Below are 72,089 nucleotides of genomic sequence, written 5' to 3' on the forward strand. Positions count from 1 at the left end.
AATATTTAATATGTAGCAAGGAATATATTTTTTTAATTTTAATATTTGTCAAATCATGCAAAAACTTCGGTTTCAATATAATATCAAAAAATGCAACAAATGAAAATAATTTAGACTTTGATTATATTTTTAATATTAATCGTAAAAGCATTAATCTTGTGTTGAAACATTTTAATAATTGTTAGAAAATAATTGTAATATATTATTTACCAACTTTTCAATGTCTACCAGTTTCAAAACGTACCCATCTGTTCGTCAGGACCCTAATAAAATTAACATGCAATGCCCACTATACACCATCACCATTGTAGTAGTTGCGCAACAATATAAAATCAGAAAACCCAATATGGTCTATCAGCACGTCGGTTTTATATTTTTGTGTAAATACTACTAAGTTGAAGGTGAATAGTGGGTATTGCATGTTGGTTTAATAAATGTCCTGATGAAGAGACGGGTACGTCTTGAAACCAGTAGACATAGAAAAGTCGTAAGTGGTTGTAGGTATACAATAATTGACTAATATTCAAAAAACTTTTATTTGCAAATGTTTAGGATTCAGAAAATAAAAGGCGAAGTGTGAAATGGAAATAAGCTTGCAAATTCAAATTATCACTCAATATTATTATTTTTTCATCATAAAATAAACACTGAATTCGGTACTTATCTACGCATATACACATACATAAAAGTCTCCCTTGAATCTCTAATTATAATCGTAACCTATAAAATCTTATCGATATTTGATATCACATATAATTCTAAAAGGCAATGTCTGAGGCCTCATTTTAGTCCTGAATTGTGGCATTAAAGGATCAGTTGAGCCCTAATAGCTTTTTGATAGATCGTGGAGCTGAAGATAGGACCTGGCCAAGCAATGGCGGAGATTGATGGCCTGCACTCCACCATACGAATACATCCATCTTATGTAATGGCTTAAATTCTTAAATAATGCACCGAGAGGCGGGACAAGACGAAATGCAATATGATCTCAATCTTGTTGTGCACACAAACTTTTAAACTGACTTAAAAATAACGACAAATTTCGTAGATAAAATTGAATCAAAATCTTCTGAGCAATCAGACTAGCTTATTAATTCTCGTAATAGTATGTTTTTTAATAATTAGGACTAAAAAAAAACATTAATTTAAATTAATGAATAATATTTTCAATCTAGTTTTACCTGTATTGCATAGAAAATTTCGTGAGTCTGTAACGTATTCTTAAATAACAATAATTTAATGTAGTTATGCAGAAAGCAGACAGCCATAAAAAAGCGAAATTGAGATAATGGCACTTTCGTGAAAATATTGAATAATCAAATTTACACTACAGTTGGACTACTTTTTACATTGACAAATTATAAATGATGCATACATTCGTTATTTTTATTATCCAAAAATGAATTTTATGATCTATTTGACCAGATTTTATGTTTTTTTTTGAGTTTGACTGATCACACAAACTCTGATGTATGTTGTGCCATTATGTACTAAACACATATTTTTATTTCATTTATCATAATAACTTTAAAAATTATTAAATTATGTGTTGAGAGAATTTCGGGGATTTTTTATTTATTTTAATTATTATAAAATGTATAATTTTTCATAACAATTTTTTTTTGTAAATTTGAATTACTGATTTTTAAAAATTAAAATACCTCTTTTCATTTATTTAAAAGAACTTGATTCCTGAAGTCATTAATCTTCCCATCAGCATATATACCGTTAGATTTTTCTAGTTTTGTTGGTGTTTTCTGCAAATTGAGAAATGCCGTTTTTATGATAAACACTTTTTTCATAAGGTGATTGTTATGGTGTTTTGTGTCAAATCAGCATTTGTGATTTTAGCAGAACATAGAATTTACCTAACTGCACCCGATATGTAACTTTATCAATACGTTAATTCAAAATGTGACTTATGTCGGAGATTAACGAGCATTTGCTTGTCCAAAGAAATGTCTATAAATAATTAGCCAATTCTTGCCCAATATATTTTTTCCCCATCTGTTCCTCAAAAAAAAATATTTCTGAAAAAATACAACATATAAAATGTACAAAGATTGTAAATTGAAATGTAAGATCAAGCAAAAAACAAATTAACACGTGTTAAATGTATAAACAATGATTAAAGCCCTTAATTTTAGGTAATATCGTCGCCGTTTAGGCAAATTGAATCGGGTTGTGGTCCCGTGGCTAGTGTCTCGGACTCACGGATCAAGGGTCCGTGGTTCGAATTCCACTTTACCCCAACTTGATTCCCATTTTCTAATAGTGAGTTATTTACAACTCGTTGAAAATGGTTCTCAAAATTAAATATTTGCGTTCTTATAATTTACGCATATATTAAATTTTGAGATAATAAATTATAAAAACGCCAATATTTCTTAAAAAAAAAAAGTCACTAACCCTTAAAATGATAATTTTGAGTTAAATATGATATTCGAAGCATAAAATTACGTTCTGTAAGTAGCAAACTTCACCAACGCTAAAGTAACGTAGTTTCCTTTTTTACCATTATATGACTATGCATACATAAAAACATAAAAAACACGTAATTTTTATCCATTTGATAATTTTTTAAAAAGTGAAAAATTTGAGAGTTTTTATGATTTAAACATAATTTAAGAGTCATTTTCAATAAAAATTAAATTTCATAATCATTATTTCTAATACTTCTTACTTTTAACTTTCTATTATAGCTTGCATTATACAGATTATCAATGGCATAAGTCACAAAACTAAATTTTAGTCAACTTGCTGCATTAAAAACCTTTCAGATATTTTTTAATGCATCAGAAAGAAAAAAAATACCAATGACATTTATTAAAAAGACACGAATTATGTTGTGTACCTAAAACCTCCTAAATACGAAGATGTGATTTTTCCTTGGTCTCCAAACTTTCAAATCGCAATTCTTAAAATTATGTTTTTTGGGTAAGCTACTTTTGAGTTTTATTGAAATGTCTAAATTTATCTTGACTATTCGTTTTTGCAGATTCATTTAGTATTTTCTTTGAGGAAATCAAAAAAGGTTTTTTTTTGTATTTTCTACTTCAAAGAACATAAATTTTTTCACAGACCCTACGATATACTTTGCGAAAGCTGGTGACATACATATATAATGTTTCTCGCCTCACATTTCAGTCGATACAAGATTACTAAGAAGGTATGGCATCGTGGAACCTACGCCATAACTTTAAATGAAGTTAATGGAGTGAGGAATGTGTAAAACGCCTGGTGTAATGTTGCTCTTCTGTAGCATGAATATGAAAATGAGGAGTTCAAAAAAAGCGAAATAAAAATGTGAAATGTGGAATGGGGTTTACTGAATGCAAAAAAAAGAAATATTTTAATGAGAAAAATATCTTATAAGAGTTCTTTTGATGAGGTGATATTATGGTATTCAAGGTACTGATGAAGCTTATTATTTGATTATTATTAACAAGCATTGAGTCGGTCTTTATTTGGTAGTGTAGAACTCCATTTTATAATCTTAATATTTAAATCAAACGCTTATATGAGTCCACTATTTTTTAAAAATTTAAAGTAGGTTCAATAAATATCTCATTTCCCACTTTCAAACATTTAACCAGCATTCTACCCAATTAATAATATAGGAACATAAAAATAAAACAAATATTAATTTTAATCATTAAGATTCAATCTGCACTGGAAAAACTAAAACAAACTTTACTGTTTGAGTGAAATAATACTTAAGGTGCCTTTATTAATCATATTTTTTCTGAATTCGCAAACCATCGCATAAAAAACAATCATAATTTTAAGAAATACGCTGGATTAAAAGTTCTTAGAGCTGAAAATAAAATATGACAAGTTGGAAATCTTAGAAGTTAAAAAAGCAATGCATAACTCTCTCATTGGCTGGAAATCACGGACACACGAGCGCCTAGTTACGATGGTAGTAGTAAAATGACAAAACTAGACGTCGTAATTATAAAAAAAATACTACTTTAGAAAATAACAGATAACATGACCTGTCACAATATGTTATGTTAAAGTTAATCACAAAAAAAACAGTTCATGTTTTTTACTTAGGTAATTTTCTTGTTATGACGGAGATATCTTGTTAACAAAAATTTACAGGACAAACATCGAATGAATTGAAAGATTGCGTATTATTAATATTGTGTCATCTTAAAAACAAAATTTCCCTCCATCATTAATGAGAATATTTTTGTACTCAAAAATAAATGTGAAGGGGGGAAAATCAGTTATTTTATTCAGATATTTGGCTTAAATCGCAAAGTACACGTACAATTTAGATTTTTATGCTATTCAGAAACATTCCTTGATATTGTTGATGCTCCTTCTGAGTTCCTCGACGCTGGCAATAGTCTGAAAAAAAAATGTTTACGAATTATAACAGAGATGAAAAACATTTTTGAGAAGGAAATATGTATTACTATTTGCAGGGCGCATTACCTGTTATTGGCTAAATTTAACTGACAACTTTAAACACTGTGTAACATTCACCATTATAAAATCCAATGGTTTTTAAAAAAATAATGTTAAAATACTATCAAACTAAGAAAAAATTAAAATAATTTTTATTTATCGTATTATCAGCGCTATTTTATTTTAAAGTTTCTTAGTTTAGAAATTACTCCACCCGCGATGTCACAAGTTCTCTTCGGTGAGTTTTTCTGATTGGTAAATTGGCTTCCTATGAACAAAAAGTCTGTAACAATACTCTATCATTGGTCGATTTGGAAGAACTAGTGGCATCGTTCAAAGTAGTTCGTTTTTATGAAAATTATTTTTAATTATTTTTTCAATCATTTTCAGGAAACTTCGCCGCACAATTTAATGTTCTAATATTTACAGCACGTGAGAAAATATTTTTATATCCATTTCCCGTATCACTGAACTTCTTAATATTTTTTTTTTTTTATTTTAGCGAAGTTAAAGAGCTGAAACCTTAAATGTTGTGAAAAGATTCATCAGATTTTTATACTTTGTCATGGACCAGTTGGTTTAATTACATGAATTTATGGCCACTTGAACCAGCCAGTCATAAATCTTACAAATGCTCAGACTTCCATATTTTTCTATGTAAAGTGTTTTTTTTGCCGTTTTCATTTTTGAATTTTAATTAGTCCCTAGAATTTCCGTGAATATAAATGTCTAGGCGTTTAATATGCTTGTTACCTGTGATTGTTAATGTTTTATTTGGATCGATTAACGTTTGCATAACAAAATAAGTACATAATACGCGTGTGTTTATTTATGTAGGTGTGTGTATGCACGAGGGCAAGGATGCATATATGTGGTTGTAAAATTTTATGCGAGTGCTTTGCATCTATATGTGCATGCTTCCTCTTTTTATTATGTTTTATCTCGACTCAACACAGGGCTCTTGGCCTCACAGAGTTAGGGATACTTTATTATTTTTATTCATGTACAAGAGGTGTTATTTTTCAAAAAATCATCTCCAACTTCTCTGATTGTGATTCGGTGATCATTCATAACCATTTTATTATCTTTTTCTACGTTTTCATTGGTTGTTGATGTGCTGGGGCGTTCAGGCTGTTCGTCATCTTCAACGTATTCACGGCCATCTTGGAAACGCTTTTACCACTGGTAAACTCTTGTTTTACTCATAACAGACTTAACATAAGCTTTTGTTAGCATTTCACACACTTTGATACAGTTAATTTCATTTTTTACATAAAATATTATACAAATTCTTTGATCCATTTTTTTTACAAACGATAATCGCCGAGCTCATAAAAACACGTCTAACCTTAGCGGTTGCCGCAGACAAAGTAAACAATGCACACAGCTGAAAATTTTAGCATGCATCGGAGACATTCAGAAAATGATAAAAATTGATAATTGAACTCTCCAAACCCGCAAAATTAAAAAAAAAAAGTTATTTTCTGAACACACCTCGTATGCATTTGTATGAATAAGTAAAAAAGAAATGAAAACTTGCATTGGCATTATGTTGAGCAACCTCGATCCTCAAGTCAACTCCCAGCTTAGCAAGACATTCTATCTTCTCAACCATTTGTTCCGGAGTAGGGTTGACTCCACCGATGAACATGCAGCCCTCAAACTTCTCATTGGTGTGTTCAATCAGCAGGACATAGGCCACGGAGGTTTCAATCACTCCTAAGATGGCTTCCTAAAATAACAATAAAAATAACAACCGTAAACCAAATTTCTATCGTGGTAAAATTGTTTTAAAAGGTTTTTACAAAATCCATGATTATAAATTAACTAACCATTTTTAATCAATACTCATATTATAAATGCGAAAATGTGTTTGTTTTTTTTATTTTTGTGTAATGGTGTCAGCTTTTAATAACACGAGTTCTGTCAAAATGTTGGAATTATATATTTGTCTAACTACTATAGTAAAGGTGTGTAGTTCAATTTGCATATTAGTTTAATCAATATCTTGATAAAGAGATATGTAGGTACGTCTTGAAGTCAGTAGACGTATTATAGTCGTTAAGTGGTTATATGCAAATAAAATGCTAACCAACAACTACAATTAATATTTTGTTAATTACCTGAATTTTGACGTTAGCTTCAGCAACGCATTTCAGCAACGCATCAGCATCTTCGATGATGCCTTTTCCACTTGCCTAAAACAATCAAAATGGATTAAGTTTAGCATAAAAAATTGACTCCATGTTTTAAAAAAAAATATCATTTGCATTTGTTATAATCAAAACAAGAAGGAATATACAACGATAATGTATTTTTTTAGTATTTTTAAGTCCTTGGATTGAATCATAACTCGATACAAATTTTGTAGTTTTCATATCTGTTCCCTAAAGTATAACTCACGGGAGTCCCATTGACCGAAATCCCCACGAAGATTCCAAAACATCATAAATTTTAAATTAAATCAGATAATTTTCAATGTAAGATAACAATTATTTTCATAATAATCGTCCATATTAAACAAGAACATCTTGGACAATTGATATTTTTTGCATTGAAACAAAGTAGACTTGAAACTTTTATTTCTACCTCAAAAAAGAATTCTTATGATGAAAGTTTAAATCCGTGTTTTTTTAGAAATAATTTGCAGCCAAAAAGTTTAAGTAAAACAAATCTTTAGGAAAAAAAATAATCAAATTATTCAGAAGAAAGACTTTGTAATCGTATTTTCTCCAAATCACAATGTTTGAATGGACTACTATATTTGTTTATGTAATTATAAAATCAAATGAATAATGATAACATAATGACTATCACATAACAACGATAATGTTTTGGGTGACTTTTATGTATTATCATGTATGGAATAAAATAAATAAATTACCTGGTGTGCAGGTGTTGCCTGAAAAGAAAAAGAAAAAAAATTAAATGTTCTTAATCTCAATGCGAAAAAAACATTACTTGAATAAAACTGAGTTGAAAACGTAATTAGTCAATAAGATCGTTAGTTATCAAAAAATATATATCTAATGTTTATATGTATTTAATATAAAATTAATGCATAACGAAATCATCGAGGAGTACATCATCATCATTCCTTCTCTTCACCTAGTTGTGTATAGGACACTGCATTGGTACACAAATCACAGCGTATCTTGATACTTTTTTGTTAAATTAAGTTAAGCTGATCAGTCTTACGCTTCAGGTGACAGTCCAGGGTTTATAAAATATTCTAGTGTAAAAACGCTTTTTTAAAAATAAGTATTTCATGTCAAAAAACATCTTATGTTTATGTGCTGGTGCCAGTCGGCGAACCATGTGGACAAACAAATTCCGTTTTCAGCATACTAATATGAATTATATGAAAACTAATTCTTACACACATATGAATCAAGATTTATTGATGATTTGAATGGACTGTAACACATATTATATGAATGGATTAATTTTCGGTCCAAAGATTATAATTGATTGAACTTGAAGTATACCTAGATTTATATCGTAAAAATCTAATTATCGACCACTAAATTTAGAATCCAGAAATGGATTAATAAAGGTGCTAGGTTTTCAAGTTCTGGTTAAAAGTGGTAAATTTTTGTATCAGAACTAGCAAAACACACAATTACATTGACAATTAATGAAAGCATAGAAAACCCAGACTTAACATAACGTAGGCTGCAATTTATCGTAAAACTACGTACCATTTAATAAATTTTTCAATTAAGACTGCTTTTCGTGAAACATAAAATATTGCAACATTTTAAAGTTTGTACATACACTTGGTGATTTCCATATCACCGAGAATAAAATATGTTTGATGTGTTTATTAATAGTAGTAATAAGCCTCTTGGTCTGTTGATACTAAATAAACAAAAAATACTAGATGCAAGATTCAGCACTTAATTTTTAGCGCATGATTGCTTTGAAACGACACATAAATACAAACAAGGTTTGCTTATGAAATTTAGTGGAAAGCAATGAAAAAAGTAGAAATATCTATCAAAATTGCGCTTTTTCATTTAATTTTTTTATTGTAGTTACGCGTCAAATTATATATTTTTTATTATGAAAGAAACTGAATGGAAAACCCCCGGTTTTAAAACGATTTTCGAGTATGTATGTGGAGAAAGTGATTTTACTGCAACCTAGGTAATTTAAGTGTAGCTAACTTAAGCTTATTCCAGAATTTGACTCCCGCCTTCGGGACTTTATCAGCAAAGGCATCAAAACTGTGCACATAATATTGGACAATATTTCGATTCGTTCAATACTGAATTATTATACTAAATCAAAAATTATTTTTTTCTGCATATAAGGACAATTTTAAAGGTAATGAAATAAAATTAACAATTGATTACTAAAGATAAAAATTAAATGTAGATCTTACCGAAACGGCGACAAACACCATTGCGAATAAAACAATAAACCCCTTCATGGTAGACGTTAGTCACAGCAATTTTACCTTATGACACGTTGAAATTACGCAGCTATTACTTATATACCTATCTATTTTTATACAATCTAAATTATTTTTGATAGAGATTGACAGATTGGTGATAACAATATTCATAGATGTATTGTCAAGGTCACTATTACTTTGGTGCTATAAAAACACATAAAAAAATATGTGTACATACAAAATATACTTTTAAATATTAAAATTTATATGTTTAATAAGGTGATTATGTAAATTGTTTGTCTATTTCTAAATTATAAATAACTCTCGTAAATAAATTAGTTTATCAGCAGTTTTGGAATGACACCACAATTATTCGAACAATAGATTATTAGGTATAATTTGCGTTGATTTTTTTTTAGAAATAAGCACCAAATAATTGTAAACATTTCAATGATTAATTTAAATTGATATTGTGTCATCCCGTGTTAGTCTCGTGGACTCCTGTTTTTGGGATTTCGTCGAACTTTTAGTTACAAACTCGAATGTTTTATTTATTCAACACTTTATACTCGTATACATATACATTTTATGTTCATGTAAGGGCGGGCATATTTTCTTAAGGAAATTTCTTCCTACCTACCCAAACTGTTCAGTTTGAGAAAATTACAAGTACATGGACATATTGAATCTTACGATTTTATAAAAAAACTACAAACAAAGATTAACAAAATATAAAAATTAACACTATACTATGAAGAGAGGAGATGGGATGGGAAGGAAGGAAGATGGATGTTTTGTACAAATTTAAAATCAAACTTTATATTTGTTGATTCCCGGTGAGATCACAAACCTTAAATGCGTTTTTTTTCAAGCCTGGGTATTTTGATGCGTGGAAAAAAAACGAAAATTCATTTTTTTTAACCTCTCAACATTAGTAATCCAAAAACCATGTAAACCCTTTTCAGTTTTTAGATTTGTTACATATTTGCAAAGTTTATCTTATATTCCTGTTACGAAAAAACAAACTTTATTAATATTTTTTTATCTCGCCTGGAATTGAATCTTAGACCTCATGCATGGTAGCTAAATAGCCTATAAACCACACAGAAAGCTCCTGCTTTTCTTCTCTTAAATACCGTTTACACGTGGATAATACAATACTAATAATATAATATGGATAATAAAATACTGTTCCGTCCCAGGAACAATCCAATGAAGTGCATATTGTTTACTTCTGGATTACCTTCTTTCAGCACAAGGATGCTAAGGCTTTTAGATTACAGAAAGCTTCTTTAAGCAGCTTTTTTTGTTTAACAATGATAAATTGGTCCGTGTATGTGGGCAGCGCTAAGGAGACATATGTCTTTAGATGCGATGTGCATAGTGGGTGTATGTTGTGGGCAAGCTGTCCCAGGACCTGAACATTTTCCACGTTATAATAGCCATTTGTAGAGTAGAAAATTGTTCCAAGACGTCATCACGGAGATAGACGTTCAGGCTATCTCCGCGAAACGATGATTACCCCCACCACCACGCGCGGCCGCATTTTCTTCGTGTGAACACGTACGGACAGGACCTTATAACAATAGCGACTTGCTCGACGTGTACGTGTCGTTCAACGCATTTTCTCCTCAAAATGGCGGCAGGAAAAAACTTTTTTATTTTTTATTATGTCCTTTAACAATTCCAATAACATCTTGGTATAAAATAAACAATATTTTTAGTGAACTCTCTGTAATAAACATCATCGTGTATTCATTTTTGCAGAGCTTACGTGTGAGCTGCGGCTGAATTTTCGTATTGTCTCAACGTTCTGTCCTGCGCGGTCAAAGTTGTTAACGGAGGGGAGACAATTTTTTTGTCTTATCTATTGTATTGTCTGCATGTTAACGATACTTGAATGTTTGGTAAGAGTTTTTTTATTCAATGTACAGGCATTGCATTAAATTGCTTAATTTAAAGTCACTTCTTTCTTTCATAATTTATAAACATAAATACATATTAACTGAACATTTAAATAATCAAATGTTATTTCGTGGAATTTATTTTACCCAGTATTTTCGGATAATTTTATTTTTATGTTTTAATGTATACTATATTTTTATAAATTTAAAATATGGTGTATCCCAAAAAAAAAGTTCAATTTTGTTTTTAATTCAACGGCACATTTTTACGTCCAAATCTATTTCAATACGTAAAATACTGATGATATACATAAGCAAATGTGTCTATAAACGACTGATAATTTTCTCGTTAAAAAAAAAATCTTCCCTTCGTACGATTTTTTTAGTCAAAATAAATGAAAATTTTATTTCAACAATTATTTTTTTTCATATCAGTTTAATTAATCGTCAAAAATGTTGGTTAACATCAATATTTTACAAAAAATATATTTACACTGATATCATTTATTATTTATCAGCGTCATGATTTTTCCAAGATAAATATGAGTTATAATTATGATTCCTGTTTTTATTATTAATCGTCTGTTTTTTTGAAAGATACAGTTGAAAGTCATATATTATGGAAATACCGTTTAAAAAAGTTATTTTTATTTATCAAACAATCAGTTTTATTTCAAGTGACATTGTTTTGATTAATGAAACAATTTTGTTAAAAAAAAAATTGTATCTTTATACTATTGATTTAAATAAAAGACATGTTTATTTTGAAAAGTAAATAGTATTTTTATTAATGTTGATGTAATAATATATGTGTGATATGTTTAAAAATTTCTTTTTGGAAGAAATTTGAGAAAATTTAAACGGGTCTCAAGCATTTGGGGATTGATAGAATATTTTCAATCAGGCCTATTACAGCGACAATGATCTGGAACACAATAAAGATTGATTTCAAGTAAATTACTTTATGTGAATTAATTACATAAACGAATAAAAATATTTATGTTTTCTTCTCCATGGTTTGTGTTTTTGAATAATCCAATTACAAAAATACTTGAGATTTCTAAACACTTAGTAAAGTGTTTAGTAATGTCAAATGTACTATACATATCAACATGTATTAGATTTTCGTTAATTCAATTATTTCAAAACAATTATGTTACTAAGTTATTTTATGATACTACAGATACTATTTATTTATTTTACATTGCTACAGTTTAAAAAAAAAAGTTCATTTTGATAATTTTTCGTGGTTATAAACTGTTTTTTTTTTGTTAATTTCAAACGTTGACATAATTTTAATATATATAAGAGAATTACTTGCAAACCTGGTAAAATTCAAAATCTTGACAGATAAATAGAAACTTATTTAGAATATAATCGTTTAAAATAATTAATAATTGTCAGTTAAAAATACGGCTTTATTTCTGAGAATCTGATATTCAAATTATTGTAAACGTAGCAACATCCGCTTTAGAATAGCAATGTTAGCAATCTTCAAAATAAAATTTATGATTTTACTATTGTTTCTTGATATAATCTTGATTATTTCACAACGTTGATAGTTAAACATGAAACATTAACTGGTTACAGTGAAAAATTTTAATGTAAAAAAAGGTGAAGCTACTATTGTGTCAGTGTTTTGTGATTTTACAATTTTGCCGGGTTTGCCATTAGTACCCTCATATTTTATTTGTAATTAGTACGTAAAACACTATGAGGCTAAATAAATATACATTAAAATGCAAGCTTCAACAGTATATTCAATTAAGAAATGCGAAACTTTAGAAAAGAGTATGGTGAAAATATTGATATCTCAAATGTGGGATTGCAAACCTTAAAATTTATTTTAAATTCTGATCAGTGCATAGCACTAAGATGACATGGGTCAATTTTTCAATGCATACAATTATTCAATTCAGATTTGCCAGTGTATTTGATAAGCTTTAGATATTTGATATTTTCGCATTCAGTTGTTTGTTACTCGTATAATACTGTTGATAATGTTGACAAGTAAATAAAGCAATTATTAAGATGTGTTTCAAAATAAACTGCTTTTCTAGATTTTAACTGTAATTATTGATTGTATTGTTGTGGAATAATGAATGTATTTCTTTGTGCTACTTACGCCATTGAGGGTTTCCGTGATCTGGTTGTTGATGCCGACACTGATGTTAGCGAGGCAAGTTGCGATTTCTACCAATTGGCTCGCTGTCGGGTTTTCTCCTCCGAGAGCGACGCACTCCTCAAATTTGTCATTGGTGTCCTCGACCAGTTGGTCATAAGCTTTAGCGGCCTCGATCACGTCATTCACTGAAGTCTGAAAATTGAAAATATTGTTACCCACCAGCAAATATGAAAATATAGTTACCAATCAGCACTTTTGCCTACCGCGCATTGGGTCTCTGATTAACACCAGGTTTGATAAAAAACGTCTTAGGTTAAACATAAAATTGAATAAAATATCAATGATGTTAAGTATGTTCGTCTTCTGGTCAAACCGTTAACGCGTTTGCCTATAATGCAAGAGGTCTCGGGTGGAATTCCCGACATGGTTGACACGAAATATTTATTTAAAAAAACGTTTTTACACTGAAATACATCAAAGTTCTTGGACTGTCGCCTGAAGCGTAAGAATGATAATCTTACCTTCATGTATTAAAAATGATAAAGATATGCCATTGGTGTACCGATGCAATGGACTATGCACCATTAGATGTAAAAAGGGAATGGTGAATATTGTTAAACCTTTGTAGACAAGTACTGGGTTTTTAATTTTCTAGGATTGGCATTCATAATAGATTCATGTTTTTGACAATAAGAGATTTCTAAAATTATTGAGTTTAAAAAGTACTGATACTCGTAATATGAGTCTTGGATTGAAGTTTAAAACACTTGAATATTGGTAAATATTGCACAGTTTGTAGGATGATCATTTTAATCCGCTATTTTTTATATTAACAAAAAAAAATATTTGAAAATGAACTTATTAACCCATACGGATTATTGCATTCATTTTACAAAAAAATTGTAAGATTTTTTATTTATACTCTGTTGTTAATATAAGCATTTTTTACATCTTTTGAAAAATTTGTCTGAGTCTTGTGTTGAGTTTGGTCTGGTATAATTTCAGTCCCTGGTTTATTAGTCTCGACTGTCCTTTCCTCGTTTTAGAAGGTTGTTTATGATATTTTTCTGATATTCTCGTATTGTGTCCATGTTTACTACCATTTTTTCAAGTTTTAGTTACTTGTGACTTTGTCTACAAAAACATAAGTGACTAGTAAATTTATAAACACATTTGAAGGATTCTGGTTTAAAAAATTCAGTTATAATAATTTAATTGCTTAGTTTGTTTAAAGAGTCCTTTAGTTGCTGTTAGATATGGGAGGTCATATACTAACTTTAATATTTTATTTTGCTTTGTAGTCTGTTTATGTCATTTTGATTTCCTGTTGTCGTATATAATATATTTTAGTTTTAACATAGGCTTCATACATTTTTTTTTCCGTTTTTGGAAGAAAGTTTTTGATTTTTGGAAACGGACTCGATAATGTCGCCACTTTGCTAATTAAATTGTTGATATGAATTTTCTATGTCAATTGTCCATCCATTGTTGATTCTTAGTATTTAATATGTTCAATTTCAACACAGTTAGGTCTTCGTTTATGTCAATGTTTGTTAATACGTCTGTTTTATTTTTATTGAATAGTCCAATTTCGTCGGCATACATAATAAAAAATATAAAAGTAAAAATTTAAATGGGTGGAATTTTAAATAAAAAATATCATTAACTGCTGAGATATCTATATAAAGGTCAATCTAGGTTTTAAATTAATATATTTCTTTAAAAAAATACAATTTTTGTTTCGATTTAACATAAATTTGACTTACTTGAACTGCTGCCACGGCATTGGTAATACATTTGATGGTATCAACAGCTTCGTTTACGACTGAAACGTCACCGAACTAAAAACAATATAAGTCAAATTAACAAAGATAATTTTATTTTTATCTATATGATCAACTATTATCAAAAATCTTCTGCACTGCAACAACGGTACTAATTTATCTATATCTCTACATAATATCTATCTAAGAAAATTATCATGGAACTGGCCCAGGATCCTCATAAATTCAGAATGATGGTCGCCAACCTCCTGTAGAAGCAACGAAACAAGAATAAGAACTTCGTTTTGCTTAATTTTTTTGTTAAGTTCAATAATAAAAAATAAAAAATTCTCACCTTTGGTTGAGCTGGAGTGGCCTGAAAAATAAAATAAGAATAAGATTTAAAATACTAATAAAATATACAATTAATATATTGCGACTTGAAGAACTTTGTCATGGGTTTAACAAGCTGTATTTTTGGCAATTTTATTTTAACAAATACCAGAATTTTTTAAAATTGTTTTTTATTTTGTTTTTTAATATTCAAGCATAGCATTTGAAATAAGCACAGACATGTTATTAGTAAAATAATTCGATAATTATGTAATTTAGTGTAATTCAAAACATCCGTTTGTTGTCTTCAATTTAAATAAAAATCGTATATTCGAAGGCAGAAATTTTCTTTGATTTTTTCCTGCTTAAACTGGCGGGAATAAAACCCGTGACGCTAGTTTCACAGTTAGCCATTTTACCCACTGCGCCACGGTGCCTGTCATTTGAAATTATTTTTATCCAATTTATAATTATTCTAAAGGTCTAACAGCACTTAAGCGTCACTGCACTTCAGAGGCACTACCCAAAAAAATATATATTAGTGCCACGCAGTTTAGCGTAGCTGTAGTGCTGTTTATTTAATCCAAAGTGAAAATAATATTTAATGTTGCTACGACGCGCCGTACAGTGCCGCGCGCTCTAGTGCTGTTTAACCTTAAATGTACATGATTTGACCCATTAAAAAAAAATAACATCAAATCCATTTATTTATACATATTCATAATTGTTAAAACGTAATTTATTTTGTAATTTTTTTGTATATTTTTTATTTATTGAAAAAAAATTGTCAACAAAATAAGTATAAAATTAAAAATGTTTAGTATATACATAATTGATAAGAACGTTTTTCCTCTCTAATAGAGTAATAACTAAGCACATTAAATTAATTGGTTTATCAGCAAAAAATATAAATGGACTGTCAAATTGAAGAAATTCTTTTTAATTATATTATATTATTTCAAATCGTTAAATGAGTTATTAATAGGAAATAATTTTTAATTACCGTAGTTAAAATAGTTTAAAAATAATTGAAAGTAATTTTGAATTATTGCAACAGACATAGATATTAGAAATATTTGAAAGTAATTTTGATTTATTGCAACAGAGATGGAAAGCATTTTTGAGAAGGGAGTATTGAAGTGTGGATATTTACAGTGCTTACGACCTGTAATTGGCTTGTTTTAGTGGCTACTTTATACAATGTGAAACATAAACCATTCCACCATATACTCAACTATTCCATTCATTGACTTTTGTGTAAACATTAATTGATACAGGTGAGATTCATCTTGTTGAATTATTTCACATACTGTACTTTTTTTCATATCAATAAGTTGAATTAACAGTTTTGTCAGTATATCCAAATGTTTCTAGTCACGTATTTTACTTCCTGGGGAGATATAGATATTGAAATTGAGAACGTTATTTCATTTCGAAATACCAAAAATATTGTTGAAATAAATTGCCTTTATGAAAATAATGTTATTAAATATATAAATTTATATAGTTTTGCGGGAAAAAGTTAAATCTGTATTTTTTTTTTTATATTTTATTTTCTAAAATAATTTATTTTCAGCCAAGTGAATTTGTTATTTGAGAAGTATTTAATTTATAAAGAAATGTAAATTATTCATTAAATAAACTTACTGAAACAGCTAACACTGCAACGGCCAAGAAAATAAGAGTTCCCTTCATTATGATGGCTTTGATTCAAAATTAAAATTGAGTGATAATCAAAAAAATCACTTTCCTTTATATATTGAATTCTAATCGAATTCCAATTTACAAATCTTGACATATTTGCGATAAAAAAAACTTATTAAATTGCCATTGACGTAGTAATGATTGTATGTAACTTCAAATAATACGCACACCTACTTTATTGTTGACACAAAGATGACATTATTTTTTTAATTAAACAGCTAAAATCATTTTCAAAAAAAATATTTCTTAACATTAAATTTTTCTTATGAAAGGTAAAAAAAATGTATTTTGGTTGGTTTTTGCAATATAAAATAAAAAAAATAAAGTATTCATATCAGTAGTGCATCAAAATCAACACTTTGTTTTATGACTCAATGAGGAAGTTCAGTGTTTTTTTTATTTTTTTTTAGTTGTCAATAGACTATTAAACTAAGCCAATTTTTTTCCAGCGCTACGATTTTTAAGAGTTTTGTAAATCTGAAAAAACTCCGCTTGTGACGTCAGAGGTTCTTTTCTGGTTATTCTCGACCAGTTCTTCCCATTGGCCCACCCACGGCAAGCGAACCGGATGTCTTCCATAACTTTCATATAATAGGTTCATTCATACGAACCAGTGACGACATTTAAAGTAGTTCGTTTTTATTAAAAATGTTTTTAATTCTTTTTCTCGTACATTTTCAGGAAACTTTGCAGTACAATTTAATGCTCCAATATTTACCGCGCACAAGAAAACATTTATTGTATGCAGTTTCACTAAGGGCTAAAGTTCACCATTGCTAATCGTTGAAATGTGATGGCATTGACAAAAATATTATTGACGGAAAATATTTAAAAGTTAATAGTACAAAATTAACATTCTTACAAATATTGTTTTGGAACTGGTCAAGGTGTTGCCTGAAAATTAAAAAAAAAAATTAAATAAATCAAAGTACATGTTAGAAAGAAATAATAATTTACGAAAGAACCAATTATAAAAGTAAATTACATCGTGTGACACTGTAAGAAAAATACAATATTAACATTTTATTAATAAGCTAGCATGATACATAAAAAAACTACTGGGCCACTTTTTATGAGTAAATAAAACTATTATATTTTTGTGTTTAACAAACAATAATATTTATTATTGCTTGAAATTTTAAAGCTCTTTCCTGTAGGGTTGATATTATATTTCTTGATTTTGTGTATGTATTAATTAAAATATTACAACAGAGATGAAGAACATTTAAGAGAAGGTAATATAGAAGTCTGTTGTAACATGTAAATAAAAACAGCTCCCCGGGGAGTCGAATCCAGTCCTTGTCTACAAAAATTTTGGATAAACTCAAAATATTGTTAATATTCATTAATTGCACCACAATAGGCCAGTGAGCCCTATTTTAGTTATAAATAAGAGCTTTTTTGTGTTTCCACCCGTAATCGAACCCCAAACCTCTCGTGCGTGAGTCAGATTATAAGCCACAGAGACCGCTTAGATTTGCAATTTACATTATATTATATAGTACAGTACATTATTTTTATATTGATGCGCAAACTTGCTAGAATTTAAACCCACGGTAAATCGAGGCGTAAAACGCTTTTTGTTGATGCAATTTTTCAAAAAAATGCCCGTTTTAATATAATTTTTCAAATTTATAATGAAATGTGTTTTTATTTGAAGAACACATACTTATTAGTGCAGACAACATTTTACTAGTAAAGATCGTTCTCTGTAATTTTGTTTGATGTGTAAAATGTTTTCAAAATAAACTTATTGTAACAGTAACAGTTACTGCGACAAAAAAAAACGGAAATTCCTTTCATCTCGTGTGTTTTATATATTAATTAAGAACGTACAATACAAGAAAAAAATAGCATCATCTTATATATGATAAAATAATTTTAAACGTATAAAGCAATTAAGATTTACCTTTTTTTTTTCAAATGAAAACATAATCGGATGGTATCTCGAAGAAAGATTTTAGCGTAAAAAAGCTTTTATTTGCTATTAAATAAAAAACGAGTCTAGAATTCATTGGAAAAACTCAAGAAATACGAGCCGGTTATAAAAACATGCTTTATTCGGCCACGTTGCATAATAAAAACAATGTAATTATTATATTTAGTGTAATAAAATAATGCCAGATTTAAGTTTATTAATATTTAATAAGATGGCGTCTTTTATTTTAAAAACCATCAATTTGTTGGATTTTAAAATTTGTAACCAAAATCCTATCTAATCCTGAGCTTTTATTGTAAAGTGATTTTATCAGGCAAAAAAGGTGTGCCCCCCCCATCTCATTGCGGACAACCCATAATTTGCTCCAATTTACACAGTCAAAATCTTTTTTATAATCAATAAAACAGAGAAATACAGGTTGGTTAAATTATCTGCTTTTCTCGATAATACGACTAACACTTAAAATTTTCTTACGCGTCAATTTTTCCTGAACAAAACCTGTTTGATCCTGTAGGGTTTGCCAGTCAAAGAAGTATTTTAACCTCAAATGTAAAATATACAGTTTAATTTTACTTGCATGCGAGGTGAGTGCAATTATCCTATTGTAATCACATTTGGCCGTTGAATCCTTTTGGTGTAGTAAAATGAAAACAGATTCAGTCCAGTCTTTTGACCATGTACCAGTTTTTCATATTAGATTACAAATCGTATCTATTGCCTGGTATCGTCGGTGTCCTCAATGTATAATAAATTCAGCTGGTATTCCTTCTGATCCAACAGCTTTATTTAACTTAAGATATTTAATGGCATTTTCCACTTCATTTTTCAAAATATTGGGCTCATATCATCAGAGTTTAAAGAAAAGTTTAAATCTACCAAATATCCGGGGTCACTGTAAAGGTCAGAACAATAATCTTTCCATCTATTTAGTACAAAGGAGATTTTATTTAGGCATATACTATTCTCATCTTCTATAGTCCATGTTCTGCACTTGCGGTCACTGGTCAAAGTTCGTTTTTTTTTTTTTTGAAATAGGTCTCTGGTTTCAAAACGAGAAGCGTGATTTTCTATTTCTGAGCAAATTGTGTTGATCTAACGTTAATGTTAATAAAACGAGAAGCGTGATTTTCTATTTTTGAGCAAATTGTGATTAAAATACCCATTTACTATAAAACCTTTATTTTAATGTGTTAAAAAACAATAATTTTAAAGTTTTATAAGTCTTTTAATTTGTATTATTTATTAAAAAATAAGTGTAAATTTTTTGAAAAAAAGTAGATCAAAATAAATTTTTGAAAAACCAGTGATTGATCTTTGAATTATATTTAATAGACTCAATATTTCTTTGTCTTTTACAAAATATATGTTGTAGTATATGAATTCATTATCTCATGTTAAGTACTTGGAATAAACATAAAATATGGTATTCTTTATTTACTTTCAAGCCTTTCTGGTTGAACATGTAACCCTGTTGGGGTTCAAAAAATTCTGGTGTCCGAAGCATTTCGTTAAAGTTTGTTATCTGTTTATTGAAAGAAACAAGGAGATTGCCCTTACCCACGAGGTCTACAGGTAATTGTGTAGCAACCCCTAATATAGGTTAGAGCAAGATTTTTAACACAACTTGACATAACTTAACATAAGTTAAAAATAATAAAAAAGAAACATCACTGGCTTACTAGTTTCTGGTATCTTATTTAAGTTATTTAAATATTTTCGTTTAAAAATATCCCAGTTGTAACAAAAAAATGTAAATAAAAAAACATGAAATTCATTTGTAGGTTAGCGTGTATTTTGTAAAATGATTTGCATTTCATCGCTAAAATTAATCTAATAATCAGACCTTAGCCGAATAATATTTATCTCAAGATAAAAAAAAGCAATTTCATTTCGGTTAGAAATGTAAATGATTGATTATATTTCTGATATTATTTAAATCTTGATGAGTTTATTCTTAAGTATTAACTGTAGTCTTATTTGTTGTTAGATAAGCATCTCGCTGGCAATACCTTTCATATATAATGAGCATGAAATGAAAAGAGCCTTATAGAGTTAGGGATAAGTTATTTAGATTATTTAAAATATATATGAATTTGTATGAATAAATAAAAAATAAAAACATACGAACATTTAAGTTTTGATGTTTGGAAGGCAAACCACCGCGCTTTGACAAATTTTAGTTTTACTTGGCAATTCGCAAAATTTTAGTTGATTCCAAAGGTCCACTTCAAAATATTTTAAATCGTTACAAATGGGATTTTTTTTCAATTAATTGATTACGCTTTTATGGAAACACCAGTAGATATTATAATATTATTTATCTTACAGTTAGGAAGATGTACAATTGCCTCGTCATTATTTTTGTATAGCCAAAACAATAATAAAACTTATAGCTGCAAATTATTTAAAAATCAAACTTCCAATTGGTATTCCTAAAATAGTTTTGTTTCATTAAGACTTGCTAATTGCTTAAAAAATTGTATTCCTTTTTTTGGTAGTGCAAATATGGAGCTGCGTTAGTCAAAATATTAATAAAAATGGTATATTTAATGATTTAACAAGAAAAACAGCTCATTAGTTCTATTTTTGGATTCAATAAGTTCAGGTAAACAACAAAATTTCTTCATAAAGCCTAAAAATTGGCTTGGTGGACTGGGTTTAAATATGTTTTTTGTCATACGTTCTCTTTTTGTAAATTTTTTGTGTACATATATTTATATTTTTATTATGCATAATATGCTTCAGATGAGTTTTCCGTTATGTTAGTCACCTCGCAAAGAGAAACAAATATTTCTCAGAGAAGTTTGTTATGGCCAGCAGCATAAAGAGAAGAAGAAGACAAGGGATGTCTCCCATGCGCTGATTGGACCAGATAAAAACTGCAATATGTACTTTGTTTGTGGTGACTCTTAGAAATGCGGGATGCTAAGAAAAATGGAGTACTGCAGTCTCAAAACTACGACGTGGTGGTCACGACTCCCAGTTATGAGGAACAGAGTAAAGAAAATAAGATTTAAAAAATCAGTTTGCTGAAAATCTAAGCCAAGGCCGGGTTAATTTGAATTTAATATGCATTTCATTACATCTTAAGGAGAGCATATTTTTACACTATCATAATTTCATTAACAGTGGTCAATTTAGGGCTAGTTGCATAAAATTAAAATGGACAAAAGATTCCGCACAAAAAAAAATAATAAGACAAATCATTTTTCACGTTTTAATAAGAAACGCAACAATTATTTAACTTTAACTTTAAATTAAATTATTTTTTTTTTTAAAAAAAAAATTGTTTACAATAATATATATCACAAAACAAATACAACATAAAAAAATATTTGAACATTTTTACTAGTTTACTAACTACTCTTTGAAGAAGAGACAGTATGCCTAAAAATGTAAATTATTCACTATTGGTTCCAAATATGACGTAAACAGATAAGAAAAAAATAAAAATCATTTTCTCGTAATTTAAGGAAATAGGGTAACGGTAATATACATATTTTTTTAAATTAATGAATATCTAGTCTAAAGGAAAATAAACCAAGCCGATAACTTTTTCATACAACCTTTTATTTGTAAACATCTATTAAGATTCCTTTATGTTCCCCCAACCGATTTTACGTTCCACATTTTTTTATTTGTATTAAATTCGTTTTTTTAAATGTAATTTAAAAAATCGTTTCTTTTAAACATTTAGAGGTAGTTAGCTTATTGAATATAAACTTACCAGGGTAAAACGCGTGTTAAGTTGTATTTATTTAAAACTAACACTTTGTAATACAATAAAGGTACACAAAATACGCGACAAACATCTTGTTAGTAACAAAATTCACTTAGCCGATTTATATGGCTTGTTGGTGAAGATCCTTAACAATATTACGTTTCGTATTTGTTTTTACTGCAACGGAATATCAGAACATCATGGTTTTTATTTAAAAAGAAAAAAATATAAATATGTAGTAGGTACTGCAAACGTTTTAGATGGAAGGTAGTTGAATGAAGAAGACGATTTGTTAACATGCTATGCAAATTGCACGAACAAGGCGCATCGATGATCCTTTCAGGTGAACGCTTGGTTTATGAACATACAAAAACTTCTGAATTACATTTGTAGCATTGCAATTGAAATATAATGACAGATAAGAGGGTACTACTTGCTAACCCGGCAAAATCCAAAATTAAAAAAAGTGAGATATCAATTGAAACTTATTCAGAATACAATTTTTTACAATCATTTTAACATTGTCAGTTAAAATACGGCTTGATTTGTAAGACTTGACTTTTAAATTATCGGCTTTGTAGCAAACATGGCAACCTCTACTTAAGTATTGCAAAGTTGGTAATGTATAAAATAAAATTTATTATTTCACTACTGTTTCTTGACATAGTCATGTTTATGTCATCACTGCTTACGTATAAAATATTCGCTGATTATAATAAAAAAATCAAGTTTAAAAAAAAGTTGAAATAAGTATTGTATCAGTTTCAAAATTAAGAAAGATGGATTTTACCGGGTTTGCAAGTAGAACCCTCATAATCTCATGGTCATAAACTATTTATATTAACATTTCTCTTCCTGTCGTTATTGTAGTGTAGTCATTACTCACTTACTGTGTAGTAATTACTCATGCAAAAAATTTGAGATTTTAAATAGAAAAAATGTAATATTCGTAGAAAATTGTTTCAAGTAATTACAATTGAAGTCAAAAGCGATACCAACTTTAATTTAATTGCTAAAAACATTAAAACAATCATTAGCTCATGCTCGCACCGCAGGAGAAGCGAACTCCCACGACGAAAATTGGGAAGCTACTGACGGGCGTCTGGAAGAAGTTCAAGAAACTTTTCTGTTCGCGCGTGTAACACGCGTAATTGTCTCTTTCACTTCCAAATATACCTACATAATCGAGAGTGAGACGTAAAGAGCGTGTGAGATAATTTCACATAAGGATTACTCTTTTACTACTTACGCAACATGCGACACATTAATAAATTTTCCATTGTCTCGGTAATGTATCTCCAATTTTTTATAAAAAGCTCTTTTGGTTACCAATACGCATGAATTATTTGGTTCAAATATATTTTTATCGATACGTAAATATATAACGAAGGAATAACAAATTTTTTTACCCATAATTTATTATATGTATGGTGATATTCAAATTATCAGATTCAATGTGTACGCTACACATCACCGGGAAGGGAGAGTTGAGCAAACAATAAAAGTCGATAAATGCGTTGGAGGTTTTATTTCTGGTTGAAAAAATCAGTGATATTTATATCAGATAGCATGGCTCGTGGATTGTTCAGAATAGCAGTTTTATTGTAAGAGTTTCCATATTTTTTTTGAAGTGGAGGAACATTTTAAACTAAGCAGAGGGGGATGGACGTAGCGACGGCGATGATCTTGTTGGCGTGGAGTACGACCTGAAAATTCACCATCAATTGGTTAGATTTTATCACATTTTTAGATCATATCATTGCATCATAAATGAAATAAATAGAGTTTTCTTAAAATTTGTGGGAAGGTATGAATAATAAAAAATCACAACTTATTTGAGCACATGCATTAAACAAAGATATTTAAGGAAAACACTTTCAAATTGTAGATCAAGGTCTCTTATCTTTATTAAAGACCATCAATGTCTTAAAAATATTAACCTCATCAATTTTCCCATGCGGAATAACCCATTCAATGATTATTGACCACGAAATTAGTAACAGATTATAGAAATATAACAGGCCGTAAGTACTTGTGTTGAAAATTGTACTTGTCAACTGAAACTGTCCGTTAAATGTTTGTTTTTAAACTAAAACCAAACCAAAATTTTGGAACACATTTGTTCTATGCAATAGAACTTAAGGGCTTTTCTAGAGAATTAGTACTCTGTGATCAATATATGGTCCACAATAGCCCTAAAACTACAGACTAGAGTGATCATCAAGGCATCGTCCGTAAAGTGCTCGGGTTTATTACTAGAACGCCAATGTCTTTTTTTTATTAAATAAAAGATAAATCAATGTTTTCAATTTTTTCTCTCTGTGTGTCCAGGCAGATGAAACACTAAGACTTATATGTGAAATAAAACGAGAACCCCGAACGAGTGTTTTCGACTCGATGGCTGTTCTCAGGTAAAAATCCGGAATAAGAAAATCAACTGGAAATATGTCTACCTTTCTTGCGGTCTTGGGTTTGATTCTTGGCAGGGTGAACATAAAATATTGATTTTAAAGGTTGTTTAAACTGCAATATTTCACTGTACCTGGACTGGCACCTGAATCGTAAGACCGATTGCCTATTTTTCAGGTAACAGATTATCAAAACACGCTGTATTTGGCTTACCAATGCGGTGCTCTATGCACTATTGGGTATGTAAAAAGAAATAAGGATGAATCAATTTCAAACATAACAATGACTCGTTGACAGTTTAATTTAATTATTTTTTATTGGATTAATAACTGGTTTCATCGCATTAGCAATATCGTCAGACTGGTTTAGTATGGTCCATAAAAAATAAATGGAATCAAGTATCGACAATGTACTTACGGCACCCACCGCAAGAGCGACGTCACCGGAGATAGAAGCTACGGCTTCCGCGATACACTTGGCAATCGCAACAGGGTCAGATATTCCACCGGATGTGCAAGCGTCGAGTTTACCGGCGCTATCTTGGATAACTTGAAGAAGCTTTTGGATGTCGTTAATCAATACTCCGATGGTGGACTGGAAACAATCATAAGCTCTCTAAGAAATATACTAAAGAAAGGTAAAATATCGTAGGTAAAGTTGTTAGCTGATGAACTTATGGGTCTTACTACCGTACGTAATTTTGGGTGTGATTTTCAACAAAATAAAATTGAATTTTGAACTGGGTTGTGGTCCCGTGGTAGTATTGTGGACGCACGGACCAAAGGTCTAAGGTACAAATCCCACTCTAGCATAAATTGATATCCATTTTTCAAGCACAAGTTATTTACGACTTTTAGGAAATGGTCTGAAAATTTTAATGTTTGAGTAAATAATCAGAACTCAAGTATACTCGTATCTCTTTAAAAAAAAAAAAAAAATTACCTGTCACATCAGGGTATTTGAATTTGAAGATCAACTGTCCAAATCTACTAAGAGTTAATGACAATTTTTTCATGTCAAATTTATTAATAAAACCTCACAGATTACAATCATTTAAAAAATATTTTTTCTCTTTTAAATTCATACTTTATTGTTAATGATAATATTTTAAATATATTTTCAAATATTATTGCCGATATTATAACTTCTGCATAACTTTTATTTTCCTTTACGGATGCGAATCGTGGCAACTCTAAGGCCCAAAACAGCAAAATACTAAGTTTTTAAAATAGTTGTCTCTGAAGAATCTCGGGTGTAGCTCCTAGTAGGAAGCGGACATAGAATGATGATGATGATGAAATATTCTAAATAATATCTGTACTTTAGAGGATAAAAGACGAGAGTTCATTTTTTGCCATTTTGAAGGTAAAAATGCAAAAATGCAAATCGCAGTAAGCAGTAATACGTAGATAAAACACCAAAGTCTACTTTCGTCATAAATATGCATTTTTGAGTTGAAATCAATCTAAATCTGAAGTCTACGTTGTTTGTTTGTAAAAAATATCAGCAGTTCCAGATGTGCAATTTTTTTATGTAGTATTATTATCGAAATAATTATTATTTTATTTCGAAAGTTCTTTATATATTGAAATTGTCTCATTTAGTTAAAATGTTATGAAGTTTTTGATATCGTATATCACAAAATCTTGTTTCCTGAATATTTTGTTCGTCGTGACCCCCGTGGTTTATCGTGTAAGGTACAGATATTTTAACGAAAGTAAATAATCTAACATACCTGGATTGTCTTGACTGCATCAGTGACGCATTTGATTGCATGGATTGGATCGGTGATACGAGAATCTTCAACCTAAAATATTCAATTTATGTTATAAGTTATTATTGAATATCATTCATTTTGTTTTTTTGTTGTTACAAAAAAATGGTGTCAAGAAAAGTGTAAAGTGTTTTTAGTTTGTTAATTTAGTTTGAATCTTCAAAAAATAACGAAAGTGTATTAAGGAGTATTTAAAAATAAAATTGTCGTTGAATGAGCCAAAAACATACCTTGGTTGGAGTCGCCTGAAAATAAAAAAAATATTCATATCAAAACAATGTTAATTAATAAAAGCAAATGACATTTTTTATTGAATAAAAGTATAAAGTCAAAGGTTTTAAATAAAACTTACCGCTGCCGAAGCAACAATTGCTACAAAACAGAATACAATCAATCCCTTCATTATTGTGCCTGTGTAGATACAAGTAGATTCGATAGAAATGCTTTGGTTTATATATTCTCAAATTATCTTAAAATTTGAAGCATATATGATTTTGGTATTGATTAAAATCTGTTTAATTATCTACATATAATAAAAACACAGCTTAACTTTTAAAATGTCTTAAAATAAATAAAACAATAATTTTATCTTTAATCGATGACGCATATTTCCCGATTTGATAACGTTTCATTTATTTAAAAAAGGTTTAAATGATTTTCAGATTCTAAATTCTTAAATTAGTAATTTAATTTACTTAGAATACAAACATGTGTACATGTTATTTTGCTTATACTAAGATAAATAAGACAATACTCCGTAAGGTCCGCGATCCAATTATATAAATTTCAACAAGTTTAACAGAATAAAGTAAAGGTTTGAATAATATACATAATAAAATAATGAGTAATTTAAACAATATTCTTGATAAAAAAATAAATGAAAAAAAAAATCGAAAAAACAAGGAGATACTGGAAGGAAAAATATGGGTGACGAGGAGTTGAAGAGGATATATGAAGGGAACGAGTGTGAATTTGCATTTTTATTAAAATTTTAAAAACGCATTAATGGTATCTGGTACTAGTCATTTTTATTTGATTTTTGAATCGGGTTGTGATCATGTGGCTAGTGTTGTGGACTCACAAATCAGGGGTCCAAGGTTCGAATCCCTCTCTACCCTAACTCGATTCCTTTTTTCCTATACTGAGTTATTTAAAAAATTTTAAAATTTAAAAATATTTTTTACGAGATAACAGCTTAACCCGATTATTTATTAATTTGAGTATTGAATCATAGTAACATATTTTATCCTAATACTACTAAAAACATACCCTAAACCAGATATATGTTTGCCGAGAAATCTTACAAAAAATCAAAGATTAATTTTACGATTAATTTTTAATGCAGCATATTTAAAAAGATAAAACCAATATTTTTTTGTTTGATTGTGTCCTATTTTTTTCCCTGGAAATCGTCTCAAGTTTCCACCATGAGGCACATTCAAATTTTTAAAATCTTTAATTTGTATCTTGTAAGATAAAATTTTAATGTTTCTTATTGTACAACTCACTACAATTATTTCATTTTTGTGAATATTATTTAGGTTAAAATTATTTCTTATTTATGTTAAAAGCATTAACTTTGTGGTTAAAGTTTTTAATTAATGTGAGTAAATATTAGTATGTAACCACTACTGATGTGTACCGGTTTCAAGATGTACCCGTCTTTTAGCCTCTCTCCTTCCCAACTCCCTACCACTACCTATTCACCGACACACCACTAAATATTTGAAAACTATTTCTTTGTGCATTTTTTTGTATAAACACGGTGATGTTTGCACCCCTTTTGATTTTTTTAATTCAACTTTTTGTACATAATGTTATTTGTTTATTATAATACGGGCTTATTGCCAAATGGATATTTCTTCCAACCAACCATTAAGATAATAGTTTTATTTTTATAATTCAAGTAACAAAACATATTCAATAGAAAATAAATATTAAAAAGCAAAATATATAAAAAAAGAAAACGTATTTGTTTATAAAAAACCTTAAATCAAAACTATTACTCAATAGAAAAAAAGAGAAGAGAGGAAAGTAGGAGAGATTAAGGAAGAGAAAGGAGATGTTTCTTCAGACGTGATTTAAACAGATATACTGTAGTAACATCTTTGATGTTGGGTGGGAGATAATTTCCCAGTCGAGCCGCATAGACACTATATGAGTTAGAGAAGAAGGAGAAATTGTGGACGGGTATTAAGAGAATGCTTTGAGAATTAGAACGAAAAGATAAACCATGAACTGATAATCGTTGAATTTTTTCACGCAAGTATATAGGAGCGTTAGGACTATGAAGTACATTGAACAGAAGTGAGAGGAAGTGATAGTCTCTCCGCTGTCTAATTTTGAGCCATTTCAGTTACCTACGATAATCAGAAATGTGGTCATATTTTCTAAGACCAAAAATGTAACCTGTGTTTGTACTCTGAAATCGTTCAAGTTTATCGAGTTGCTCACAGTTTAAATCAGTCATGGAAACATCAGGGTATAATCTAGAATGGGTAGTAATAATGCTTGTACCAGAGTGCATTTGGTATTGATGGGTAAAAATTTTGGTAACCATTTTTGTGAATCTCAGAGTAATAATTCGCTAGAGAAGCCCTTTAGCTCTATTGCATAGAACAAAAGCGTTCAAAAATTTTCGTTTGGTTTTTAGTTTAACAACAAACGTGTAACGGACGGTTTCGGTTTGCGGTTGCAATTCTCGACCTAAGTATCTACTGCCCGTTGAATTGCTGTAATCTAGATTGTTATTCTATTGCATCATGCGTTATTATAATTTAATTTACCACGTATATTTTGTTCTTGTTAATCGTAATGGCTTAGTAACGGGCACAGCCTAAAAAACCTTAATAAGTTCATGAATATGTTGTAATAATTGTGAATGAATAAGTAAATAAATCTCAACTTTGTGGTTGATGATCATAGAAAGCTTTTTGTGCGTGTGGGTGATTCTATTAGCCAGTGTAGTATTATAACTCTTAGATTTATATACTACAGTGATAGTAAAGATGAAAGAGTATTTAAGTATTTGCATGTTGGCGTTGTGAGTACCCTGACGAAGAGGCGGGTACGTCTCAAAACTGGTAGACTTAAAAAGTTGGTAAATATTGTAAATAAATAGTGATAAATAAACTGCGTAAATAGCGGTCCTTTGGCTAGTGTCACGGACTCACTGACCAAAGGTTTGTGGTTCGAATCTCACTCTACCCCAACTTGATTCCATTTTATAATAGTGAGTTATTTACAACTCCCTGGCTTATTTACAAAAATGGCCCTTAAAATGAAATATTTGTAAAAATCAAAAGAACGCAAATATTTATTTTTTCTAAAAAAAAAAATTGGTTGTATACTAATATTTACTTTTGTTAGTTTAGATTACTTCTTTCATTTCACCACCACCACTCCTTTTATTGTGTGTAAAGATTTCGTTTTGTTTATTCATTGCAAGGATTTTTTTTTTTTTACAAAATGTCTAAGTTTCGTAAGATTCAAATATCTTGCAGAAAACAGTGGAGGAAAGTACCCGTATTTCGTAAAATGTCTTTATTTCGAATAGCCTGTAAACTCTTACACCATAACCTGGATAGCACTGTTAACCACTGACGGTTAGAACTGTAGCCACCATCTTGGATTTGTGTTTCGCCGTGAGCTGGACGAAATGGACGTTAGGGACAAAAAATATTCCAAGTTTTTTGTGAAAGTCCAGATTTTGACCAGTTTAAGCCAAGTTACAAGTTGTAAATTGGTTGGTTGGGAGAAATTACCAATTAAAAATAAGCCCTCCAATGTACAATTAACGTTATGTACATACATTTTAATTAAAAAAAAACACTTTAAAAAGTAATAATACTTCCTAATAGTTCCTAATGTCGGATATCCGAAATAAGTCACTTCCAGAAAAACTATGAAAAAAAAGTAAGCTCTTCTAGTTCTTCAGATGAAGAGCCATTTCTGTCAAATGAACTGAATTGCGATTTAAAGATCCTGAAAATGCTAAGTGTATGGTGTGCCTAGAATTATGTTAAGAAGATACACGAAAGAAAGATTGGTATAGGCGGAGTAAATGTTTCAAGTGGGGTCGATGGAAAGCCAATTTTATTTGCTCGGAATGTCCGGAAAACAGGCTTTAAACATTATTTTTGTCAATGGATGTCTAATTACAATATCCGTTGTATCTGAAATTAGTTACTCCTTGTATTTAAAAGCATGATTTCCGATCCTATTATTAAAATCTCAAAAATAGCACTGTTTTGCGAAAATACCTTTTTCAATAAATTTTTTCCATTGCGATGGGTGTTGTATTTTTCAGAATCAATTGAGTATTTAATGAAGTTATAAGCAATGCTAAATCTTAAATCCCTAGTTTCGTATTTTTTATACTAGGTCATCAAAATAAAATGACACACGAAATATGGGTACTATCCTATGTATTTTTTTAAAATGTGAGAAGTGATATTTATATCAATTGTCAACACATTTTTTATTTCAATCCTCCTTCATGAATAATTTATTTTAAAATCTTGTAAATCTTATTTCTGGAAAAGACTATTGTTATCTTAATACCCAAACCTGGTAAGGATTTATCTCTTGGATCTTCATTCACACCTAATGCTCTATCGTGTTGTGATCAAGACAATGCTTGAATGGTTTGCGGAGAGGAGGTTGAGGTTAGTGTGGGTGACGAATGAGATGAATTTTGGTGACAAGCTCATGCTACAAATTTTTCTAATCAGTAGTACCAAAAATATCCTGGTTCAGCGATCACAAAGTATACAAACTTAGCGTGTTCCTTATATGTAAATTGAGAATTGGCCATACGGTGTTGGCATCACACTTCAAAAGATTTCAAGTTATGACTTATGCTTCATGTGAATGTGAAGAGGAAGATGAGAATGAAAATCACATTTTATTTTTAACTACAGATTGTTACCTAATGACAAATTTATTAAATACATTTGCTTATTAGGTATATCATTCTCACTTCGTGTTCAGCATCTTCTTTCCCTGAATTGTCTCATGGTCAATAGTATGATAGGCAAATATTGAAAAAAAAATACAGACAAATGTTGAAGATTTGAAGTATATATTCTTACAAACTAAAGTAATTTCGAAATCAACATTATGAAAATTTATTATATAATTAATTAAAATTTTATTGTTCAACCCTGTTCTTTTAGTTGTTTACTCCACTCGTTAAATATTGCCAACCCTGTCGTTAATAACAGTTGCATCAATAATTTTGGTAAATGAAGGCATGTATCACTCAGGTGTAGATGCTTTGTCTGAAAATTAAAAAAAAAACAGTTTTGCGTTCATCTTGTGAATGAGCTCAAAGTGTAGGTAGGTCAAAATTTCAAATGGGTAATTATATATATTGTTTTTTGTAGTAGGTACAGATTTATTGTTCATCATAAATGGTTGATAATAAATACATGTGGATTTGAGAATATTTTAACATAATTACATTAAATATTGTTTTCAGTGGGGTGAAAAGCCTTTAATTATAAAATTAAGGTAAAGTTTTTTCTTAGATTTAGAAGCACTTGGGGATGGATACGGTAGTGGAAACTAGGGTCTCCACGGTACTAGCAATCTGGAAAAAAAAGGAGAAAAAATAATATTTAATATACGGTAAGTTAACGAGTTCTTTACGGCTTAAATTCTAAAGTAGTACGGAATGTTTCACATAATAAAGATTAGAAATTATTTACTCCATTAAAAACTTAAATCTATGATGTGTTGTTTCCTTATTTGTAACAAATAGTACATTGGATACTACAATGTTAAAATTACAATCGCAGATCTGTGTTTCGGTTATAATTTTTTGCAATTCTATGTAAATAAGGGACTAGTAGATAAATATTTCACCTCCACTTTGTCGGGTACCAAACCAGAGCCCTCATAGCCAAATGCATTATCATTTACACCATGAGATGGACAAATTAATACGAATTTGTATGTTTTCAATATTGAATCATAGAGTAGCCATCGAGTCGAAGACATTATACCTTAGATCTATCGCGCTAATTTAATTTGAAGAAACAAAGTATTTTTGGCCTGGGGTAGTAGTTAAGACGCTTGAATCGCATACGGAAGGTTCCGGGTTCGATTCCCGGTATGAAAAAAAATAAATGTGATTTTTATTAAGTCTAGATGATTTATGCAAAAAATAATAAAATGAAAATAACATTGACTTTAATTTTTAGTTTGTCATTTTCATATGGTAAAGAAGAGTATTTATTTTAAAATTTTTTATTTTTATTTATTTTTTATTTTTATTTTCTTACAATAAACATAATAATAAAACAGAGTTTTAAAAAAAAAAAGCATAATTACATATCAACGAAATACATATTAATAGAAAAATAGTAAACAAAAAATCCCACAAAGGCATGGCCTGTTCGTGGGTATACAAGAAAATTTTAATGAATTTTTGCTCCTATAATAAACAATGGACAGTTATAATATTTTTGTATAACATAAGAAAGAAAAAATAAAATATTCTGTAAATGATAAAATGGTATTTTTTTTATAGTAATTAAAAAAGGGAATAAAATAAAAAAAAAAAAAACACAAAAATATTCCTTATTATTAAAGTGCAACAAAATAAATCATAGAAAAAAGAGTTTATATCTTTAGTTTGAATCCAGGATAGTGCATGTTTTTTAAAAGAAGGAAAATTTAAAAAATTTAGAATCAATGAAATATTATCAGTAAAAAAAGAATTAAAAAATTTTGTGCCTATAAAATATGCATGTCTCTTTGCTGTCTTTTGATTGAAATTGAAATATCTAATAATTTTTGCTATTTGGTTCGGATTAAATGTTTATACTTTAATAAGGTATCTTCCAATGCTTTAATTGGGCATCTTCGCCAGTTGTAATGAAAAAAAAAATCAAAATAATATTAACCTTAATTTTCAGATTTTCATTTTCATATAATAAAGAAGAGTATTCTTTACGGTCTTTTGATTGAAATTGAAATATTAATAAGTTATGTGATTTGGTTCGGGCTTAATGTCCATACTCACAGCAGCGACAGCGGCATTGATGTCTTTGTTGATGGCGTTGGCAGCGCTGATGATGCATTGGGCAACGGCAGTTGGAGATCCAGCATTGTTGCAGGCATCAAGTTTGGCCAAACTGTCGATGATAAGCTTGTTAAGGCCGACGATTTGTTTCAAGAGGGCATCGTTGGTTGCCTACATAAAAAAATGCATGAATTACATTATCGTAAGTCTTTCACGCCATTCGCTATTCCTAGAAGGACTTATTTTATTCTAGCAGTCGTTTATCATCAATCAAATAACAACTAACGTATTTATTTGTTTGTTCAGCAATATTTTGAGTTGTTTGTTCAAATTTTTGTAGACAAGGACTGGATTCAACTCCCTGGGCAGCTGTTTATATTAATATTTTACAACAGAGATGAAGAACATTTAAGATAAGGTAATAAAGAAGTCTAGGCATCTACGGAGCTGATGACCTGTCAATGGCTGGTTTAAGTGGCCACTATACACACTGTGTTTCATTCACCAGGTTCACCATTCACAAGGTTTCAGCTCTTTAACTTCCTAAACATCAACATATGAAGGAATTGAAGGAATTTAGATGTTCAAATTTGGGCAGAATGGTGAATGTTACACAGAGTGTAAAGTGATCACTTAAACCAGCCATTGACAGATCATAAGCCCTGTAGATGCCTAGACTTCCATATTACATTATCTTAAATGTTCTTTATCTCTGTTGTAATTTGTTTATTCATTCACGAATAATTATTCCAACTAATTTATTTTATAATTTTATTCACAGTATATTTATGTAACATTTACTGAGACACAAATACCAACTCCATAAAGTTAAGCCCTGTGTTAAGTTGGGAAGAATATACATGTATCAAAATTTATTTATAACGATAATAATTAATCTAAGCAGTTAAAGATATTAATGTTTCTACAAATGATAACTCTGATAACTGACAACTGATAATAACTAATATAACTAGTTATAGTTACTAATGTGACTACTACAAATGACTAATATAACTACTGATGATAACTGATAATTAAAAACATCACTCATATTTACAAATTTCAACAATACTAACAACTAAAATCAACAGATGGAAGAATTGGAGAAGTATGGATGTTCAAACATAGGCAAAATGGCGAACGTTAAACACTGCGTAATGCGACCACATTAACCAGCCAATGACAGGTCATAATCCATGTTAATTCTTAGACTTCCATGTTTCCTTCTCTAAAATGTTCTCCGCCCCTGTTGTAATTTGTTAATCTTAATGACACCCTAGGGGGTGTAATCCAGTCTTTTGTCTACAAAAATTTGGACAAACTCAAAATATTGTAGTAAAACCAACTGGTTCAAGAAGAAGTTTTGAAATTGGATAATTGATTTCAGGCGATGCTTAGTATGTGAAATTATTTAATCGGACGATTCTCTTCACAACAATAAAGGTTTCAGCTCTTTAATTTCAATAAAATCAACGGATAAATTGAAGAAATATGGATGTTCGAACATAGGCAAAATGGTGAATGTTACTCAGTGTGTAATGTGGCCACTTAGACTCGCCAATGACAGGTCAAAAGCCTTGTAAATGCCTAGACGTCCATATTACATTCTCTGAAATGTTATATATCCTTGTTGTAATTTTTAAATATTAACTACTGATTATCGGCACAAGTTTTCCCAGTGGAAGTATACATTGTAAACTCAATTTTTGTAATATATTTTTGGGAAGTATTAAATGAAAAAATAAAAAAATATATTATTAGGGCTGGTAAATATTACGTATTTTTTGTAAAAAATATAGGCTACGACTTTATTTAAATATTTCAATTGTATTTCAACCTGACTTTTTTACTATAGGACACATTTGTGATAATTTTTTCTTTTATTTTAGAACATTTTTGGAGAAATATTCTTATAATTTATCAAAATGTTATTTTAAAGCCTTTTAAAAATAGTCACAAACAAATATTATGCCTTTGTGGTAGAGCGGAGATCAAACCACGGGCCTTTGATCTACGTGTGCGCATTAATGCCACAAAACCACAAGTTGCTTATTTTTTAAGTTATGAAAATATTACAATATGGCATTATGCGTAATAATTTGAATAATATTTATTTTTTTACCTTGATTTTCTCGATGGCGTCAGTCACGCATTTGATGGTGGTAATAGGATCATTTGCCTTCAAATCAACCTAAAAAGATCGATTTTTTTTAATCATCACACACTTACAAGGCAATTAAAAATAAATTAAATAAGTTTTTGAATGTACAAGTATTCAATAAATTTTCCTTCGAGTGTTTCTTTTTTCAACAGCTAATCATAATAATAAATGAAGACTCCTTTCGACAAAATAAAAATACACTACGCATTTTTTTTAAAATTAAAAATGTCAACAAATTCAAACTGCATTCAAAGATATTATTTATTTGACTAATAATACAGTAGCACTTCAATAAATAAGTATTCACTAAAATCAGGAGCTGTTTTTATTTGTTTAAGATTTTTGAGAGTGTTGACGATCAAGATGAATAGATATTGCATTAAAAATATTCAAGGTTAAAGTATTCTCCAAATCGTCAGAAAGTTTAATCTCATACTTTTCACTTACCTTTGACTTAATTGAAGTTGCCTGGAAAAAAAAGAAATATTAAATTAATCATTTGACACAAAAATAACATCTTTCTAAAGTTACTATAATTTTTATTTTTTTTGATTTGAATTATCCGAAAATGTGAAGCTGAAAATATTAAAGCTAGCTCTTAAACAATTTAAATTTTACGAATTGAAAAAAATCCAGTAATGAAGCTCAAGATTTAGATTAAGATTTAAGATTACGAGTCTTAAAGTAATAAATATTTTTTTTACAAAAAAATATGTTATACTTACGTTGGCAGCAACAATAGCCACGATGAAAAATACCAAAAATCCCTTCATTGTAAGAATTTCAGAAATTACTAGTGCATGTCACCAAAATTCAATCTATATTTATATTCGCGAATAATCTTAACTATAGATTTAATAACTAAAGGAGAGATGGCAATTTCAGTACTGATAAAAACGTCTAATATTATCTGAAAATGAAATAATGGACGCAAAATCGCAGCGATAATGATATTGGGATTTTTTTCGATTTTTATCCAAGAACCTAATCAAATTTTAATCCTTAATTTTATCAAAATGATTAAATTTAGAATATTTTGTAGGCTTTGCAAAATGGTAACAAAATGATGCATTTCCCGTGAAGGATTCAGATTATAAAAAATAAAATAAATAAAACAACTTTATTTTTAACCACAAATTTTTATTTTCCACCTACCGGTTTCAAAGCAAACAAGCTTCTTCGTCAAGGTTTACGTAACTAATGAATTGATTCCTTTTTTATTTTTATCATGTTCACTAAATACTACACGTTCAAATACTACATGTGGACCCAATAAATCAAGTCGTTTTTTCCTTAAACGGGTGGTAATTTGATCACTAATTTCGAAGTTAGACAGGAGAGGACAAAAATAAATATTGTTTATTTGGTTATTAATTATTGTTTTCTTATTATGAATCGCTTTTTTAATTTTTAAGTTGTCTAATTTTAGTATTTTATTTTCTACGTACTTTTAATCCAATGTCTTTCTTGAAGTTATGATTATTTTATCCTTTCAGATGATTTGCGAATTCAGAAAAATTATTATTATTTAAGCATCTTAAGTGTTCTTTTACTCTAATATTAAAATTTCTTTTAGATTTTCCTATGTAGATTGAATCGCAATCATTACAATTTAATTGGTATATCTTAGATTTATTATATTTATGGACTTTGTTTTTGTGATTTTTTAACAATTTTCCTATATTATTAGTTGTGTAGAAAGCCGGTTTAATATTTGATGGTAGGGAATTAGATAATTGTTTTGAAAAAATGACATTTATAAAAATATAAATATAAAATTTTATCTTTAAATTAAGATTTAAGATTATTTTAAATATGCATATGCGTATTGTCAACTTGGTGTTAAAGTTGATTATACGTAACTGTACTCATTTAACATTATTTTTAAGATGAACCTTTTCTAAAAAAAATATTGATTCGAAATAACATTTCTTGTAATTTCACTAGTAAAAAAATATTAAATCCTCAAGATATCACGAGAAAAATATATAAATCTGTTATCTTAAAACAAATACCTACTTAAATAACTTTTAAATCATGCAATTAATCAATCATATTAGCACATTTAATCTTCTGTATTTTTTTTATCAGTAATACTGATTTTAAGTACATTGATATTATTTCATTTTATTATCGAAATGGAATCCGAACTCATTTTGCAGATTTTATTCCCCTTTTATCATTTTTTGTTATCAAAATGTCTAGTAGTAATACGTCAATATAAAAGACGTAGTAATTATACCTGAAAATTTAGGCAACTGAAAAAACTATGTCTCTTATTTTAATGCATCATGTTGAAAAATATATATAAATATAGGGAACACGGGTAGAAGTGAGCCACGGGGAGGAGTGAATCATTTACCATATTACCGTGAAATACGATTCGAAACATGTTCAAACTTGGCCAACGTGTCGCATACTCGTGCTCGTCCTGCACATCCAGTTTCTGCCTGTATCTCGTCACGGGTTCACGTGCTGACAAGGTCACTTGCGCTTTTTGACGTTAAAGTAAAATTTACGTACTTTTTATGAAGTATTTGATACCTTGCTGATTAGTTCTAAACAACGAAAAGTGACTCAAAAGTAAGTATTAAATTATATAGTACCTAGAACTGTGTTTTTGTAGTGCATATTATACATATGTGCTCGAGGAGGATTGAACCAACTTTGATTGGGGAGGATTAAACTATAGTTCATTCGAACAAATGATGACGCATTTTATAAAATGCACTTCCAGCAGCAAAGAAAACTCATCGTTACTGATATATTGTCCATTGCAGTAATCAATGAGGTAAAGGAACATGGAGTCACAATTCTGACTTAACCACCTCATTTAACAAATAAACAGCAACCAGTTGATGTGGGTGTTTTGAGACTTTTTAAACTGCATACAATGCAACTAAAGATGCATAAATCCTTCATAATTCTGGCAAAAGGTTTCAAATTTACAATGTGACATCATGTGTTGGAATTACTTATGAAAAAACCATTCCTTCTGGTTATAAAATAGCTGCATTAAAAAAACGGGAATATTTCCATTCGACAGAAATGTGTTCACAAAAGTACATTTTTTCTGCAGCTTTGTTACAGACAAAGCCATGGATATAGAAGAGTCCAACCACATCACCCAAAATGTATCCAAACAACCAGTAAATCTTAACTTTTTTGATCCTGGTGAAGGAAGTTTCGTTTTGGTTAAATTTACTATTGATAAAAAGTCTGATATATACTATGTTAGGAATGTATTTAGTTTTGATAATATAAGACGAGAAATTTCTGTAAAAAGGGTATTTTTTTTATGATGCCAGACATTTTTGATATTTCTACTGTAGCTCTAAATGATATTAGATTGACACTTTTTTAGCCAAAGTTTTTAGGCACAACAAAAAGACAACACTGCCATTACAAATTTCCAGTTCAATTTGATTGTATTAACGTTCGTTGATTTTTCGTCTTTTTCACTTACCTTCGTTAATTTGTATTGATATTTAAATACTTATTTTTTTTCATTTTTACTTTTGATTACATAATTTTTATACAACCTTGAGTGGAATAAATATTGAGGCTAAAAGTTGTTGTAATTTTAGCCGGTTTTATTTTAATTATATCGCCATCATGTAAATGGTTCAATCCTACCCACTACTTGGTTCAATCCTACTCGTACACGGGTAGAAGTGAGCCAGTAGGTGTCTTACTGTATTTACATAAATAATAAAGCACTTAAACATATAATCCGATTTGTTTTATTACCATCATATAAACCATAAACTTAGCTAAAATAGACAGTTTACTCTACTGGTTTATCTTGTTTCCTTTTCCCAGAACAATGATTTTTAAAAAAGTGGTTCACTCCTGCCCGTGTTCCCCTAAATATAAAATTTTTAAAAGGTAATTTGATGTTTTTAGAGAGTCTTCATTAAAATAATAGTGATAAAAAGTAAAATTTTGAACAAATTTTGTCCTAAAAATCTATCAACTCCTTATCGTCTGGATCAGGTTTACGATATATTCGGTTTTGATGTTTTAAGAAAAATTACATCACACCGCCTTAATTGAATAAAAATGATCATTATAACTTGGGTGGAATCCTTAAAAAGTTTCACCTTGTAAATAATAAATTGTGAAATATTCTACAGAAATTTTAAGGAAAAACTTTTGTCGTTTATATGCTCACAAAGTTCTGTAGATATTGACAGTTAAGTGTAGAAAACAAATAATGTACTTTATTGTTGTAGTTGCTGCAATAGTGACGTACCGCCGGAAATGTTCACCATCGATCGACATGTCGACTTAATATTGAATATCGAATTTTATTTCGTGCCCATTTTAAAAAGTTCGCAAAACAAGATATGTTCACAAATTAGTAACATAATCTTTATTTTTCTCGTATTGCCCATCTTCACCATTACCCCTTATCCCTGCCACCGTCTTCCATCACCACCGTAATACCCAAAATACAGTCAAAAATCACTATTTGACTCGCAATTATCTGATCCATACTACAATTAAGTATGTTTAAAGATAACACTTCTGAGTTATTCGAAATAAAACAATAATTAAATATCCCTTTTATCACATTTTTAAAGTAATAAAGGTCTATGAAATACTGTCCAGTAAAAAAAAAGGTTTTTGCCATTTATTAGTAGCATAAAAAGCATTTTGAAATTTGTAATTTTGAATTCCCGCAAAAACGGTCATTCCATTGGCCACGCCCGCAATACGTCGTGATTCCTGTTTATTTGTTCCAGCCCATTCAAATTTGTTTAGAACGTTGTCACAAATCTTGACGTCACAACTACAAAGGCCAAACATGTTGTGTTTTTCTGAAAACGTGTTTTTATTAAATTCCTTTTTTAAATTTATGGATGAAAATATTTCTCCACAATATTCATATTGATTTTGAAATTACAATTTATTATTCTATTTCCTTTTTATGTATTTTTATCGGTAGTCGTAGTATGTGATATTTCCCAATTATCACATCTATTATGCTTGTATATTACTATTTCTGTTACAATCTTTGTCAGACTATAATTGAACGTAGTTATGCAGAAAGCAGCCAGTCCACAATTTTGCGAAAATGAGATATTAATTAAAATAGTTTACAATTAAACAGTTTTGTAGATAAAAAAACCTTTGTAATTTTATAACTGAAGTAATAATAGTAATTTAAATTACGTGTTTTCAATTATTTTATTCAAATGTTAATATTCTGTAAATATGCAATGTAAATAAATCATTCAATATTATGATTGAAGTTCTAGGTTATTTTAATTTGTACAGGATACTGGGTTAATAAATAATACAATACACATTTTTTCAGAACATACCTATATTTTTATTATCAACTTAGTTGCATCATTTACGCAGTGATTAGGTTGGTTTTAAATTGTAGAATTTGGTTTATGAAAAACGAATTGAATTTAGAACTTCTTGGTGTTGTAGCAAACTTCCAGGTCATTAGCGATAGTGACCAACTCACTTAGATGAGCCGTTATCTAGAAAGTAATAGAACAACACTTGCATAAGTCTATGTTAGTTAAATATAAATGCAGTTCATAACAATCGTTCAGATTCATTGATTTGTTATAAAGCATTTGTTGATTTTGTGTTTCAATATTTGAATAAGTCTAATGTTGATATTTTCCGCAAGAAAAACAACTAAAAATAAAAACAAAGGAAAATAAGGGTAATCAGCAAGTTTGACATGTACTATTAAGCTTAAAATATCAATTTAAATCTATGGTACAACAATTATTTACCAAATGTGATTATTTTAAAATTGAATAACTAGTGATCAAGAAACACCTCTGTGTGGCTAATAATGTTCTCATAACGTCCATCATTGAGAATAAATAAAGTGATAATGTTCATAATAAAGCGTTCATTCTTTAATTTTTAAAGTTGTTTTTTATCTGGCATACCTTCTTAAGTTGAGTGGCAATATCATTTTGGAGAGGATCAGTCAATCCCATTATACAAGCGGCAGATTGGATTTGTTCAGCAACTGTAGCATTGGGTCCTGCGAGGGCAGTGCACTCCCTAAATTTACTCTCGTAATTGTAAAGCATTGCCTGAATCTCCATAACGGTCAAAAACATGTGTTCGATTTCATCCTAAAAATAAGCGCAGAACATGTACTTTGTAATTGGTAAGTCATGTCAAAAAATAAGATGATTTTCATTGGGCTAAAAAATGGTTTTGATATAAATCAAATAAATTAGTTTGTTTCTTGAAAAAACATAATTTAATATTCTGTATGTATTTCTATTAAACGTATTTTAAAGGTATTAGAATAATACTATAGCCTGTACTATTTTGTTTCTGATAAACTGTTTTATTCCTCTTTGGCTTTCGTAAGTATCAATATATTGGATTGATTTAAGAAAAAAACTATATATGGTTATTTCCATGGTCAATCTTATTGATTTGTTAAAGTATAATATTATCTAACATATAAAATAATTACCTCAAAGGCGAACATTACATCCTCGACGCATTGCAACAAAGCAAGGATCTCCCCAAGACTAGCTTTGCCAGCAACCTTCACAAAGGTGACAGGAAAATACATTAATAAAAAATAAAACAAAATTTTCTGTATATTTAATTTATTTAATGAAAAGAACAAAAAGGAATCGTATTAATTCATAATAAAATAAAATCTGATAAATCGACGATCGATGTCATTGAATAAAAATGTTTAAAATTTTGTTTATTTGACTTTGAGTTATTTTAAAAAAGTGTTTTGTAGAGAATCGTGTAAAATTATCTAAGTCTTCAAGTGATTAGAATACCTGGGGTTTCAAACAGGCAGTGATAGTTTCTCCAGCTCCGAGAAGAATGTTCACGCTTTCTTGAACCTGAAATAAAAATGCATTTGTAGTAAAGAAAAAAATTGATACATACAACCGTTTATTTATTCAGCAAACTGACAAAGAGGAAAATCGGGTCAGAGACAAGGAACAGTGAACATCAGTAGACATTCTTAAAATATTTAACGTATTTTTAATTCTTTGCTAGTTATAACAACGGAGCTAAATTAATGTTATTATAATTAATTTACGCTAATAAGTGAAAGTGCTGGTAAGCAATGAACAAAAAAAAACTCACGTACATGTAATTCACTTTTCTTTCATTTATACCATTTCTTAAATGGTGGCAATTGTCTCCTAGCTCCTACATCTAGTAATGTTTTTATGATATTCGATCTTGTTACCCTTTTATATTTAAAAACGACAATGAAAGGTTTAATTCGTGTTTTTTCATTAGTAGTTATAGCTTAAAATTATTTATTTCGAATTCTGAGATATTGCAAAGATGATCCTCATCAAGTACACACCTGAAGATCTAACTATATGTGTCAGGATTGCTTATTTAAACGTTCACAAAAACATTAATTTAAAACGTTCATATGGGGTTTTGCAACTTAAAAGCTTACATCTGAAATCCAGATAAAAACAGGGCAATCAGAAATATAAATAATATATTTCTCCTACACCTAAAATTGATTTACAAACTGGCTGGCGGCATTTTTCCTATTAGCATTTTACCTGATTACGAAATTGCGTACACAAATATTCAAATCATAAGCAATGTAGCTCACACAAATACTATACTACACTTATAACCATGGTGTTAACAGTTACAATACAAGACAAAGACACAATCTATATCTACAACAAAATTTGATCTAAAGTCTCTACTTTACCTGGCTTCTAGGGAATAAAACAGGCTTCCTGAGAGTATTCAAGGCTCTAATAATGTGGCTAACTGCTTAAAGCTGTATTATTAATGGCAGTATGTGGAAAGTCTTTATAATGAACATATTAGTGTATTTGTATTTTGATCTTTATTTTGCCTGTTATAATATTTTAGTGTTTATAATAATTGTGTGTCCTGTCGTGAATGTAAGTTTAAATAAATGTAATTATCTTAAGGCCCAAAATGAATTATTGTAACTCATGGAGAATACATGCAATGTATTTTGAACAAATTAAAAAAAAAACATTGCACAAAAAGGGTGATCCATTAAACTGTGATAATTATCGTGACATCACGCTACTCAGTGTAACGGGGAAAGTGCTTACATTATATTACTGCAAAAAGTTCGAGGACCCATTATGCGGGTGTTAAGAGAGAACCAGCGAGTGTCCTTACCTGGTAGGTCACGCGTGGATTATTACCACAACATATGCTGTATTCTACAGAACAAAGAACTAAATAGTTCCATTCCATGTGTGCTTCTAAGATTACAAAAAAGGCATTAGCAAGCAGCAAAAAAGGGTTTACACACAGGAAACATAATAAATGGCGTGCCTATAAAACTAGGCGAACTTTTTAATGCACTTCACTAAAGTAGCGATTGCCAAATCAGAATGAAAGATATTGTCACAGATTGGTTTGAGGTCACCACCGGAGTCCGCAAAGGTTGCGTTCTTGTACCATTCCTTCTATTTCATCCCGATGAAGTCACTTTTACAAGATCGAGAAATATCCATCTCTTTCCAAAAACTCGGGTACCTAGAATATACCGATGATGCAGTTATAAATGACAATTCATTCGGTGTTCTTCAAATCAATAGAGATAAGCTAAATCAGTCATTATCATCATCATCATCATCATTAGCCGCCTCTAATCCAATGGTGAACATAGGCGTCCCTCTTTAGTCTGCCTATCTCCCTATCCTGAGCCAACCGCATCCAACCACTTTCTGCAACTCGTTTTATGTCATTGGACCACATTTTCTGCGGCCTACCAACCTTTCTTCCCATTCTAGGTCACCATTCTAGGACTTTTTTGGTCCACCTAAAGTCTGTGGTTCCAGCCATAATCCAGTCTAGCTCCATTTCTGGTTGGCAGTCTTGTGGATTACATTGGTGATCTTTGTTCTCACTCTAATCCATGCATCTGTTTTTTTGTTTCAACGAAATACTTAGTATTCTCCTTTACATGACTCTTTCTATCACTGATAGTTTTTGTAATTTTGTTTTTCGTGATTACAAAAGTTTCACAGCCATATGTCAGTACAAGGAGAAAACAAGCATAAAAATGTTTCTTCTTTTAGTAATGTGAGTACTTCGGAGATTTCAAGATAATGAGAGCTTACCAAAAGCAACCCATGCTAAACTTCGCCTTCATTCTATTTCTACCTCTTGATTATCTTTTTATAGCTTTATTTTATGTCCTAGGTATAAATAACTATCAACTTTTTTAATAATTTGTCCATTAACCAAAATGTTACATGATTGGTTTGCATCACTCATTACTTTAATTTTTAAAACATAAATTTTCAAGCCTATTTTAAGGGATGCTGTACTAACTTCGTTTATCATGTTTAAAAGTTCTTCCTCATCTTAAGCAAATATGACTTTATCATCTGCGAATCTGAGATTGCTAATGAGTTCACTTGAGTTCCTTGTCGTTCCAGTTAAGAGTTTTGAAGACGTATTCGAGAGCTAGTGTAAATAATTTAGGGGATATTGTGTCACTATGTCTTATTTCTCTTATGCCAAACTTTTTGGATAATCCATTGAGCTATAAAATAGAGGTGGCATTATTGTTTATGTTTTTATAGAGTTGTGAGTATCTGTAATTCACTCTTCAATTATCTTAGCTTTTCATCACTGACCATATCTATTCAGAATCAAAAGCTTTCTCGAAATAAATGAATGGCAGTCGTAATAACATATTATATTCATTACATTTTTGGATACTATTTTTCAGGGTCTGTATATGATCGTTCGTGTTGTGACCTCTCATAAATCCTGCTTGTTCTACCGGTTGGTATGCGTCTAGTTTATTAGTCAGTCTATTATTAATTTAAGGCTAAATAAATACTCCGCATGAATGGGTTTAACAATCAATATGGCAAAAAACCATGTTTTGTGTTGTACATTGATATCCAAAATCCCCAGATTCTATGATACTAAATCATCGAGAAGGTCAAGATTTTTAAACACCTGTGAGTTTACGTTACAAAAAATGACAGCTTTTAAGAAGAACTGGAAGTAGTGCTAGGAATAGCAGGCATCGCACTTAACAGTATGAAGGCTGACTTAAAATTAGAAACTTACTCAGTGAAAACCAAATGCCGCCTATATAACGCTCGCATAACAACCATTTTCCTCAATGCATTCAAATCGTGGCACCTCACTAGGCTCCAAAGTAGTAAAATACTGAGTTTTGAGAATACATGTCTAAAAAGAATCTTTGGTGTATGGTGGTTTGACTTAGTAAATAATGAAGTAATAAGAAAACGGACACAGCAAACTACAATGATTACTGTCACCAAGCGGAAGCAATACTGTTGGCTGGGCCTCAGGCATTAGGTTATCGACGGCCTGAACGTTCGCTGCTGACTGTTCATCGGCACTTTATGTCAGAACTATGAAACCCGAACCTGACTTGGGAAGATGCACAGGAGCTGGCAGTCGACAAAAATGCCCGGAGGCTCTTCGTAGACACCTATGCTCCTACTAAGGAGCGGAGATGGAGTAATAATGATATATGACGTATTAATTTACCTGGCCAACGAGTTGGTTGATGTCTTGCTGGATTTCTCCAGCCAATCCAACGATGCAGGCAGCCTGTTGAGTGATGGAAGTGATAGCCTGGCAAACCTTCAGCTTCTCTACGCTAGTGTTGATGACATCTTCCATTGTGTTGATGACGTTAATCAGATCGGCAACGGACTCCTAGAAATCATATTTTTGATATATATTTATTGCAACATAGAGGGAAATGGAAGTTCAGGCATTTATAAGGCTTATGATCTGTCAAAAGCTGTTTTATTTTTATTTTTAAGGAATAACCCGCTAAGCCTTTATTTTGAGGCCTTGTCCGAAGGTAGAATATAGGGGATATGAAAGGAGGTAATGCAGAATACACCACAACTTCCAGACCAATTGAGAAAAAAAAAATATTACAATATAAACAGTTCGTTCTATTTTATGATATTTCATGATATATCAACCCGTAACATTTATTATAACCCTTTTTGATGAATAAACAGATTTTCGCAATTTTTATTTGTACCCTCAGTACATTATCTACTATAAAGTAACTATTCTCTAGCTTCCTAGGATTTTTGTTCTATTCCGAGTCTTTGTTGTTCCATTGTGAATTCGTCTAATAAATTTGGTTACATAGTATTAATAGGAGAATATAACAATGGTTCATCATGAGACTGAAAAGTTATTCACCATAAAGCAAAAAATACATTTGATTAATAACAATATTTTAAAATTTTATTAAACACTGCTTCATTTTTTGAAGTTTAAACTTTGTAAACTGATGTCTGTGAAAAATTCGTTTATCTGGTTATTTTGAATGTTCTTATAGTATAATAATTAGTAAAAAAATAATGAGTCAAAAGTAAATTCAATTCTGTATTTTGAATACGTGTAAACCAAAAAAACAAATGTTTTTTTTTATATGATATTTTATCAAATTCATCAGACCGGATTTATTTAATGTTTCCAATATTTTATAATGTAAAACAGATATTTTTAAATTACCGTCAGACATAAATGATCAAAAGAGGGTATTCAAAATAATCTATTAGGTACAATTATTTTTAATCTAACTCCATTTTTTTATCTATGACCAAATATGAAAACATTTGAGCGTATTATATATACTATTTATCTATTTACAGACATTAATTTACAAATGCTATTAAATTTATCATTAAATTGGCAGGTGCAGATTAAAAACCCACTGATTGATAATACATCAAAATAATAAAATATTGCCTTTGATTAAAAAGCATTTCTATCAAGTGCAGAATTAAAACACCTGTTGAAATATTTCAAAAATGAAAACTTTGAAGCTTTGATCAGAATAAACGTATACATTTTTTGATATGCCCAAAAATTAAGTGTTTTGTTTATTTAAAATATTTAAATACCTCAAGGGTGATGATGGCTTTTTCTAAGCATTCCTTCAAAGCAAGAACATCTTCGATGACACCCTTGTCCTTTCGAAAAAAGAAACAGAAATTATTAAACATACCGGATTTGTAAAAATAACAATGAATAAGACTTTAAAACACTTAAAATTAAACAAAAATTGCCATTACATACTAATGTTTAGATGGTTAAATAATAGCAAAAGAGTTTATGATTAAGTTTCCACAGGGAAAAAAAACTAATTCATCTTCAGTTTTTCTGTTTTTAAAATATTTTGACACCTTTGTTAAAAATGTGTCTGTGATAACTGTCGTTTTTTTTATGAAATCATTTTTCTGTTTTTCAATTTTATTTATTGTTTATAATGAAAATTGTTAAGGTTTATATAAAGGTATTTATTTTTCTTTATCAAAATATTGTTTTTAGACCTTTGTCGTTTAAAAATCAGTCAATCGTATGTTTTGTCTAATGACAAAGGGATATCGGGTTTATTTTCATTTATTACTAAAGGAAACAAAATACATTGGTATGTTGTTATAAATTTATTTGAATACAATGTTTTTAATATAAATCATAAAAAATATATATTTATACTTGGCTGGGGGCTAAACAAGCGGTGACGGTATCGGCGGCTCCGATCAAGTTGTTGACGCTCTCGGTGACCTGCAAATAATTGAAAAAAAATGTTATCGAAAATACAACACATTTGATTTTGTTCAGTATTGCGTATAAACCATACATTCCACTTTTATTTATACATTTTTACCAGTGACCGGGTTTCGTCGTGACCGACATCATCAAACCAGTCTGACAATGTTGGTCACGACAAAACCCAGTAACTGGTAAAAATTTATAAATTAAAGTGGAATGAAACTATATACGTATTTGTATTATTATAATTAAAAATGCAGTTCCACCAAGAAATGTCAGTAGGAAAACTCAACGATTAACTAAACAATTTAAAAAAAAACTCTTTCAGAACAGATTTTAGCCAGTATCGATAATATCTTGCATTCCTTAAATATAACCGGTTGTTTTAAGTTTGTCATGCCAGGTCAGAAGGTTAAAATATATTTTGGAAAAAAAAAACTTTTGGAATAAACAGTCTTTTTCCCATTTTTGGGAGTCAAACCCGGAATATTATGGAAGGTAGCTTGGCATACCAACCAATACTTCGCGTGACGAAATATGTAATTTGTTTTAAAAATGAACCAGTAATGATTTTTGAATGAAAATTTCAATTTAATCCCGCTTTTAGTAAAGTAGGTGACAATCTTAAGGTACATAATAAAAATTATTAGTTAGAAAAGTGCTTCAAAAAATATATGAAAATACTAGGGAATGAAATAATTTTTAGTTTCTTTACATCACAAAGACTGTGATAGGCGGCTGTTGTCAAGAGAAGGAGAAATTTTAACTGAGTAATTAATCTATCGTTAACTGCACAAATACAGTCTTAGGAAGAGATGAATAGACTGCAACAAAAAAATTGTAGAAATACGGTAGAATGGAAAGAAAACTGATGAAGTAAGATTATAAAGATCAGAGGACGTTTATGGAGAACATCAAATTCGAGTATAAGGATATCCAATAAAAATGTAAATTTAATGTAGTACTAACGGAGGAGACCAGGTTGTTGATATCGGCCTGGGCTGAGTCCATCAAGTTCTTGATGCAAACAGCCTGTTGGATGGGTCCAAGGGTCTGGCAGTGGTTGAGTTTGTCAACGTTGGTGGTGATCAAATCCTGGATCTTGCTGACGGTGCTCAACAAGTCATTTACGGAACCCTGTTCAAAAATGCATTATTACAATATATTTTTGTTCAGAAAAACTTTTGATAATTGAAAGATTTGACTAAAAAGACTTAAAATTATATCAAAAAAATATACCAATGCACAAAATTCATTAGTAAGTTTAGAAAACTGATATAAGATGCGTTTTATTCACCAATTTCACCCTAATTTAAGAATCTGATTACCAAACAGTTTAACAGTCGTTCGTGATTTCAATAAAATATGAATCAAGGTCTCGTTCGATCAAAAAACATGTTTTATTTAGTATTTTAATGTTTCATTTTTTGTGGGAATCATTTTGAATAATATCTACCCTTCTAAAAAATCTCATTAGAAATAAATTAGTTATAATAAACATAACCAATAAGCATTATTTTTTTACGATACAATAATTTCATTTACCTGGATGGTGGCAAGAGCCTTCTCGAGGCATTCCTTCATGGCAAGAGCATCGTCAATGATTCCCTTGTTCTACGAGAAAAACACAACATTATTTATAGAGGAACAACAAAATGATGATGGACATGTCAAGAGTAGGAACAATCGGCGTGCGTGCCTGAGAAGATGTATGAATATGGAGGAAGTGAGATCTGTATGCAAAGACAGAGTGATGTGGCGTTCTATCATCTCTGCCTACCCCTACGGGGAAACGGAGTGATGGTTTTTTGTTGTTGTTAAATAAAAAAAAAAACATTTCCTAAAAATAATTGTATGATATGGTTTCTACGGTAAGAAACAGTCAGAAAAAAAATAGTTCAATATATTGTGTTGCATTAAAAAAAATATATGTAGAAGTATACAAGTTAAATAATTTAGTAAATTAAAAAGTAAATCTTACTTGGCTGGGAGAGAAACAGGCAGTAACGGTATCAGCAGCTCCGAGCAAGTTGTTTACGCTTTCGGTGATCTAAAAATATTTAAAAAAACATGTTTGAAAAAAACCTCAAAGCAGGTACGCAATATGTGAATCTCACAACATCCAGCATACATTGAATATGCGTAGAAAACTCGTAAATTAAGATGGATTTATACAAAAAACACTTTGATATGAATTCAAAACACGATTTAATACGAGTAAATTGATACTTACGGAGGAGACCAAGGTGTTGACATCAGCCTGGATTGAGTCGACCAAGTTCATGATGCAAGCAGCCTGTTGGATGACTCCGAGAGTCTGGCAATTCTTCAACTTGTCTACGTTGGAAGTGATCAAAGTTTGGATTTTGTTGACGGTGCTCAACAGGTCATTTACGGATCCCTGGGGGAAAATAGTATTTTACCAAGAGAAAAAAGTATGCATTATATGAATTCATAAACATTTTAAATATATAGTTACCTGGATGGTGGCAAGTGCCTTTTCGAGGCATTGCTTCATGGCGAGAGCATCTTCGAGAATTCCCCTTTCGGCAACCTAAAAATAATTATGATAATGATTTTAGATAATGTAGAAAGTTGAAAAGTTCTGTTGATAAAGTTATTAATCAAATGGTTTTTGTTGTAATACCTTGGAAGGAATGCAAGCAGAGATGGCACCAGCAGCTCCGAGAAGGTTGTTAACATTTTGGTTGATCTAAAAAAAAAACATATATTGATGAATTATTATGAATCATCGTGGGGTCTATCTGGTAATATACGATTAGAAATTGGATTTTATTTTCATACATCGTCGATAAGTTTGTTGACGTCAGCTTGGATGGAGTTGGACAAGGAGGCCATGCAAGCAGCTTGAGCGATAACACCCAAGGTCTGGCAGTGCTTGAATTTGTCTACGTTGCTGTTGATCAAAGTCTGGATTTTGTTTACGGTGTTTAACAAGTCATTTACGGATCCCTATAAAAAATTAAAAAATAATCCTTAAAAACTTTGCCTCTAAACTAGATATTTTGATCACGGTTTAATGTTTTGATTTTGTTTTTAAAAAGAAAAAAAAAATCGTTTTAAATTATTTACCTGGATGGTGGCCAATGCCTTTTCGAGGCATGCCTTCATGGCGAGGGCATCTTCGATGACTCCCTTATCATCAAACCTCTGGGTTCCAGCGCTCTAGAATAAAAAGGAAAATTACGTTTCCAATTGAACCATTAAAAAAAAATACACCTAAATATTGTTTTTTATTATTGTACAAATTTAAAACGGAAAAAAAAATTCAAATGTTCAAAAGGGTTTTTAGTGTTTTTTTTTTAATTTTTCAAAAATAGTTAATGAATAAAATTACTAGTTTCTCGTGAAATCTAAATGGATTTTGAAAAAAAATCTCAATTCTAGGGTAAGAAGAAAAAATGTAAAAAGTACTAGAATGAGGCATTTAAAGGTGAAGAAGAAAACTTACCGCTGATGCCACGAGGGCAAGAGTAAAGAATACCATAAGTCCCTTCATCTTGATGATTGAATTGCTGTTCACAAAACATAATGTCAGCAATATAACTACACTTTATATACCCCCAATTACTATCGAGAAATTAAATGATAACAAATAAAACGCCAGATTAGAAACAAAATACGATAGCATCTTAGAAATTGATTGATTTTTTACATTTGTACGTTAAATTATCCAAACAAAGATTTAAACATCATTGATAAAAGCAATCTCTTCGTGACGTATTTGTATTTTGATAAAAAACTGAAATTCTTTGTCTGATCCTGTTTGATTGAGATTGATATAGATTTTATTATTTTAATAGGAATGTCACTCTCCACTATCATGAAAGGCGTTTAGTTTTATTTGTTCGTCCAAAGTATTGTGTTTTTAACTCATTTTTAAACATCGTTTACATTTATATATTAGAGCTACATATTTGCGAAAATTATTCTTTTAAACGAGTCTTTTTTTTCAATTAAAAAAATGTTTGTTGCGAAATATTGTGTTTTAATAGTTTTTTAAAATGTCGAAACTACACTGAAATGAGTGATTTTGTGAAAAATATATACAAACACGTTTTGAAAAGTTACAACCCGTTAGTTTTTTTTAACACATTTTAACGTAATACGTGAAATTTCAGAAAATGTAGTAAAAATTAAGTTTGAATATTTGACCTTATTTCGAAAAAAGATTTGTGATTTATGCATAAATAATTACAATAAAAACGCTTTTCATTCACCAAAAATATTTCTGTCTATGACTTTTCCAGCATTGATATATTATTTTTAAAAGTGCATTTTAAACAATAGTCCTGTTTTAATAAAGCAAAGTTGTTTATGCATTATGCTCTCTATTTGAAAACAAATATCTAGCATTAACATAAGTTGTGTCCCTTTTTTCCGACATTTAAAAAAAACAAAATGGTAAAGCCTAAACGTTAATCGAAATAAAATTGTCTATTTTGCAATACACTGTGTTTGCTATAATGTTATTTACAATTTTTTTATCGATTACAATCCTTCAAAACGGAATGTCAAGTAAACGATACTGAGCATTTTCGACACCTTTTTCTGTTCGCGTTCAATCGAGACAATAAATTTACCGAAGCTGCCGGTAGCTTTAATGTCTCGATTTCCGCAGTGTATGGTGAAGATGCTTTGAACTATTGTCGAATTTGTGGTGATATTTTTTTGTTATGTCTTCTTGTTTTAACATATTACAACAGAGATGAAAAACATTGAAGAGAAGGTTGAATACTTCATTTGGATAAAAACGGACACGACAAATGTTAACGCCAATACATGTACACACTTTTCCTTAAACTAATTATGATTATTAAAATTAAGATATGGTAACATAATATGTACTTTTTCGGATTACTAATTTAATCATCCTTATATGTTTGTTTACAGTGTAAATGTCGGAAAAATTCGAAAATATTTTTTCTTTGTGTAATAAAGTTTATATTTTATATTGTGTTCTATTTATGCCTACAGTTTTATGCGGTTAATTTTTTAAAAAAATATATTTTTTTGAGTAAAAAATATCAATAGTTTTTTTTTTATTAAAACTAGATATTTTATTTCTTACCCATCGAATATCATTTTCTCTCTAAACCGTACTGCAGAATTTGTGTAACCAACCTAATATTGCTGCATTTTTATGGCAAATATCGTCCAAATCGATAAAAACATACAACCTTACACATAAAATCACAATTTTATATCCCCTTTATCATAATAACATCATGGTGTTAGCTTGGATTCAATATTTTATGGCGAAAATAAAAGATTTGGTAAATATAAGATACTGGACAGTAGTACAAACACATAAAATAAATATATGTAAGTATTATTATCATTGCCCATTATTTCGATGTATTTAAAGGATGTTGTTTCATTTCTAACTAATGTAATACTTATAATATGAATAATATCTTCTACAACAATCTCTTAAAATGATATGAGTACCAACAAATGTTTTTATTGCACAATTTTTTTTGGAAAAAAACAACACGGATGATAAGTTTTATTGAAATTAACGTTTTTAAAAAGTGAATTATTAAGTAGGAAAAATAAACATGCTGTGTTACAAAAGCCGTGTGTATTTTAAGTGTCCACAAAAGAATATCAACAATGTTTCATGTTTTTAAAACATTTATTTAACACTTTATGTTATACTATCAACACCATCATTCTTTTTTCGCACCTAATGACGCATTGGACACTGCGTTGGTACACCAATTTATTTTATTTTATTTATTTATTATCATATAATATACATTAAATTATACTTTTATACACCGTTGCTTTGACTGTCTAACTAAGGTTATTTACTTCGTTCTAAGCCAGTCAAAATAAAACAAATAAAAAAAAACAGTTTTCAAAATATAGAAAAATACAGAGAGGTATTCGACATTGTGAAAAACATAGTTAAAGAACAAAAACAAAAAAAACATAGTAAAAAATGCAGTGCAAAATATATTAAAAACCTTTTTAAAAATCCAGTAAAATACATAGTAAAAAGGTAAAACATAGTAAGAAACATAATAAAAGACACAGTAAAAAACATATTTTAAAACCCAGTAAAAAAAAAAAAAAATGTATTGAAAACATCGAAAAATAATTGCAACGTATCTTGATCATTTTTTTGTTACATGAAGATAAGATGATGAGACTTACGCTTCAGATACCAGTCCAGGGACTATGAAATATTTTAGGGTTAAAACACCCTTTTTAATAAATATTTCATCCCAATCATGTCGCGAATCGAACCCAAGACTCGCTCATGATAGGCGATCCCAGGCCAGGCCACCAAAAGACCGACACGTATACATTATGTATAATATATTTATACATATTTATAGTCTTTTTTTACATTATCGAGTCTTTTTTTTTTAAATAAAAATTTTGTTCCTAAAATGGAAAAAAAAATGTATGAAGCCTATGTAAAAACTAAAATATGTTATATCCAACTACTATGGGAAACAGGAAATCAGAATGACATAAATATACGACAAAAACAGCCAATTAAAACATTAAAGTTAGTGTATAACCTCCTTTATCTAACAACTACTAAAAGTATCTTTAAACAAACTAAGCAATTAAATTAATATAACAACTCTTTAAACTAGAATCCTTAAAATGTATTTTTAAATTTTCTAGCCACTGATGTCATTGTAGATTGTAGACGAAGAACTAAAAATTGTAAAAAAATTTAAAAAATTGTAGTAAATATGGACATAACACGAAAATATCAGAAAAATATTATACACAATTTTCTAAAAAAAAACAAGGACAGTCGAGGCTAATAAACCAGGGACTGAAATTATACAATGAACTACCAGTCAAAACTAAACAAAAGATGTAAAAAATATTATTTTGAACAACAGAGTATGAATAAAAAATGTGTATATTTTTTTTGTAAACTAAATAATCCGTAAGAGTTAATAAATACATTTTAAATTTTTCTTTAAAAATAAGGCCGGGAATTTTGCCTTTCCACCTACCTAAACCCTTCAGTTTGAAAAAATAAGAAGTGCACTGGCATATTCTAATACAACATATTTTAATTTAAACAAAAATTACATCTCCATTTGTTACGGTTGGAAGAAAATATCCAGCTGGGTTTTCAAACTATAAAGTATGTGTTATGATTTGTATTTATTTGTGAAACAATGGCGCTCAGCGTATTTATTGTGTTTCAATGGCTGCATCAATGTTGATTGATACAGAAAACGAGAAAGTCATAGCACGACCAAATTCAACAAACACTTGAAGATGAACATGTGTTGTCAAAAGTAAAAATAATCGATTATGGAAACACTGAGTGATGTGACGTTCTATATTTCTGATAAAAACGGCATAAGATTGTTTGTTTTTTAATTTGGAAGCTTGAAATGTAATACAGTGACGAACGTAAAAGTCAATTGTAAATATTAGTCGAGTAAATGTTAAGATTTCCATTTTCCCCTTTTTATGTCGCTCTTTATCTCTTTGAAAAACTCTTTAACCCGTTCATCCCGGGTAATCATTCAATCATGTGCAAAATTTAAGATTTATTTACTGCCATTATTCTTATTCTTAGAGGTGGGGGTCAGCGCTATGCAAGCTCCTGATATCACTGCAACCTGTGAAGGTCTATTGTGATGGGCCCTCCAAGCCCAAGTCAATAAAAGAGTATGGCTACTGTGTGGAAGGCGAGAGTTTACGTTTTGTTAAATCTTCCCCTCCAAACCCAGATCCGTAAAGTATCGGACTTTCACTTAGAGGGCGAGCTTTTTAACATCCAGGTTTAACCAGTGGTCCCCCGAGGATGAGGTTTTTTTTTATTTATTACTATACCAACCGACGCCGACGGTCAAAAAGCGGCAACCTTTTTTTTTAATTACTGGTATCGCTTAGTACGTCCTTTTTTTTCAGATTATGTCAGTATTTGGCATTACACAGAAAACTGGTTTTTGTCTGTTTTTTTTTTGAGAAATTTCTGTCCTCTTAAATAATTTTTAAGGCATGTTTGAAATGTGTGTCACAAAAATTTAACTCATTTGAATGTATAAACTGACATATATTGTAAGATTAAAAAAAACATGTTTAATGAATTTGGACGCTTAAATATCAGTTTGAGACCAATTATTTACTAGAAAATTATTGTTCAATCATTTATAATGCATATAATATATTTTTTCATAAATAACATTTCCAAATAATGACTTTTACATGGAGAACACAAAATATTATTCTTATGTACAATAATTAATTCGTGTCTTAAAAAGTTATACCCATTAATTGTCTAGACATTTAGATATTCTAAAAATATCGTAAAATTTTATTTTATTTAGTGTCTTTACTTTTAAAAACTCATGATTTAGTGTGTGTGTAAACAGGGATGTGTAATGTCGTCATGGCTGTTCAACGTACATATCGATAACGGTATGAACGAACTGAAAGGCTTCTAAATGGGATAAAAAAGGGTGATTTAAATTTCAATAGTATTTTGTATGCTGATGATGCTGTGCTTCTTGCTAACAGCAAATAAGGACTGCAATTCTTGGTAACAACAGTCTACGATGTATGCAAGGGAAGCGATTTGCTGATGAATGTCGATGAATCGAATCTGATGGTTTTAGAGAGAAATGAAAGTATGACTAAATTTGAAATCACTGTAAATAAGGTTATACTAAAACAGGTAGATTTTCGTATCTGGGAATTATATTTACTAGGTTTGGAATGACTGAGAAACATTTAAAGGAGGGTGAGTGCCGGAACAGAGTGAACGGTGCAAATAAGTCTTTGTCGCAAGAGTCAAAATTATCAGTTCAAAATAAAATCCGGGTCCCGACTCTGATGTACGGGAGCGAAATATGGACTTGGAAAAACAGGGATGAAAGTAGGCTGATTGCTGTCAAAATGCAATCTTTCAGGCGTATGTGGTGTGTGGTAAAACTATCAACTATAGATGCTCAAATGTTAAAGGCTGTACATTATGTAAGGCTGAGATAAGCATTATCGATAAAATCAAGAAAGAAGCTCTGGTTTAGGTTGGACATGTAGAGCGAATGGATACCGAAAGAACGATTTCAAATATTTACAATGCTGCGAATGTTGATGGATGCGGAAATAGAGGAAGACCAAGAAAGACATAACATGACCAAATCAAACAAATATTTGAAGATGGACATCAAAAATCGGAATAATTGGCGCGCGTGCATGGGAAGATGTATGAATGTAGAGGAAGCGAGACCTATATACAAAGATAGAGCAATGTGACGTTCTATTCTCTCTGCCTACCCTTACGGGGAAATGGCGTGATGCTTTGTTTTTTTTTTATAATGTGGAATGCAGAGAAACGTACGTTGATACATATAAATTATATTAAAAACTATGACATACAGTTTCAAAAATATATTTATTTTATGCAAAATCTTATTATGTATACCGTATTGTGACACATTTTTTTTATATTTCCTTTATGTAAATAATCACCTTCTTACATCATATAATTTAAAAAAATATTTGGTGAAATCAAACAAATAAAAATAGTTTTGCGATTTTGATGGACACAAATAAGTTTCAATCTACAAACATGTTTTTACGATCAATAATCCGTTGGATCTTCAAGGAATGTTGAAATTGTTAAGGCACTCTTGCAGGATGCCGGGGATAACTATGGCACTATGGAGGGAATCTTGGATCTAGAAAAAAAAAACACAATACAAGATTTATATAAAATAGGTCTTAAAGTGGGTGTAAGAAAACGATGTTTTTATTAGATATAGATACGAGTATTAGTTTTAAGGTACGAAAGCAAAAAATGACACCATTTATAAGAGTAAAATACAAGAGAAATAATTCATTCTAAAAATATGATAAATCTTTTTCTGGGCGCATGAAGAATACAGTTTTTTTGTGTGAAATAGAACCAGAGTCCGGGACTTTCGACTTTATGGATATTCGACTCGATGGAGAAAAGTTCGCACAACTGTGTAATGGTTGGTCTGTAAACCTACCATACTTGAGGTCATATATTCGATTCTTGGGAGGGTCGATATGAGAAATTTGTTTATAAGATTGTTTTACACTGCAAAATTTCACCATCCTCGGATTGGTAACTGAGGCGTAAGACTAATTACCCGTACTTCCTGTTATAGATTATCAATATACGCTGCATTTACCTAACAGACGCAGTGCTTTATGCAACATCAAGTGTCTAGAAAGGTTTGATGATAATCACTCATTTGTTTTGTTTAAAAAATGTAAGTTTGAATAAAATAAATCTGTTTAGCTTAATCCTAAACAATCTAATTAGAATTCCAATCAGCCAAATTCCGTTTATTTCGAAGCATCATTTTAAAAAATACGTTTATTCGTTTTACTGTGTTTTTTATTTTTATCTTTATCTTTTTTTAAAATATATTTCATTTTCTTTTTCACTATTGATTTTTTTATATAAAAAAAATTAGGGGCATACGAGTAATGTAAATTTAAAAAATCTAATCGGAATGACTTGTTTAAGTTTATATTCTAATAAATATGCTGCTAATATTATATGCCTGGGGTTTCTGTGTAAGATTGATGTTTAGATAAAAAAATATATATATTGGATGTTGTAATTTCATTATGTAAATAGGTCACTTGGTTTATTGAAGCACAAACAAATTATATATGTAAAAACTTTTTTTAATGAATTTATTTAATAAATTACTCATTTATTTTCGGAAAAAAATATTTTTAGCAACATTCACATAACGACGTATTGTCAAAAAAATTTACTTACTTGATGCACTACATCCAGCAACTCAACGGCAACTTCTTGGTAGGCCACCAGCAGGCATTTGGAAATCTCAATCGTCTCGCTTATGCTGGGTTTGTCAATGCCTTTGAAACACTCTTTAGTGTTAGCGGAATATCTCTCCATGATCTCTTGGAGACCGCCAATCTTTTCCAAAACATCCTCAGCAATTTTCTTGAATAAAATTAAACAAACATAAGTCGAAGTTTTGTATTATTTTAATTTATTGAGTTCATTGAAAATAATAACATTTTTACCTTCAAAACATCAACTACTCCAAGAGCACATTCTTTCAGTGCTTCAAGTTCTTCAAGGGGACCCTGAAAACAAAAACATTAAATATTATAAATTACAATAGCTTTGGAGAACATTTCTGAGAAAGAAAAATGGAGGCCCAGACATGGACATGACCTGTCATGGGCCAGTAACCACTTTGTTCTGCGCAACATTCATCGTCTTGCCTATGTTTGAACATCTTTATTTCTTCAATTCTTCCATCTGTTGGTTTTAATAAAGTTAAATAGTTGTGAAAAGATCTGCATGAATAATTTTACATGCTTGGTAACTAAATAAATTTTCCATAATTTGGAAATAGTTACAATTTAAAACTTCAGTTGAACATACTAACGATCGATTTTCTTTCGTGAAATATTCTTTGTCATATTTTTAATTCTTACCTTTTGAGCGTTTGTGTTAATGACATCAGCATTCTGAAAACATAAAAATTAAAAAATTAGAATGATAATTTTTTCCAAATGGAAATATTTTGTACTTTATTCAATTTTTAATACAAATAATAATATTTTTTGCTTGAACAATGATATAAACAACATGAGTTTTCTGGCGATTACAAAAAAAGTTTTACGTAAACAACGCAATGCTAATAGTTTTTGTTTAATCAAAAATAAAAAATAAAAGTTTTATTACCACAAATGCGACGAAAACAGCCAAGAAAACCAAGAATCCTTTCATGATAAGAGGAAGTTTGTAAACTGACTCAAGGTAAAGTAAATCACTGCTATTGTTTGATGTTCATATCATGTCATACATATGTAAATTTATATATTTAATTTATTGATGCGGAATCAAAATGATTGATTTGTTTCGTTATCGTAGGTAACGACGCAAATTTGGAATTCCCTTGAACAACGATTATTTGTTTTATATGTTAAAACATTACTTTATCTTAATTTTATCTGTAAAAAAATCATAAAATCAATGCAAGATTTATGGTTTTACGCTTCAGTTGACATTTTTAAGAACGTAAAAATAATTTAAGTGCTAAAACATTTTTTTAATATACATTTTCGAGAACTCAATATATTATGAACAGTGGTCTTTGTTATTAGAGACTTTTATTCTTTCTAATATTTTTTTTTCTTTTGCTGTAGTTGGTGGTTCTTGGTAATATTTTTAATTCCGTTTACTACACCGTAGTCACGGTGTTTAAGGTCCAGACCGCAAAATGTCAGAAGAACATTTCTCATAGTGAACTTTAAAGAAAATCCTATTAATTTTTATCCAAGAACTTATATTTAATTTTTTTTTACAGTTTGAAAATTTACTAAATTTTAAACGTCATCATAACATATTATAACTTTATGTTAAACATTATTGTACGTTAGTACAAAAAAAAGTAGTAATGTGATAAAATTTAAGAAAAAAAACAAAATTATCAATCTTATGCGTCAGGTGCTAATGTCGGCCTTGCTAAGAATAGAACTCGGGACCTTATTCTTGGTAGCGTAACGCGTTAACCTCTACACCAAAATGTTTAAAAAATTACAATATCACTTGTGTTGTATGGCATTTGTAAAATAAACGGTTCTATTCCATATGATTGTAAGTCATAGTATAAAGATTAATTAATTTTATGGTTTTAATCGCTAGGATTGATTTGCTACAAATACTCGCATTTTCTATTTATTTATTTGGACCCTAATAACCTTTTTCAAAACAAATAATGAGTAGTTTATATAAAATATCCACAATTTGATTAGGATACTCTTGGCGGGTTTGTTTTTTATTATTTGTACCCCCTGCTTTTCCTTTCAAAATGGATCAATGATCCAATTCTGCTATCATAATTTAATATGTTTATACCAATGATTTTTTTTGGAACTAGATAAGTAAAAGAACTGTCAATGAGGTTTTAAATACTGTCAAGTTTTCAAAAATAAATTGTCAACATCTCAAAAAAGTGTTTAAATATGGCGCTCTACATACACATTTATACGGCCGAGCGCCAGTCGGTTAAATCCAGAATCCAAAAAAATAACACGTAATCAAAATATTGTTAATAAAAACCAACTAGTCTAAAACTAACTATTAACATTAAAAAGTGTTTTCAGGTGTTTCCTTTCAAATAAAATAACTCGGTTTAATTTCACATACATAGATCATCTTAGATTTTAAGATCTTTTACTGCACAAAAAACAGGTTACCGGAATTGAAAAAATATTAAAGCAAAATGGCAAATATTTCAATAGTATAAATTGAATACTAAAAGAGCACCTGTCAGTTGAAAACACATCTCGTTTCAAAAGAGTTTTTTTTTTTCTGTTGAAATATCTGTCAGTGGCCATATTTTTGACAAAACCTTTCGCTCTTCATTTGCCTTATTATTAATGACATTGATTTATTTGGCCTCTTGGTGTTGTGGCCAGCCCGTTTATCTATCATTCAAGAGGTCTCGAGTTCAATTTCTGACATGGCTGACATGAAATATTTATTTCAAAAGTGTTTTTGCACTAGAATATTTTATTGTCCCTGGACTGACCATCTTACCTTCATGTAACAAAAAATTATCAAGTTACGCTGCGATTGATATACCAATGCAGTGTTTTTTGCATCATTAGGTGTGGAAAAGGAATAATTAATGATTTAATGTTATTTTTTCTTGCCTATGTTTTCAGTTGTACAAATATTCCCACTCAGAAAAAGAGAATTTTAAATGGTTTGATAAGTATTTATTGTTTTTTTAATCTCAAAATTGTGTTAATTGAATACGCTTAAAATAATATGTTTTACATTTATATTTGTTTTAATTTGTGAACTGTTGCACTTACCACACATTATAATAAATAAAACTGTTTCAGTTGTATTTAATCAGGAATCTACAACTCATTTAAAAAAAAGCTGTAATGGAGTTGTAACACGAAGGTCTTATTCCAGGTATAAATCAAATAATTATGTTCGGTTTGATCAGTATTTTATTGCAACAAAGGTAACGAGTTTGATTAATAAGCGGGAAGGTTGACATTGTCCAAACAATCCTTTAGCATAACGGGAACAGCGAGAGCGCCATTGGCAATTTCTTGCATCTGCAAAAAAGGAAAATATAAATTAATTCACAATATACAGCAAACGTAGTTATTGAAAATAAAGAATAGCAATGAATTTGTCGCTTATGGCAGATTATTTAATTAAACCTCCACTAGAAGTTCATGTTTTTTATTACCATAACAGGCATGCAGGCTCAATCATAGTAGTAAATTACAACGCAGATAACCTGGGCTTTTGAAAAAACCTTTTTGATTGTTGTTATCTCACTGGGAATCGAACCCGAAACCCTTTATGCATGAGTCGAGCATCGTTGTCATTAGGTATACAATGGGGGCCACCCTTCAGAAATATTGACTGAGACCGTTTTATGAAGAAAATGTGGGTGTTCAGGCATTTAGAAGATTCCTTGTCTCTGATGCAGTCTTCATTCTTACTAGAATCGAACATGTTTTTTTTTATATCACTTTTGTTAATTTTTGTAAATGTGAAAAAAATATAACCTTTCGCTACATAAAAGCCTAGACTTTTAAATTTCTTTCTTAAATAAGATTTTCCTTTTTTTAATGTGTATTTAAAATTTTATTAAAGCTCTTTGTGGTTAAATCCAGTATTCGTACATAGGGATTTTGATATTACAAAAACAATGATGATCAAATTTAAAAAGAGTAAATTAAAATAGCTGGGCTACAAACATTGTCACTTGATGGCCTATAATAATTAAGTACCCACGATTGCTGGAAGTTAACGTTGCATATAACTTTTTATAAGGTTTTGTTACTAAAAAGAAAGTTTGAAAATAATAGAAGAAAATTAATGGCATGCCAAAAATAGCAACTAAAAACACACTTCACAGTACTTCTTGGAACAGGATTTCATGGTTATGGGGACTTTTGAATGATCTGTATTCAACTTGCTGTTTCTTTTAAACTGCTGTGTCAACATAATCAAAATCTACTTGACTTACTTCATTGGCCACTACCATGACTTCAGCTCCAAGTTCACGGTACAGAGGGATGAGGCACTTTCCAATCTGGATCGTTTCGGCAATGGTTGGGTTGTGAATGCCTTCAAAGCACTTTTCAAGTTTTGGGGTGAATGTGGCAGCGATGGCTTGGATTTCACCAACCTTGCTCAGCATTGAAGCGGCGATGGACTGAAAAATGCCGTATGAACAAATTCTTTAATAGGTTTAGTAATAAAATATTTAATGCAGTAAGAAAAAGTTTAAATAAAGTAATAACCAATAGAAGTTAAGTAAAAGGAAAATAATACCAAATTGAAATAAAGGAGTAAATATTTTAAAGCAATTTATTTAAGATAAAAATATTGTAACGCAATACTTTCATAGAAATTGAAATAATGTAATATTAAATATAAAACTCAGAGGTACCTTAAGTTCATCAGCAACTCCAAGGGCGCATTCCTTGAGGGCTTCAAGTTCCTCAAGAGGTCCCTAAAAATGAGATCAGCATATTGAATAAAGATGAATTTAAATTAAAGTAAAGGGCGAAATCAACCCCCGTGTCTATCGAAGATATCAATTTTGATTTTAGCGGTTAAAATGTATTTCATTCTTCAAGATTTCAGTAGATGTTTATTTTACAATATTTCTAAAGAATTGAAATATTTAAAAAATATTTTAATGATTAAAAATAATTTTTATAGGTTTGTTTTATGTTTTTTTTTTTTTTTTAATAAATCACCTAGAAATAAACATTAAACTTAAAACAAAAAGTACAAATAAAAATGTTGTTATTTACCTTCTGAACGCTCCTGTTGATGACATCCGCACTCTAAAAAGTAAAGAGAATAAATTAAATCACAATCAATAATATATTTAGAATAACCAAACGTTGAATCCGTCAATAACATAAGTTTTTGGTATGAATATTATTTTTAAATAGTTTTTTGTTTTATTAAATTTAAATGGTGATGCAGTAAGAATAATTGATAACTAAGCCGTGTTTCAAAAAGTTTCTGCAGAAAAAAATACAATGTCATAATTATAACAAATATTGTTCCGCTAAACGTATATTTAAGACAACAATCGAGAAATAAAAATAATTTTATTGGTATCGCAATAATTCAATATAATTAGTTTTATCGGTGAAAATGTTTTTTTCACGGTACTAGGGTATATTTTTTCTGAATCTGTAACAGATAAAGAATTCAATTAATAGTACTATAAATTTTATGTTTGAAGCACTAACTTTGTGGTAATTCAATAAAAATATAAAAAAACAACTTTGTTTTTAACCACTAATTATTATTTTAGTTTTTGTATACACATAAATATATATATATTTTAATTTTCAGTTACGTAAATCTTGACAAAGAAGCTTGTTTGCTTTGAAGCCGGTCGGTGGAAAAAAATAGTGGTTAAAAACAAATTTGTTTAAAAATAGGTAAGCATAAAAATATTAAAATCAAAAAGATTGGTAAGCAAAGTAACACTTGATTGCATGGTTAAATTAACATAATATCGGCACAATAACGACTTGATTGAAGAAAAAAAAGTTAATTTTAAACAGTTATTACCGCGAATGCGACAAAGAAAATTGCTACGAAAATTACGATTCCCTTCATTGTGAGAGTATGTTTACAAACTGATTAATGGAGACTTTTTTCTCCCTTTTATGGGTTGTTTTCCATTTCATATCTTAATTCAATGCAATTCTGTAGATAGTGATAAAAATCGAGCGTGATAAATTGGTCGCGGTATCGTAGTTAGCAACCGGTCTCAATTTTTAATTTTCAAAGCGATTATTTTCATATCCGTCACCTGTTTAAGAGTTTATCTAAAAGATATTTAACTAAAATAGATAATTATCTTTATCATTCCCTTCCCGCACCGAGCGGTGTATAGGGCACTACATCGGTACATCGATCGCAGCTTATCTTGATCACTTTTTGTTGGATGAAGGTAAGATGATCAGCCTTACGCTTCAGGTATCGGTCCAGGGACTATGGAATACTCTGGTGTAAAGCTTTTTAAAATAAATATTACATATCAACCGTGCTGGGAATCGAACCCGTGACCGCTTGCATGGTAGGCAAACACGCTGACTATTACACCACGCGGCCGAAAAAGAATAGATGATGACATATGATATCCGCCGTCAAAACAAAATGTCTTACCAGCCAGGTTTTTAGATGCAAACTGGTAGTAGACAATAAAAACATAAACCATTGAGTGAAAGTTTTGATTTAAGGTAATTTATAAACAAATGTGTTTATTTATATTTTTATAAATCTTTAGTTTTTTAATCTTTATTTTCTATTGAATATGTTATGTAACTTGAATTATAAAAATAAAGCTTTTATTTTCTGGTTGGTTCGAAGAAATTGCCATTTGGCAATAAGCCCGCCAATCTACAAATAACATTACGTACAAAAAGTTAAATAAATAAATAAAAAACAGGCCATGAAGTTTGAGTACCCAGGCGTGGAGATTTCTAGTTGCGGAGATCTGTAAAATAATGTCAAAGAACTTATAAAGTAGCAGTAGCTCCAGATGTCTGATGGATACTGTTTGGGATAGTAAGCATGTACTTGTAGATAGCAAAGGCAGAATATAAAAAAAACTTGCAGCAAACTTAGAATGATTCACGGAATTAAAACGAGAGGAGACACTGTTGGAACGAAACATTTCATTAGAATATCAGGAATAAAAACATCGCGATATATCGTAGGTTGATCTCTCCGATATAGAATACTTTACCAAGACATTCGTGGAACCTGGAATATAAAGACATTGTGAGATGGAGCGGGAATTAAAGACAATTCTGGAGAGATCAGATCCACGTAAGAGGGTTGTTGATCACCGGGGCGAACACCAAAGAGATTGGATAGAAAGTTGTAAATCTGTATCACGGGGTTAAGATTGATATCCTGCCTGAATAGTTCGCGAGATCTATTAAAAGAAGAAGAAGAAGAAGAAAATAGACAATACCTGTAATCTTTGATCGTCATTATCATTTTTTTCCGCAGTCAGTGGTGTATAAAGCACTAATTTAGAACATTAAGCGCACTGTATCCCAATCACATGTTACTTGAAGGCAAAATGATTTGCTGCATTTACTAAAGCAGTTTAGTGCCTTATGCCTATCAGGTGCAAATAAGAGTTTAATGATGATCATTTTGATTCAAAAATAGTTTTTCAAGATTTACACAAATTATTGAATAATTCCATTCAATTCAATTCATTTATTTAAAATGATACATGAAATACAAAATAAAATTTAAGACGTACGTATAATAAAAAGACAAAAAATACACAAAAAAAGTCTTGTCAAAATAGTATGAGAATCCTGCTCCGGAAAACCCCTTCCGATACATGAAACAGATCAAAATCTAGAGCTATGTTGTTCAGCTTAGCAGTAGCCCTTCCAACAGGCATAACCATCGGCAGGTTGGTCCTGCATATCGGAATATAAAACAATCTATGCTGATGCTGTCTTAGGTAATTATCAGGAACATACAAACCAACGCTCATCATAATCGCAGAATTATCGATCATTCCACGTAACAATCGATTAAAATGTGTAGTCAAATACACATTCCTTCTAGTCTTTAAACTGTTGTAGCCAAGCATACCCTGGAGAATCTGTAATGTTATCGATGCTCAGATTATTTTTTCCTACATTTGTACGTGGATATATTAAATTATCGTATCGATTTTTATATAAAAATTGATCTTAAATAAAGAATTTGTTGAATAAATTAAAACAATGTTTTCGAATATAGTACAGCTTTGTAGACGCAAAAACTCAAGCAAAAGCTTCGGGTCAACCAATAACATAAAACCTCCGAAAGTACACATGTGAAAAATCTTCTGAAAGACTGATCAGGGTTAAACATACATCGTGGATGGAAAAAAGGTTCTTGTGTGCTTTACTTTATGCATCAAGATGTATTGCAGCGATCAATCTATCTAATCCGTATATTCAAACACAGCTTTTTACTTTGAAAACTCTCAGACAATATTATGAATAGTGTGGGAAATTCTACTACCAAATTTATTTAAAAACTAACCAGAAAATTCAAAACATATTTTTAAAAAGAGCATAGGTACCGGTTTTCGATAGTGTAAAAAATCCGGAAAATCAGACCAAAAACGCGATTTATAGAACACCAATATTATTTTCTCAATTACTAGGATTTCGATATTATTTTTTATGTTATATGATTTTTCTAATATTTTATCTGAATTTAAAGTTTCGAACTTCAAACATGATTTTTTGTCACCTATTATGCCATTCCGCTTATTTAACCAATTTTAAATCAGAATACGGATTTCGTTCTACCAATCTCCGTCACTAGCGCCAGTAGCGACAGTAACTTCCTATTTGTTTTCGTTTGTTTACGTAGTAATGTTACAAATCATACCCGCCAACAGCACGCTGAATATTTTCTTTAATGCTCACAACTTTCTTGTCTTTCTTACAAAGTACTTAAGACGGTTGATTTGAAATATTTGTGTATAAGTTGGTTTTTTAAGTAAATTTGTCACTCTCCCTTGTCTGGCGTAAGACTGTTCGCTTTACCTACCTGTAACATGTGATCGAGATACGCTGCATTTAATTTAAAGGTGCAGTACCTGGGTACGGATATTGTTTTGATAATTGATGATGACGTATTTTAAATTTTGTGGCAAAATATTTTTATTTATTTATATACCTATTGGTATGTAGGCTTAATTAAAAATTATTCACTATCATATCATCATCCTTTCGACACTTAATGTTGGATGGGGCACTTTTTCAGTGCATCAACCGCAATGATTATATTTATTACATAAACGTCAGTCTTTGTCCAGAGACAATGCAATATTCTAGTGTAGTAAAATTTAAAAAAAAAGATTTCATGACAACCATATCGGGAATCGAACCCGGGACCTTTTGCATGATAGGTAAACGAGCTGATTATTTAACCATGAGGCAAACTATTATTTGATAGTTTATAGTATTTTGAAAAATGAAATGTCTTTTCATTGATTTTCAAGTTAAATATTAAACCGAAGCTAAAACGAAAATCTTTATTTCTTTTGATAGCTAAAAAATAATTAAATGGCATTATAAAAATTTATAAATCTAATATTTTTAGCATCATTAAATGACATTTATGAAACAGTGATGCAACATTATTAATTTCCTCTCAATATGTCTTCGCTTCTAGTATTTCGCTTACCAGAGAAATAAAAGCATCTTTACTTAAAATTTGCTTTCGCCAAGTGGCAATGAATAATTTCAATTTAATTTAAAAGACGCCAGACTAAGGTACTTCTTATTTAAATTCAATAACTGGTTATAGAAGTTTTTTGCCAATTACAGCGCTTGCAGACTAACCTTGCACGTGTAAATTAAATTTATATAATTAATTTATTAAATATAATTTAATAAAATTAAAGATAAAAGTTTCAATTTTTATTAACTGTGGTTGTTTTAAAGCTAAAAGTATAAAAGTAACATAAACTGCACTTAATCTGTCACGAAAATCCATTTTGTGTATTAATATTGACAGATATTTATAAAACGAAACTTTGTCCTATTGTAAAACCGAACATGGAAATTTTTGTAAACAGAAAAGTATTCACTTTCACAACATTAAATTCAAAAGTAAACTTATAATGGATTGAGTTTTTCTGCTGATATGTTATTGGTGGGACTGCATTTAAATTATAATTATCAAAATACGTCTATAGTTTAATTCCACTTTTATTTATAAATTTTACCAGTGACCGGGTTTTCTCGTGACCGACATCGTCAGACTAGTGGGGGACCAAACACTTGTATATAACATTGTTTGGTCTCCCACCAGTCTGACGATGTTGGTCACGACAAAACCCAGTCACTGGTAAAAAATTATAAATTAAAGTGGAATAAAACTATACACGTATTTTTAGTAAACTCATAACTACATTGGCTAAAAAATCATTTATTCAAAGAGGGTTCCGTATTATCAATGGTCGTAAAAATATAAAATAAGCTATCAAATAAAGGAAACTAATTATATTAAAGTGTTGACGAAAATGTTGACAACTCGCTTCCTTTATATTCATATCTTCTCATGTAGGCGCACCGATTATTACGATTTTTGACATGACCATATTTAAGAATCTGTTGAATTTGGGCATGCCCTGATTTTTTTATTCTTCTTAAATTTAAGCATCCATCAATAGTTACATCGAACCCCCTCTTTAAACATATGTTTTCACTCTATTATGGTAGTATTATTAATTATGCGAATTAGTTATCATTAATTATACGTTATTATAATTTATGTATAAACTAACCATTTTTTAATTTTATACTTATTTTATCAAGATTTTTTCCCAATAAATCCAAAAAAAAAAAAAATATAATACTTTAAGTAGGTATTTTGTTGCTCTACAAAAACCATACCAACTTCTTAACTACTGTTGTTCCTTCCAATGCCGAACTTCTTTCTTGATTTGTCGGTATGATTATCTTAGCCTTACATAATGTACGGATCTCGATATTTATGCACCCATCGTACATATTTTTAACACACATTCACCTGAGAGATCGCATTTAATTAGCAGACCCTACTTTCACCCATAACTTTCAATTCCAATTTCTGATTTTGTTTAATGATCTAGTTTACTGGAAAATATTTATTTATTTGACGGACTTATGCAGTCCATTTTAACACTGGAGAATACAATTTTTTGTAATAAATACAGGCACTTATAAAATAAAGAACTACTGAATAAAATTTAAGCTAGGACCAAAAAAAAAAAAATTACTACCTCAAAACAAAATCCGGTTTATTTTAGTGTTTTTTTTAATCTACAAAGAGTTACACCAAAAAAGTCCAGATCTTATCTCAAGTTTACAATACGACACAACCGGGACATTGGTGCATGCAATCCATAGTTTGTGCTGTGTCGATCGAGGAACAGCACATTATTATTTCGCCAGCGGCGGATTGGAACATTGAATGCCACTGGTTTCAGTAACCATGGTACATCAATAAAACCATTCAGTTAATTAAACATAAATATGGAGTCAATGTTATTTCTACGTTTTTAACATTGACTCCATTTCTCCGTAAGTGTAGTCTCCCCTCTCGAGGCCAATCATCCATGCTACTTTTCCGAGGTCCTTAATAGACTTGACTACATGTAAATTAATGTTTTTCATATAAAATAATCAAGTATAAAAGCATTAAATAATTAAATGATAATCTTCGTTATTATTTTTAGAACGTCTACCTGTGATAAAATTTGATTACCTTGCGTATTTTTTTCGTAAATAAATACCTACGTGCAAATATTTTGGAATTTTATTTGGTTTGATTACTATCCGCTTTATTTGATAATTCTTTAGAAAATGCAAAAGAATTATGACAGATTCGACAAGCATAGTATAAACACAAATAAATGCATGTATAATTCATCCAGAATCTACAATTACATTTCGAAATATTTTCAGTCTTCTTATAGTAAAACGATATTCTATAAAATAACATGAGTCATAATATTATATCTGATATATGTAAGTCACTCCCTTAACTTATGATTTCCTATAAAAGCGGTGCCGCCATCTAAAGGCCATCATGTTACGGTGAATGGTGACATTAAAAGGTTTTCTGTACAAATCAATAGCGCTGGTCTCCTGGAGAGCGTTGATTTTGAGTAGAACGTCAAACATCGGTGCCGCTATTTGCAGAACGACCGTCATAGCGGTGCAAACAGTAAACAAATGTTTTTTTCTTGTGCAGTGGTTATCATTTTTGCCTATCAAAGCTGTCAAAATGAGTGCAAACGTTTATGAAATATTGAAATTAACGAAATGTTTATTGATTTTGTAAAAAATCAGTCCACATTATTTTATATGCACCAACTATAAAAAAGCCCAGTTAAAACAGAATCGAGATATCAGATATGTACTATAAATGTACTTAAATAACAAACAAATTAAATGAATATTTAAAAATGTTTATTTGCTACAAAAAAATGTTTATCATCTTAAATTATATTGTTTTTCTATTTCAAAACCTTTCTTAAAATGATATTATTTCTACTAAAACATATGTTTATATATGGATGTGTGTGTATGTATTTATATGTATGTTTTAAGTGTAGATCTATACATTTTTTTTTTCTATAAAATTTATATTTGAAGCACTAACTTTGTGGTTACTCATTATAATAAAATAAATAAAACAAAGTTGTTTTATTATTTTTTATTTTTTTTCATTTTTAATTGTTTCATATTTACTTACTATTTCTTCTTCTTCTCTTTCTTCCCTATTTTCCCATTGCGATTTCTTTCACCCCTAGCGAACTGTACGTTTTGTTTGTTTATATTTTTGTTCCTATATCAAACCAATAATTGATCTTGTTATTTATTGTTATTCTTTATGAATTGTTTATTACTATGACTGTTGGTTTAAAAAAAAAAAAAATTATTAAAAGAAGTTTATTTCAGCGCAAAGTTTTGACATATTGTCAGCTTTCACGGCCGTCAGATAACGACTCTGCTTTTTCTAAGTTTACATCTCTAGACACCGTTTAAATGGCCGTCTTATTACACCCACCTTATGACGGTATATTACGGCCGCTAGATAATGACACTGATTTTCTAGGAAACCATAGCTTAACTACAAGAAGCAAAGATATAGAGGGATCCGCTTTAGATCATAAGAAGAGTTAAAGAGTCGGATAAAGGGTTATGTCAGTACTTTTAATCTATGGTGATAAATTAGTTATAAAAAAATATCATATCGAGAGATATTGGATTGTT

At 29.8% G+C, this 72,089-nt stretch overlaps 7 protein-coding genes across 7 annotated transcripts; all 7 read right to left on the minus strand.

Annotated features, from left to right (window-relative positions):
- Positions 1-4,299: 4,299 nt before the first annotated feature.
- Positions 4,300-8,827, minus strand: LOC148272515 (uncharacterized). Its single transcript, XM_088239945.1, has 5 exons — positions 8,807-8,827; positions 7,304-7,321; positions 6,543-6,617; positions 5,960-6,151; positions 4,300-4,359 (listed from the first exon to the last, which is right to left on the minus strand). Exons 1-5 carry the CDS (start codon positions 8,825-8,827, stop codon positions 4,300-4,302), a joined length of 366 nt encoding a protein of 121 aa, XP_088096071.1.
- Positions 8,828-11,480: 2,653 nt separating this feature from the next.
- LOC148272516 (uncharacterized) lies at positions 11,481-16,671 on the minus strand. The gene is made up of 5 exons (XM_088239949.1): positions 16,591-16,671; positions 14,966-14,986; positions 14,614-14,688; positions 12,848-13,039; positions 11,481-11,647 (listed from the first exon to the last, which is right to left on the minus strand). The coding sequence occupies exons 1-5, from the start codon at positions 16,636-16,638 to the stop codon at positions 11,579-11,581; spliced, it is 405 nt and encodes a 134-aa protein (XP_088096075.1). The 5' UTR covers positions 16,639-16,671; the 3' UTR covers positions 11,481-11,578.
- Positions 16,672-23,829: 7,158 nt separating this feature from the next.
- On the minus strand, positions 23,830-26,898 carry LOC148272517 (uncharacterized). Its single transcript, XM_088239950.1, has 5 exons — positions 26,843-26,898; positions 26,721-26,735; positions 26,452-26,523; positions 25,134-25,310; positions 23,830-24,013 (listed from the first exon to the last, which is right to left on the minus strand). The coding sequence occupies exons 1-5, from the start codon at positions 26,891-26,893 to the stop codon at positions 23,951-23,953; spliced, it is 378 nt and encodes a 125-aa protein (XP_088096076.1). The 5' UTR covers positions 26,894-26,898; the 3' UTR covers positions 23,830-23,950.
- Positions 26,899-31,867: 4,969 nt separating this feature from the next.
- LOC148272518 (uncharacterized) lies at positions 31,868-36,473 on the minus strand. The gene is made up of 5 exons (XM_088239947.1): positions 36,407-36,473; positions 36,129-36,149; positions 35,643-35,711; positions 33,521-33,691; positions 31,868-32,083 (listed from the first exon to the last, which is right to left on the minus strand). The coding sequence occupies exons 1-5, from the start codon at positions 36,452-36,454 to the stop codon at positions 32,024-32,026; spliced, it is 369 nt and encodes a 122-aa protein (XP_088096073.1). The 5' UTR covers positions 36,455-36,473; the 3' UTR covers positions 31,868-32,023.
- A 4,522-nt stretch (positions 36,474-40,995) lies between these two features.
- Positions 40,996-51,825, minus strand: LOC148272519 (uncharacterized). Its single transcript, XM_088239943.1, has 16 exons — positions 51,715-51,825; positions 51,336-51,428; positions 51,048-51,215; positions 50,890-50,955; positions 50,722-50,796; positions 50,476-50,643; positions 50,224-50,292; positions 49,788-49,856; positions 49,212-49,379; positions 48,186-48,254; positions 47,591-47,659; positions 46,206-46,376; positions 42,476-42,541; positions 42,151-42,225; positions 41,606-41,797; positions 40,996-41,179 (listed from the first exon to the last, which is right to left on the minus strand). Exons 1-16 carry the CDS (start codon positions 51,760-51,762, stop codon positions 41,105-41,107), a joined length of 1,641 nt encoding a protein of 546 aa, XP_088096069.1. The 5' UTR covers positions 51,763-51,825; the 3' UTR covers positions 40,996-41,104.
- Positions 51,826-57,666: 5,841 nt separating this feature from the next.
- On the minus strand, positions 57,667-60,006 carry LOC148272520 (uncharacterized). The gene is made up of 5 exons (XM_088239946.1): positions 59,962-60,006; positions 59,712-59,744; positions 59,292-59,354; positions 59,020-59,208; positions 57,667-57,937 (listed from the first exon to the last, which is right to left on the minus strand). Exons 1-5 carry the CDS (start codon positions 60,004-60,006, stop codon positions 57,860-57,862), a joined length of 408 nt encoding a protein of 135 aa, XP_088096072.1. The 3' UTR covers positions 57,667-57,859.
- Positions 60,007-62,223: 2,217 nt separating this feature from the next.
- LOC148272521 (uncharacterized) lies at positions 62,224-64,929 on the minus strand. Its single transcript, XM_088239948.1, has 5 exons — positions 64,858-64,929; positions 64,080-64,112; positions 63,710-63,772; positions 63,284-63,472; positions 62,224-62,357 (listed from the first exon to the last, which is right to left on the minus strand). Exons 1-5 carry the CDS (start codon positions 64,903-64,905, stop codon positions 62,274-62,276), a joined length of 417 nt encoding a protein of 138 aa, XP_088096074.1. The 5' UTR covers positions 64,906-64,929; the 3' UTR covers positions 62,224-62,273.
- Positions 64,930-72,089: the final 7,160 nt, after the last annotated feature.

The sequence above is a fragment of the Micrasema longulum genome, unplaced genomic scaffold (assembly GCF_059751315.1).
Source record: "Micrasema longulum isolate JH-2025_06_02 unplaced genomic scaffold, ASM5975131v1 h1tg002310l, whole genome shotgun sequence".
NCBI lineage: Eukaryota > Metazoa > Arthropoda > Insecta > Trichoptera > Brachycentridae > Micrasema > Micrasema longulum.

Bases quoted from the DNA above. Each gene is read 5' to 3' on its own strand.
- LOC148272515 (XM_088239945.1), bottom strand. From the start codon at position 8,827: ATGGTGTTTGTCGCCGTTTCG. The intron at 6,152-6,542 runs GTAATTAACAAA...TTGTTATTTTAG, and splicing joins AAGCTAACGTCAAAATTCAG to GAAGCCATCTTAGGAGTGAT. The intron at 4,360-5,959 runs GCAAGTTTTCAT...TTTTTTTTTCAG, and splicing joins TTGCTCAACATAATGCCAAT to ACTATTGCCAGCGTCGAGGA.
- LOC148272516 (XM_088239949.1), bottom strand. From the start codon at position 16,638: ATGAAGGGAACTCTTATTTTCTTGGCCGTTGCAGTGTTAGCTGTTTCA. The intron at 14,987-16,590 runs GTAAGTTTATTT...TTTATTTTTCAG, and splicing joins TTGCAGTGTTAGCTGTTTCA to GCCACTCCAGCTCAACCAAA. The intron at 13,040-14,613 runs GTAAGTCAAATT...TTCAATTTTCAG, and splicing joins ATGCCGTGGCAGCAGTTCAA to ACTTCAGTGAATGACGTGAT.
- LOC148272517 (XM_088239950.1), bottom strand. From the start codon at position 26,893: ATGAAGGGATTGATTGTATTCTGTTTTGTAGCAATTGTTGCTTCGGCA. The intron at 25,311-26,451 runs GTATGTTAGATT...GATTGTTTCCAG, and splicing joins ATGCAGTCAAGACAATCCAG to TCCACCATCGGAGTATTGAT. The intron at 24,014-25,133 runs GTAAGTACATTG...GTGAATTTTCAG, and splicing joins TCGCTCTTGCGGTGGGTGCC to GTCGTACTCCACGCCAACAA.
- LOC148272518 (XM_088239947.1), bottom strand. From the start codon at position 36,454: ATGAAGGGATTTTTGGTATTTTTCATCGTGGCTATTGTTGCTGCCAAC. The intron at 35,712-36,128 runs GTAAGTGAAAAG...CGATCTTTTTAG, and splicing joins CAACTTCAATTAAGTCAAAG to GTTGATTTGAAGGCAAATGA. The intron at 32,084-33,520 runs GTGAGTATGGAC...TTTTTTTTCCAG, and splicing joins TCAATGCCGCTGTCGCTGCT to ATTGCTAGTACCGTGGAGAC.
- LOC148272519 (XM_088239943.1), bottom strand. From the start codon at position 51,762: ATGAAGGGACTTATGGTATTCTTTACTCTTGCCCTCGTGGCATCAGCG. The intron at 50,797-50,889 runs GTATTACAACAA...AATTATTTTTAG, and splicing joins CTGCTTGCATTCCTTCCAAG to GTTGCCGAAAGGGGAATTCT. The intron at 41,180-41,605 runs GTATGCCAGATA...ATTACTTTCTAG, and splicing joins TTGCCACTCAACTTAAGAAG to ATAACGGCTCATCTAAGTGA.
- LOC148272520 (XM_088239946.1), bottom strand. From the start codon at position 60,006: ATGAAAGGATTCTTGGTTTTCTTGGCTGTTTTCGTCGCATTTGTG. The intron at 59,745-59,961 runs GTAATAAAACTT...TTATGTTTTCAG, and splicing joins CTGTTTTCGTCGCATTTGTG to AATGCTGATGTCATTAACAC. The intron at 59,209-59,291 runs GTAAAAATGTTA...ATTTTATTCAAG, and splicing joins GAGTAGTTGATGTTTTGAAG to AAAATTGCTGAGGATGTTTT.
- LOC148272521 (XM_088239948.1), bottom strand. From the start codon at position 64,905: ATGAAGGGAATCGTAATTTTCGTAGCAATTTTCTTTGTCGCATTCGCG. The intron at 64,113-64,857 runs GTAATAACTGTT...TTTACTTTTTAG, and splicing joins TTTTCTTTGTCGCATTCGCG to AGTGCGGATGTCATCAACAG. The intron at 63,473-63,709 runs GTACCTCTGAGT...GGCATTTTTCAG, and splicing joins GAGTTGCTGATGAACTTAAG to TCCATCGCCGCTTCAATGCT.